The 72,089-nt window shown below is 42.4% G+C and overlaps 2 protein-coding genes across 3 annotated transcripts; both read left to right on the top strand.

Moving 5' to 3' along the window:
• Window positions 1–14,455: 14,455 nt before the first annotated feature.
• LOC143806058 (uncharacterized) lies at window positions 14,456–27,384 on the top strand. Its single transcript, XM_077285992.1, has 4 exons — window positions 14,456–14,630; window positions 20,638–22,578; window positions 24,794–24,855; window positions 27,246–27,384. The coding sequence occupies exons 1-4, from the start codon at window positions 14,570–14,572 to the stop codon at window positions 27,249–27,251; spliced, it is 2,070 nt and encodes a 689-aa protein (XP_077142107.1). The 5' UTR covers window positions 14,456–14,569; the 3' UTR covers window positions 27,252–27,384.
• Window positions 27,385–28,017: 633 nt separating this feature from the next.
• LOC143806056 (uncharacterized) lies at window positions 28,018–64,499 on the top strand. Of its 2 annotated transcripts, none has more exons than XM_077285988.1 (5): window positions 28,018–28,144; window positions 54,480–54,575; window positions 56,363–59,635; window positions 60,540–60,649; window positions 63,081–63,589. In XM_077285988.1, the coding sequence occupies exons 3-5, from the start codon at window positions 56,911–56,913 to the stop codon at window positions 63,153–63,155; spliced, it is 2,910 nt and encodes a 969-aa protein (XP_077142103.1). In that variant the 5' UTR covers window positions 28,018–28,144; window positions 54,480–54,575; window positions 56,363–56,910; the 3' UTR covers window positions 63,156–63,589. The 2 variants fall into 2 exon arrangements, with proteins under 2 accessions (XP_077142103.1, XP_077142102.1); XM_077285987.1 differs by lacking the exon at window positions 28,018–28,144 and adding an exon at window positions 35,143–35,239 and having other exon boundaries at window positions 63,081–64,499.
• Window positions 64,500–72,089: the final 7,590 nt, after the last annotated feature.

Here is a 72,089-nt window from a genome sequence, read left to right as displayed (position 1 = left end):
GGTTCCGTTGTCTTTTCAGCGGGAGGTTCATCTTCGGGGGTTGCAGCAGTGGCCTGGAGCGCGACGCACCGCTGGACGCCCCGCGCCATCCAGCCAGCTTCGCCTGTTGCTCTCCTCCACCTGGTATAAGTTACGGCATCGCCTGGCTCCAGGTCGCGAGCAAACCTTCCACTGCAATGTTCCACCTCCTCTCGATCCACGTGGACTTGTAGCGGCTCCCCGATCTCCTGAATAACCCCGCGTCCATGTCGGGGGTTGAAGGAGACCACTACACCCCAGTGGGACAAGGGGGGCTCCGCAACAGTGGTTAAATCAACCTGGGTTACCGGTTGTGGTCGGGCTCGCCATGCAGCCATCAAGCGCCGCAGGTGTTCGGCCTCAGGCATGAGCTTCAGGCCCGGTGTCTGCGGCGCGCTTTCAGCCGCGACCGGGTTGGGAGGAGCAGGGGACACTGGAGACAAGCAGACCTCCGTGGGCTGGCCCAGCCGAGCGATCACACGGGCATCGGCCTCCAGGCGGGCAGCGATCCGCCGGGCCTCGGCCGCGGCCATACACTCTTCCGACGGCGGCCCATCGATGGCTCCGTAAGGGTCAGCTCCCGCAGTGACGGCGTACCCTGAGCCACATCGGGCTGTCCGGCCTCTCTCCGAGTTCGACCATCCCCATGCGGTGCTTCCGGCGTCGCCATCTTTATCTCCTCTCCAGTGTCTTCTTCCCGCGGTCTCTTTCGTGGGCGGCCCCGTCTCCATGGTCTCCACCCTCCAAACAGGATCAGGAGGCGGACCTCGGCTGTTGACAGACACGTCCGCAGGACACAAAAATATTTAGATTGGGCGGCCATTGCTGTTTGCGCTCTCCAGCTTGCCTCCGCCTACTCCACACCCCTCCTCTTCTCCTGCGCTCTCCTCAGCGCTGCAATGGCGGCGGATTTTGGCGGTAAATGGCACAGCACACAGTCTCCCAATAAAGTACAGTCCAAGCACAGTAAATCACAGTTCCAAGGCACACATGACCTGATTCTTCAGGCTTAAGTAGATCCTGTTCGTGACGCCAAGTTGCGGCGCCCCCACCGCCGCAGGGCCGAGGGGTACCCGGTACCGGGCCTGACAGAGTCTCTGCTCTGGGGTTGTCACGGCGGCTAGGCCCCGGTCCGTGACCCTGCCATGGGGCGCACAGTGAATAATAGATATGGGTGATGGTGGTGACGCTGTAGTGGTGCAGTGCAGTAAATAACGAGGACACCAGGTTGCAGTCTCTTTACCTCTTTACTGAAGATCTCTGAGTCCTCAGTCCGGAATACGGTTCACCAGGCTGCGCAAGTCCGGCCGGTCCAATGGCACCTCCAGAGTTCTCTTCACAGGTGGAAATCGGTGCCTTCCTTCTAGCGCTATGTGTTGTGGTCCTTCCCTGCTGTGCTTACGGAAAGTCCCCCACAACTGTTGTGTCTGTTTCTTAAGTTCCCTCACAACTCGATTAGATGATGTTCTGCTAATCCTCCGTCCCTCCCTGATGTTCTGGTTGGGACGGCACCCGTTTGACGGGTAGGCTCGGAGCTCTTCCGGGACCCTAGAGTCGCCCCTCTCCACAAGTTGCCCCCCAAGACTGCATAGGTGATATATGTTAGACAGTCCGCCTTAGACTGACTGTCCTGCCGCTGTTTGGAGTATTGCTTGAAGCTGAATGTTATGATACTCCCTCGGCGTTCCGGCCACCGGTAGTGCGCCTCAGTAGGATGTTGCTTCGGTCTTACAGCACGACTCCTACTGGTATTTCTCCTTTGCGTGATCTCGTTTCTCACTCAGCACAATCTATCTCGCTTCTAATCCTTCCTTGGGTACCGCCGCTACCCGGAGCAGGCCTGGTCCCGTTACGTTCTTTCTTGTTGCCAAGCCTCTGTCAGGATCCCACCCCTGACAGAGACCCTACTGTATCTTCCCCCACAACACCCTCTGCCACAAGGTGTTGCCTGGTTCCAACCCAGTCAGCTTTCTGATCTAACTTCCTGCCTGACCCCCAGTTTACCCACTATGGTGGGGAGTGGCCTAATGAATAGCACCCTTAGCTCCCCCCGGAGGCCCGGCTGTGAAATGTATTGGTGTCTGTGATACCTGATCCGATGAACTCCTTCAGTGCCATCAGACGCACCATAGCTCCCCATAGTGGCGGAGCCACAGTACTGCAACGACCAGGACTCTGGGGCGCTGCACTTGTACAGTGACTGCACCAACAGAATAGTGAGTGCAGCTCAAGGATATAATACAGGATGTAACTCAGGATCAGTAATGTAATGTATGTACACAGTGACTGCACCAACAGAATAGTGAGTGCAGCTCTAGGATATAATACAGGATGTAACTCAGGATCAGTAATGTAATGTATGTACAGTGACTACACCAGCATAATAGTGAGTGCAGCTCTGGAGTATAATACAGGATGTAACTCAGGATCAGTACAGGATCAGTACAGGATCAGTAATGTAATGTATGTGCACAGTGACTGCACCAGCAGAATAGTGAGTGCAGTTCTGCAGTATAATACAGGATGTAACTCAGGATCAGTAAAGGATCAGTAATGTAATGTATGTGCACAGTGACTGCACCAGCAGAATAGTGAGTGCAGCTCTGGAGTATAATACAGAATGTAACTCAGGATCAGTAATGTAATGTATGTACACAGTGACTGCGCCAGCAGAATAGTGAGTGCAGCTCTGGGGTATAACACAGGATGTAACTCGGGATCAGTACAGGATCTGTAATGTAATGTATGTACACAGTGACTGCAGCAGCAGAATAGTGAGGGCAGCTCTGGGGTATAATACAGGATGTAACTCAGGATCAGTAATGTATGTACAGTGACTGCACCAACAGAATAGTGAGTGCAGCTCAAGGATATAATACAGGATGTAACTCAGGATCAGTAATGTAATGTATGTACACAGTGGCTGCACCAACAGAATTGTGAGTGCAGCTCTAGGATATAATACAGGATGTAACTCAGGATCAGTAATGTAATGTATGTACAGTGACTACACCAGCATAATAGTGAGTGCAGCTCTGGAGTATAATACAGGATGTAACTCATGATCAGTAATGCAATGTATGTACACATTGACTGCTCCAGCAGCATAGTGAGTGCAGCTCTGGAGTATAATACAGGATGTAACTCAGGATCAGTACAGGATCAGTAATGTAATGTATGTGCACAGTGACTGCACCAGCAGAATAGTGAGTGCAGTTCTGCAGTATAATACAGGATGTAACTCAGGATCAGTAAAGGAACAGTAATGTAATGTATGTGCACAGTGACTGCGCCAGCAGAATAGTGAGTGCAGCTCTGGGGTATAACACAGGATGTAACTCGGGATCAGTACAGGATCAGTAATGTAATGTATGTACACAGTGACTGCACCAGCAGAATAGTGAGCGTAGCTGTGGAGTATAATACAGGATGTAACTCAGGATCAGTGCAGGATCAGTAATGTAATGTATGTACACAGTGACTGCACCAGCAGAATAGTGAGTGCAGCTCTGGAGTATAATACAGGATGTAACTCAGGATCAGTACAGGATCAGCAATGTAATGTATGTACACAGTGTCTGCTGTAGCAGAATAGTGAGGGCAGCTCTGGGGTATAATACAGGATGTAGCTCAGGATCAGTAATGTAATGTATGTACACAGTGACTACACCAGCAGAATAGCGAGTGCAGCTCTGGGGTATAATACAGGATGTAACTCAGGATCAGTAATGTAATGTATGTACAGTGACTGCACCAGCAGAATAGTGAGTTCAGCTCTGGGGTATAATACAGGATGTAACTCAGGAACAGCAATGAAATGTATGTACACAGTGACTGCACCAGCAGAATAGTGAGTGCAGCTCTGGAGTATAATACAGGATGTAACTCAGGATCAGTAATGTAATGTATGTACACAGTGACTGCACCAGCAGAATAGTGAGTGCAGCTCTGGGGTATAATACAGGATGTAACTCAGGATCAGTAATGCAATGTATGTACACAGTGACTGCACCAGCAGAATAGTGAGTGCAGCTCTGGGGTATAATGCAGGATGTACCGTATTTTTCAGACTACAAGACGCACTTTTTCCCCCCCAAAAAAGGGGGAAAATAGGGGGTGCGTCTAATAGTCGTAATGCAGGCTTACCCGCAGTGGTGTGGTGGCGGCGGCAGAGGTGCGGCGGCAGAGGTGTGGGGATGAGGAGGCGCAGTGAGCGGGGTCCCTTTCACCGGTGAGATGATGCAGCAGCCCGGTAAGCAGCAGAGCCAGGTGAATCATGTTGTTATCGGTGGTGGCGGCCATCTTCCTGAGGCCACGCGTGCACAGATGGAGTGCTCTGCTTCCCGGGGCTTCAGGAAAATGGCCGCGGGAGGCCACGCGTGCGCAGATGGAGATCGCGGTGGCCATTTTCCTGAAGCCGAGTTCGCAGATTTAGATCTTGGCTTCAGGAAAATGGCCGCCGCGATCTCCATCTGCGCACGCGCGGCCTCCCGCGGCCATTTTCTTGAAGCCCCGGGAAGCAGAGCACTCCATCTGCGCATGCGCGGCCTCAGGAAGATGGCCGCTACCACCGATAACAACATGATTCACCCGGCTCTGCAGCTTACCGGGCTGCTGCATCATCTCACCGGTGAAAGGGACCCCGCTCACTGCGCCTCCTCATCTCCGCACCTCTGCCGCCGCCTCACCTCTGCCGGTAACCACTGCTGCAACCCTCCCATGGACACCAGGCCGTGGCGTCGCCCACCTAAGCAGGAAGGGACCCTGCTCAGGTGCACGCCGTACAGCATCACCCCACCTCTGCCGACACCATGCCTCCTGTGACCCTGCTCTGCCACCACCAGCCCTCAGGTAAGATACTGTAAATTCGGACAATAAGACGGACCCCCATCTTATGAAAAAATATTTTTTTCTGCAATTTTCACCCCAAATTATGGTCCGGTGCGTCTTATAGTCCGAAAAATACGGGGATCAGTATAGGATATACTATAGAGGGTCTTGCCCTCTTTTACACATGGAGCATTTGGTAATTTAACCCTTTACCTTTCAGGCTTTTACTGAGTTCTCTTGGTTGCATTATGCAGATGACCCTTTTTATATATATTGTCTTTGGTCATCTTCTGTGGTCTTACCTATAGGGTCCTTCCCTACCTTGGGGGCCCTTTTCCTTGATGGGCATGTTATTGTCCACGTTAGGTTTGCAGAGTTGCACCACATAGCCCCATGAGCCAGTAGGTCTGAGATTGGTTTATATGCTTATCTGTGTATATTGGGCACTATAACATGTACTTATTTTTCTGAGTGGATTGATTCTTGTCTGGTTTTAATTATGTTTTAATATTTTGTGCGGCGTACCAATAAAATATACTGTTGAATAGTTTTCTATACAATCTTGTGGTGTGCATTTATTGCAGTGGTGCTTTCTCTTTTTTGGCCTTTATATGTACATACAGATGGCACACGGACATGGACCACGGATCTCACCAGTGCTGGTTTTTCCTGTATAGGAATCACAAGGACGTGTGAAGGAGGCCTTAAAAAGTCTCTGGAAGTGGCATTCAAGCCTCGCAGTCCCAAGGGGTGGACCATTTTGGGCTCATATCAACCTTACCCCTCTTCTTTGATGCAATCTGGAGGTCTCAATCAATTGCCAGTCCATGTTGAAGCCCACCTGGCTGCCATGATGATACTCTTTTGAAGCCCAGCCTTAGGCTTGGAGTAATAGGAGACAGTCCTTTTAGCTATGTCCTGCAATAAAATTATTCTGCAGTGTATAGAACAAGTGAAAATTTTTAAAAAGGTCAGAGTCTTAGGAAACAGCGGTTCTCAGCAAACATAACCTTACGCGAGCTTATTCTTTCATGTAGAATATAGAACACTTAGGAATTCTTCTGCCAGATGGCGGTTTGCTATTCCTCGGTGTAACATGCTTTGCAGTAACCTTATCGCTACTTGGTACTCAATTTGCTGTCATGTCCAGGATAAGTACCCTCTTCTCTGGAGTGCAGCACTTTAGTTGGCTGCAATAGTTGAAGTGTCGTTAAGAGACCCTATTTCTGAAGCTGCCTACAGGGACTTCTCTGACACCAAATTCCCACCTCCTGGCCTTATCTGTAACCATACAGAAACATTAAAGGGATTTTCCAGGGTTTTTTTTAATACAAAGCTTAATCAATAACTATTTTAAAAAAATTGAAAAATTCTAATATACTTTGTGTTTTAATTCTTCACCATTGTCACAGGACAAGTATAAATACTGTAGATCATTAAAAAGTGAACTCACAGGCAAAATTGCCCAAAAAATGCCCTCTTTTATGACATCATTTCCTGCTCTGCAGCTATTGGCTGATGCTGCATTTCACAGACTTCCTGCTCTACCCGCCCCCTGCATGCACAGAACATTGATGGGACTCGGAGGTTTCTGCTGCCTTTTTTCTGCTTTCGGGTGTACAGACAAATTAGGGCTCTTCAGTTTCTACTGGTCCCTGTAAAATGGGGCTTTCGTACTTGGACACGCGTGCAGCCGCAACATATGAAGAGAAAGTCAGAAGACCATAAGGTTGCCTTACACATCTCCTTCCATAGGGCACATTCAGGTTGCATAACTATATTTTTGTAACTGTTGTATACTGGCCAACAATTATCCACATTTTTTCCCATAAGCTTGACCAAAGTAGGGGAGAACTTAGCAAAACCATACCCAAATGTGGGTGTTTTGGGGTCATTGATCAGATTTTGGGGTTGTTCCTATATTTTTCTAGAGGTCTTATATTTTCAATGTTGATGAGTACAGATGAGCAAATCAATTCGTATTGAATTCAATTTGTTAGGAATTTCTCCGCAAAATCGCAATCGTGAATTTCAGCAAAACGGACTTTATATTGTTGGATTCGGAGGGTCAAGAAGGGGTTAAAAAATATTATTCTCATCTTTCTTTGAACATCTTAATACATTTACAACCACTGTCGTTCCTCCATTCAGTTCCTTTCTAAATCATGCTGACGGTGGTTTGGGCAATATGAATCTAGAGACAGATTCCCTTTAAACCAGGAAGACATTTTCCGAAATTTCTTAGAATTACATTTCCTTGTGAAAATTTTGAGAATCTGGCAAATTTGTTAAGAATTCTATTATACCATCATAAGTAGTAATGGTGGAAGCAGGATTGTATTGCCAAACATATGAAAATTAATTCCCAAAGCATATCCACTATAAACCCAGAAACGCCAACAAAGCCTTTTTTGGAGATGTCCACTTTGGGATATAGTTGCACAAGCTCCCCCGCATTTACGTCAATTTTGTGCGGTATAGTTGTGAGTTTTGTTGAGTGTGGATTGGTTGCCAATATTAATGTAGGGTGTTGGGCAGATGGAGACCTTGTGGCATGATGTACGGCTTCTAGTGAAGAACAGCTCTTTAGGGCGGCCTCTCAGACGTTGGATTTATACGCATGAGTATAAAATCCTAAGCAGATAACCGTGCAATACATGCCCATAGACATAAACACTGGCATGTAAAACTTTGGGTTCCCCTAGTCAAAATTACTGTTATTGTGAACAGTTAATCAAGTTGAAGATGAAATGATGACACATATACATTGTATTTTAGGCAATATAAATATATACTGTATATATATATATATATATATATATATATATATATATACAGTTAGGTCCATATATATTTGGACAGAGACAACATTTTTCTAATTTTGGTTATAGACATTACCACAATGAATTTTAACCAAAACAATTCAGATGCAGTTGAAGTTCAGACTTTCAGCTTTCATTTGAGGGTATCCACATTAAAATTGGATGAAGGGTTAAGGAGTTTCAGCTACTTAACATGTGCCACCCTGTTTTTAAAGGGACCAAAAGTAATTGGACAGATTCAATAATTTTAAATGAAATGTTCATTTTTAATACTTGGTTGAAAACCCTTTGTTGGCAATGACTGCCTGAAGTCTTGAACTCATGGATATCACCAGACGCTGTGTTTCCTCCTTTTTGATGCTCTGCCAGGCCTTCACTGCGGTGGTTTTCAGTTGCTGTTTGTTTGTGGGCCTTTCTGTCTGAAGTTTAGTCTTTAACAAGTGAAATGCATGCTCAATTGGGTTGAGATCAGGTGACTGACTTGGCCATTCAAGAATATTCCACTTCTTTGCTTTAATTAACTCCTGGGTTGCTTTGGCTTTATGTTTTGGGTCATTGTCCATCTGTAGTATGAAACGACGACCAATCAGTTTGGCTGCATTTGGCTGGATCTGAGCACACAGTATGGCTCTGAATACCTCAGAATTCATTCGGCTGCTTCTGTCCTGTGTCACATCATCAATAAACACTAGTGACCCAGTGCCACTGGCAGCCATGCATGCCCACGCCATCACACTGCCTCCGCTGTGTTTTACAGATGATGTGGTATGCTTTGGATCATGAGCTGTACCACGCCTTCGCCATACTTTTCTCTTGCCATCATTCTGGTAGAGGTTGATCTTTGTTTCATCTGTCCAAAGAATGTTCTTCCAGAACTGTGCTGGCTTTTTTAGATGTTTTTTAGCAAAGTCCAGTTTAGCCTTTTTATTCTTGATGCTTATGAGTGGCTTGCACCGTGCAGTGAACCCTCTGTATTTACTTTCATGCAGTCTTCTCTTTATGGTAGATTTGGATATTGATGCGCCGACCTCCGGGAGAGTGTTGGTCACTTGGTTGGCTGTTGTGAAGGGGTTTCTCTTCACCATGGAGATTATTCTGCAATCATCCACCACTGTTGTCTTCCGTGGGCACCCAGGTCTTTTTGCATTGTTGAGTTCACCAGTGCTTTCTTTCTTTCTCAGGATGTACCAAACTGTAGATTTTGCCACTCCTAATATTGTAGCAATTTCTCGGATGGGTTTTTTCTGTTTTCGCAGCTTAAGGATGGCTTGTTTCACCTGCATGGAGAGCTCCTTTGACCGCATGTTTACTTCACAGCAAAACCTTCCAAATGCAAGCACCACACCTCAAATCAGCTCCAGGCCTTTTATCTGCTTAATTAAGAATGACATAACGAAGGGATTGCCCACACCTGTCCATGAAATAGCCTTGGAGTCAATTGTCCAATTATTTTTGGTCCCTTTAAAAACAGGGTGGCACATGTTAAGTAGCTGAAACTCCTTAACCCTTCATCCAATTTTAATGTGGATACCCTCAAATGAAAGCTGAAAGTCTGAACTTCAACTGCATCTGAATTGTTTGTTAAAATTCATTGTGGTAATGTCCATAACCAAAATTAGAAAAATGCTGTCTCTGTCCAAATATATATGGACCTAACTGTATATATATATATATATATATATATATATATATATATATATATATATATATATATATATATAGTCATTTTTTACATCTTAAAAATTACAAAAAGGAAAATGGGCTGATGTAAAAGTATGGGCCCTCTATAGTACCTAGTAGCAGCACCTTTTATTATTATTATTATTATTATTATTATTATTATTATTATTTATTTATTTATATAGCACTATTAATTCCATGGTGCTGTACATGAGAAAAGGGGTTACGTACAGAGTTATAGATAACGCTTACAGTGAACAAATTTACAATGATAGACTGGTGCAGAGGGGAGAGGAACCTGTCCTTGTGGACTTACATTCTATGGGATAATGGGGAGGAGACAGAAGGTCAGGGGAGTGGCAGCTCTGGTGGTGGTGAGGTGGCAGGTCTGGCGGTTGGTGAGGTGGCAGCATGCAAGTATCACAGCATGTAAACACTTTTTTTTAGCAAGCCAAGAGACTTTCAGTTGTTGTTTGAGGGATTTCCATCCATTCTTCATTGGAAAATTCTTCCCGTTTCGTGAGATTCCTGGGTTGTTTTGCATGCACTGCTATTTTGAGTTCTAGCCACAGATTTACAATGATGTTAACACCAGGGGACTGTGAGGACCAGCGTAAAAAATCCAGCTGGTGCCTTTTGAGGTAGTCTATTGTCCATTTGTAGAAGCCATCCTCTTCCTCTTTTCACCTACAGCTTTTTACAGATGGTGTTATGTTTGCATCAAGAATTTGTTGAAATTTCATTGAATCCATTCTTCCCTCTACCCGTGAAATGTTCCTTGTGCCATTGGCTGCAACACAACCCCAAAGCATGATTGATTCATCCCCATGCTTTTCCTGAAATTTTGTGCCCTTTTTTCTCCACACATACCTTTCATCAATGGGGCCAAAAAGTTATTTTCTAACCTCATCGGTCCACAGGACTTGTTTCCAAAATGCATCAGGTTTGTATAGATGTTCTTTTGCATACTGCCAATGCTGAATTTTATGGTAAGGACGCAGGAGAGGTTTTCGTCTAACGACTCTTCCATGAAGGCCATATTTGTGCAGGTGTCTCTGAACAGTAGAACAATGTACCATTACTCCAGAGTCTGCTAAGTATTTCAGAATAAACCTTTCCCGTTTTAGGTCAATTAGAATTACCATAATTATTAATATTTGCCAAATGCCGGAATAATGAGAGAAAGAGAATGTTTTAAGGCATTTTTATTACTTATTGCAAAGTCAAAAGTTTTAGAGCCACATTACCAGAGATGTGTGTCATCCAGGCAAAAAAATAAGTGCATTAATCAATTTAAAAACATTAAAATACATTAAAATTCATTATTGAAATAGAAAGGTGCAGGAAATGAAAAAAGGGAAAAAATGACAAAATATGCTAGGTATTTGGTGGCAGTTCAAAAACTTTTTTTGTCATATTCAGAACAGGTAGAAAAGGAGGGGTTCATTACTACTGAATACTGCATGCTTATCATGACGTCCTCGCCCTTATACTGAACAAACATAAACCTGACGGGTAGTAGAGCTCTAAAAATAGATTTTCACAAGAAGGTGCATTTTTCATTTATGAGTGAATGGATTGTTAAAGAGCTCAGTATAAAGTTACTGTTACCTGCCAGAGATGAACTGCTGTGCATATGATGGTGTCCCTCTGCCCCAGCTTCTCACAATACTTGGTTGGAATTTGGGCCCATTCCTCCTGACGTTTGTAGGTCGCCTTGCTCGCACTGGCCTTTTCAGCTTTTCCCATACGTTTTCAATAGGATTGAGATCAGGGCTTTGTGATGGCCGCTCCAAAACATTGACTTTGTTATCCTTAAACCACTTTGTTACCATTTTGTCAGTATGCTTCGGGTCATTGTCCATTCAGAAGACCCATTTCCACCCAAGCTTTAACTTCCTGGCTGATGTCTTGATGTTGCTTCAGTATTGCCACATAATCTTCTTTTCTCATGATGCCATCTATTTTGTGATGTGCACCAGTCTCTCCTGCAGCAAAACAACCCCACAACATGATGCTGCCACCTCCAAGTTTCACAGTTGGGATGATGTTCTTAGGCTTCCAAGCTTCTCTCTTTTTCCTCCAAATGTAACGATGGTCATTATTCCCCAAAAGTTCAATTTTAGTTTCATCAGACCACAGGACATATCTCCAAAAATTAAGGTATTTGTTCCTGTGTGCATTTGCAAACATTAATCTGGCTCTTTTCTGTTTCTTTTGGAGTAATGGCTTCTTCCTGGCAGAGTGGCCTTTCAGCCCATGCTCATACAGTACTCATTTCACTGTGGATATCCAACCAGTTTCCACCATCATCTTTACAAGGTCTTTTACTTTTGTCCTTGGGTTGATATGCACATGTCGGACCAAAGCACGTTCATCTCTGGGACACAGAACCCGTCTCCTTCCTGGGCGGTATGATGGCTGGACATTCCCATCTTGTTTGTACTTGGGTATAATTGTTTGTACAGATGAATGAGGCACGTTCAGGTATCTTGAAATTGTACCCAAGGATGAGCCAGACTCGTGCAAGTCCACAATTCTCTTCCTGATATCTTGTCTGATTTTTTTAGACTTTCCCGTGATGCTACACAAAGAAGCAGTGTGTTTCAGGTGTGCATTAAATCACATCCACCCATGTGAATCTAATTAACACAGATGTTGCCAAAAAAAACATTAGAAGCTTCCAAACACAGGACATCATCATATGGACAGTACAGAATAGTTTAAAGGCATAGTAATGTTAGTGTATGTAAACTTTTGACTTTGCAGTAAGTAATAAAAATGCCTTAAAACATTCTCCCTCTCTCATTATTCTGGCATTTGACAAATATTAATAATTCTGGTAATTCTAATTGACCTAAAACGGGAAAGGTTTATTCTGACTTCATGTCAGATACTGAGAAAAACATGCAGATGTGTCTTATATAGTGTATGGAAACTTCTTGCTTTAACTTTATATACAGTATATAAAATACAAAGAAAATGTGACATCTTTAACTTCATACCTTTTAGAGATCATTTCATCTCCAGCTTGCTTAATTATTCACAGTACCAGTAATTTTGACCAGAGGTGCCCAAACTTTTACATATCACTGTATAGGTGTTGTATTATAGTTCCACATACCTTAAAGGTTCACCCTTCTACCAATAACCAGATTCTTAGTACTTTGGTAATACAAGGAAAGTTCAAAATATCGGATTCTTATAGAAAAGCAAATATTTGCATTAGATAAGTCTCAAATCCCGTTCAGATTCGCTCTGGATTAATCAGATTTTCTATTTTCATGCAATAGAAAAAAATGTCACCTCTTACCTCTATAGGAACAAACATCTATCACAAGTAAAAGACACCTTTCTATCCTACACAAAGGCAGCCGCCACTATGCCTCTCACAAAGCTCTGCTGCTAGCGACTGAACAAACACAGCTCTGTACTTACAGGTGTCACAAATGGAAGTGTCAACTCCAAATAATATTATCAAAGAGTCTATTGTGTCTTCTCTATGTACTGATCTGATATATATATATGGAAGGGGGTACTGGGGGTCTAGTATAAAGAACCTCTCACTATACTGGGCTGTGATCGATGTAAGTGATCACTGTGAGAAATGTTGTAATAAAGTCTTTAAGGGTAAGAATTTACTATTTGGAACATAAATGAAGTCAGTAAACCTCTGTGTATACTGTATGACCAATATATTTTTCTTAATTTATAAGATATTTCCTTGCATATGTTGCCCAAAAGAGACATCTTATCTGTAAAAAAAAATTCAAATTAAATTATAGGAATCTACTAATTTCCTGTAATGTGGAGATGCCATTATTTTCAATTTCTTCTGGTCTTTTTCCACTTCATCAAGCCCTCAAGGTGCATTGTGATCTGCCAAAGTACCTTCATGCCCAAGGCAGAACTTTTTTAATGCACCTTCACCCTTGAACCCTTAAGGTACTGAGGGACATTTCCTTCAGGCCTATGCTTCAAGCCTTTTTTCTAGGCAAGCTTTCTAGGTCATTTTTTTTACATTTCCATAGAAATAAAGAGAGTTGTGCATGCTTATTGACCTCTTTATTCATGACCACTTGTAATGGGGCCTCATTCTCTAGATAGATGTGGGTCCCTACACAGTAATCTGCATTGATCAGAGATATATTTCACATGTGCGCCAGTATTCTATGGTGATCTAAGACAAAATAATCTGTTCCAGCAAGAGAGAACAAGTCTAAAAAGGCTTAGAGAGTAAGAAGTCTTCCATCACATAAAAATAATTGGTGGAGTTCTGTTTTCCTAAATCTCAACTATTGTTGATGACTTAAAAGAATTTTCCTAATTATGAGGAATCCTATAGACCTATTTTTGCATAAATCAAGGCGGTAGAATTTTGGGCATGCATATTCACTACCACTCCATTTATTAAGGGGACAGTTGAAGAACATTTTTGGGTCAGCGATGGTCTGACCACTCCAGGTGATAAAATTTTTTGGGTTGGCTAACCTCTTTTAGGGGCCATGTTCTTCAGTTTGGAGATTAGTGAGGCTGTCAGGAGGTCTTATCCACTGTTGACTTGTCTCGTTACGGTAGAGATGAGCAAGTCAATTCTAGTCAAATCAAATTCGCCTCAAATTTTCCAACAATATTGATGTGTGTTGTGGCCCTGGTGACATCGTGGGGTCTAGTAAATGGAAATGGCTGGAATTGAGTTAGAAGAAAGAAGATAGAAGACAGAAGAAAGAAAATAGAAGGGTTGATCAGGACTGGTACGGGGCGAGCTGAGGAGAGGTGAGTATGAGTTGGGGATTTTTAACGCCTTCAATTTGTAACAAATTTATTTTACGTGCCTTTACGTTTCCCCCTGAAGTGAGTGAATCGAATTTCAGGATATTAACTCAACTCTGGTTATGAATGATACCCATGTTAAAATTGACCTCCATTAAGGTCCATTTTAAAGAGCCCGTGCACTGCTACTAATACCCATACAGTAAAATGATATTTTACAGGAAGTCATGAATTTTTCTTGAAAGTATCAACAGACTTTATTTAGCCGCCCCACCCTGATTCCACTACTGCATACTTGACCTATACAGAGGGCTGATGGAGGTTGACTGGCAGGTGTGCGGTCACGGTTGTGTCACATGGCCCTGCACTCCTCCATGCACAAGTGTATTTGTACAAGTAGAAGGATCGTTCTCCTCTTTCAGTGAATAGAACAAGTGCACCGCGCCATGTGTACCGGGGTAGGATCTGGCAAAGTATGGAGTTATGGATTTCTGCTTCTCACAACAGGTAAGAAAGCGACTGAGGGATTATTAGTATATTATTAACAGCTACAGACAAAAGCTCCTAAAAGACAGAATATTCTACTGAACAAGATATTTCGGTATCGGTACACCGTCCAACCATCTAGTGTGCGTGAAGGCCTCAGCACTGGGGTGAGAAGGTTTGAGCATAGATTGAATATCAATGTCTGAGCAAAACTCATGCATGATTAGCCAAAAGGAGCATACATATAGTGTATGGGGGACTGGGAAAGGTAGCTGCATGGCGGACACTATCAAAGGTGAATCAGCAGGTGGCTAGATTTGAGATAGAGCAGAATTTATAGAACCTATCTAGCTATCTGTTATCTATCTATTATCTATCTGTTATCTATCTATTATCTATCTATTTGTCTATTATCTATCTGTTATCTATCTATTATCTATCTATTTGTCTATTATCTATCTATTTATTATCTATCATCTATCTATTATCTATCTATTATCTATCTATCTGCTATCTATCTATTATCTATCTATCATCTATTATCTATCTATTATCTATCTATTATCTATCTATCTATCTGTAATCTATCTTTCTATTATCTATCTATCTGTTATCTATCTATCATCTATCTATTATCTATCTATCTATTATCTATCTATCTATCTATTATCTACCTATATATCTATTATCTATCTATCTATCATCTATCTATTATCTATCTATCCATACATCTATATATTATATATCTATTATCTATTAAGTATCTATTTCTCTATCTATTATCTATCTATTTGTCTATTATCTATCTACTGTATTATCTATCCATTATTTATCTATTATCTATCTATTATGTATCTATTATCTATCTAACTATCTATTATTTATCTATCTATTATCTATCTATTATCTATCTATTTATCTATTATCTATCTATTATCTATTATCTGTCTATTATCTATCTGTCTATAAATAAATACACAAACAAGTTTTTTAATTAGCACAATTAGGAATACATATTTTAATTATTCATATTATTATTTAGATTATTATTATTCCACCTTATATAAAATATATGTATATATAAATAGCACTACACACAGTATATACACAGTATGATTAGAAATATCCCGAGAGGACAGAAACAATTGAATATGGGTTAATAAACCATAGTTTATACTGGAAAGCTGAGATATTTTATAATGCAGTGGAAAAAAAGGATCCGTTATCCGCCCATGTGTGTGACATCCTGGATCTTCTCCATGAGAAAGGCTACATGGAGTAGATCCAAAGGGTTGCACACAAGGGCGGATAAAGCAATCTCCATATTTTCACTGCATTACAAAATGTCTAAAGTGCAGCTGTTTATATATATTTTTTTTTTCTGTATATGTGTATATATTTGTGTTACAGTGATTTCATTTATATTTAAAGGTGTTGTCCAGTCCAAATCAATAAGTCTGCAGTTGCTCTGTGTGACTGCAGACTTATGAATCCTCCTAGCGCACGCACTGTGCGCTGGGGGAATTCACCGGTTTCTGATCCGGGACCACAGGGTATGTATGTGTTATACATACCTCCAGCCAGTGGGCGCAGTGCTGCTCTCTATACACTTGTATGGAGCGAGGTCGCACCCTCTAGTCATCCACACCCACTGGAGGGCTGCAGCACTAGACAAGGGGCAGCCTGTATCCTATACATATGAAGAGTATGTGTACCATCGCCTATATTTTAAACACTAATTTTCCTCATTATAGATATACCACATTTGTACCTACAGTCACTATTTACACTCTTCCATCACTTACAGACCTATATGTAGACAATTATAGGTATGCACAACCCATTCAGTTTTCCTATGCACTTCAAGAAATGAGAGGTGGGGGAGAGAACATCATCCACAGAAAATCTCCACACCTTTCAGCACTAACTAGATATTAAAGTTCACCTAAAAACATAGGTACACTTTAGTCTATATACTGTATAGAGTATCCAAGCTCATACAGTGGCATGTAAAAGTTTGGGCACCCCTGATCAAAATTACAGTTATTGCGAACAGTTAGGCAAGTTGAAGATGAAATGATCTCTAAAAGGCTTAAAGTTAAAGATGATGACAAATTTCCTTTGTACTTTAGGCAAAAAATATATATATTTTCATCTTTTGCATTTTAAAAATTACAAAAAGGAAAATGGGCCAATGCAAAAGTTTATGCACCCTGCATGGTTAGTACCTAGTAGCACACCCTTTTGAAAGTATCACAGTTTGTAAATGCTTTTTGTAGCCAGATCAGAGTCTTTCAATTCTTGTCTGAGGGATTGTCATCCATTCTTCCTTGGAAAATGTAACATCAATGCCTGTATTCCTGCATGGCTTCCAATACCCTACCATGCAGGGACACCAATGTACTCACCAGCCCAAGCTGGGCAGTGAGCTCCTTGTCCTCTGCTTACTGTGTGCAGTGAGCTCCTGGTTCTCTGCTTGCTGTGCATGCTTAAGGTGCCCGCTCTTCCTGATTCTTAAAGAGACAGTGCGCGCATTCCTAATGTGTCCCCATCCTATTGATAAAAGGCACTTGGTACTTAAGGCACCTCCACCTGTTGGGAAGAGCCTGAGCAATATTCCCTTTCAGCATGTGTGCAACTACTGTACTGTTTCTGATCTTGCTTGAATTTGCTTTCCTGGGTCTGAATACCCAGGCCTGAACCCTGAATCTGTACTTGTGTCTGTCCTTGTCTGAATTAAGACCTATCCCTGAACCTGTATGTATTTAATCTGGATCTTTCCCTAAACCTGCTGTGTCTGTACCAGTACCCATTTCTAAAATTCCTGTGTCTGAACTTGTACCTATCTCTAAAACCTGCAGTGTCTGAACCAGTACCTTTTGCTAAGCAGTTTCTGAACCAGTACCTATCTCTTTTCTGTTGATGCTGTGCAACATTAGTGATTTGTGTGTACATTTGATACTTCATAGTAAGTACCCTGTGAATCTGGCTCTGTCTGACCGGTGTGTACTTTTCCTTATGCTCGTCCTGTATGAACTTGATCCAATCTGTCCTGTCTGTACCTATCCTTACCCTGTCTCTTCTATGTGAACCTGCTCCTGTCTGTCCTGTGGGAACCTCCGATTCCGTACTTGTCCGTATCTGCGGTTTCCTGCTTGAGCGCATCTGCGGTTCCCTGCTTGACTGCATCTGCGAGTCCCTGCTTGTCCACATCTGCGGTTTCCTGCTTCACCGCATCTGTGGTTCCCTGCTTGACCGCATCTGCGAGTCCCTGCTTGTCCACATCTGTGGTTCCCTGCTTGACCTCATCTGTGGTTCTCTGTTTGTCTGCATCTGCTGTTCCCTGCTTAACCGCATTTGCGAGTCCCTGCTTGTCCACATCTGCGGTTCCCTGCTTGACCGCATCTGTAGTTCCCTGCTTCTCCGCACCTGCTGTTCCCTGCTTGATCGCATCTGCGAGTCCCTGCTTGTTCACATCTGCGGTTCCCTGCTTGACCGCATCTGTCGTTCCTTGCTTGTCCGCATCTGCTGTTCCCTGCTTGTCCGCACCTGCTGTTCCCTGCTTGACTGCATCTGCTGTTCCCTGCTTGACCGCAATTGTTGTTCCCTGCTTGACCGCAATTGTTGTTCCCTGCTTGTCCACATCTGCTGTTCCCTGCTTGTCCACATCTGTGGTTCCCTGCTTGTCCGCACCTGCGGTTCCTTATCTGTCTGGTCTGAACTGGGTCCTACTGTTTCCTGTATTCCTGTCATACCTGCCAGTGACCAGCCATTCTTGAAGCTGTTTCTTGTCTGTCCAGTCTGAACTGGTCCTACCTGTTCCTGTATTCCAGTCGTACCTGCCAGTGACTCAATTCTTCCTGAATCAGTTCCTGTCCATCCAGTCTGAACTGGGACCTACCTTTTCCTGTATTCCAGTCATACCTGCCAGTGACCCAGTTCTTCCTGAAGCAGTTTCTGTTCATCCAGTCGGAACTGGCCCCTACCTCTGCCTGTATATTAGTCGTGCCTGCCAGCATCTGCCTGCCAGTATATCAGCCGTGCCCACCTGCACTTGTCTGTATATTAGCCATGCCCACCTGCCTGCCAGTATATCAGCCATGCCCACCTGCCTGTGAGTGTATCAGCAGTGCACGCCTGCCAGTGTATCAGCAATGTCCGCCTGCCAGTGTAACAGCCGTGCCCACACACACTTGTCTGTATATTAGCCATGCCCACCTGCCTGCCAGTATATCAGCTATGCCCCCCTCCCTGCGAGTGCATCAGCAGTGCCCACCTGCCAGTGTATCAGCCGTGCCCACCTGCACTTGTCTGTATATTAGCCATGCCCACCTGCCTGCCAGTATATCAGCTATGCCCACCTCCCTGCGAGTGCATCAGCAGTGCCCGCCTGCCAGTGTATCAGCTGTGCCCACTTGCACTTGTCTGTATATTAGCCATGCCCACCTGTCTGCCAGTATATCAGCCATACCCACCTGCCTGCGAGTGCATCAGCAGTGCGCGCCTGCCAGTGTATCAGCAATGTCCACCTGCCAGTGTATTAGTGGTGCCCACCTGAACTTGTCTGTATATTAGCCATGCCCACCTGCCTGCCAGTATATCAGCCATGATCACCTGCCTGCCAGTGTATCAGCAGTGCCCGCCTGCCTACCAGTATATCAGCCGTGCCCGCCTGCACCGACCTGCGTGTTTAGAAGCCATGTCTGCTTATAACCACCTGCCTGTATCTCACCCGTATCCGCCAGAGCCTGTCGGCATACTAGCCATGGCTGCCAGTACCTGCCTGTCTGTGAATCAGCTGAGTCAGACAGTATACCTACAATACCTGCCTATACCTGTCGTTACAGTGTCCTGTCCCGTTGGGGTCAGCTGCTACTGCCGGACGCCATCCTGCACTGGTACCTGGCAGGTACCTGCCGCACAAGCCTGACCTCACCACTAGAGGCTCCAGCAAACACCAAGATAGCTGCTTAGTCACACCCCTCAGGAGTAAGTCTGGTCCATGGTACAGTGGGGCCACGATCCACGCTCGCTCTAAACAGTCCGAGTGTGAACTTAAAGAAAATGATTCCAGTTTTGTGAGATTCCTGGGTTGTTTTGCATGCACTGCTATTTTGAGGTCTAGCCACAGAATTTCAATGATGTTCAGATTAGGGGACTGTGAGGGCCATTGCAAAAAGCTTCAATGTAGCACACCTTCAGAGTCTGCTAATTCTTTCTGAAGGTCTTTTGCAGTCAAACGGGAGTTCTGATTTGCCTCTCAAGCAATCCTACGAGCAGCTCTGACTGAAATGTTGCCTGGTTTTCCAGACCATGTCCTGAACTCCATTGTTCCTGGTGATTGACATTTCTTCACTACATTTCAAACTGAGGAAAGGGCAACTTGAAAATGCTTTGCTATCTTCTTATAGCCTTCTCCTGCTTTGTGGGCCTCCACCATTTTCATTTTCAGAATGCTAGGCAGCTGCTTAGAAGAACCCATGGCTGCTGTTTTTTGTCACAAGGTTAGAGGAGGCTGGGTTTTTATAAAGCTGGGAAATTTGCATCACCTGGTCTTTTCTAACAATTGATAGTGAGCAAGCCATAACCCTAACAGGCTAATTAAGGTCTGAAACCTTGGTCAAAGTTATCTGAGAACACAAATCTCCAACAATGCCCAAACGTTTGCATCAGCCCATTTTCCTGTTGTAATTTTTTAAAATGTAAAACATGACAATATATTTTTTTTGCCTAAAATACAAAGGAAATGTGTAATCTTTAACTTTAGCCTGTATGTGCGACATGTGACACTCACACCTCCGATTAATTAAAGGGGTTCTCTAGTTTGAACAACTATTTGGCAAATTTGTAATGGCTCCTGAGCTGTATGTAGACTGTCCTGTGGATGCTTCTAACTCAGTGTGACATGTTTGATTTTATCTGTATGCATTCAAAAGTGTGTTAACGGGAACTGTATATCTGGAGTCAGCTCCCTTTCTTGGTCTAGTGGTTTTTCTATTATGCCATAACATGTTTTTTTTCTCTGCAGTTTCTGTAATTGAGGCTCAGAATACCAGTTCCACATCCGTAGCAGATTACATCAAGAAATTACTCAATGATTTAGCAACATTAATAAAGCAACTAATTATTCATGTGATACCAACAACTGCCCCGCCAAGTACCACATCGACCACTGCCTCCACTACTTCAACAACATCTACCACATCAAGTGCTTCTACTGCATCATTATCCACTTCTGCAACATCAACAACTGCTTCGACCACATCATTGCCCTCTTCTCAGACATCAGCAACTCATTCTACCGTGTCATCCTCTCCTTCTACAACATCCATAGTTGCTTCTAACACATCAGCCTTCACACCTCCATTATCAACAACTTCTTCTTCTGCACCCTCATCCATTTCTGTGACATCAACATCAATTACTGCTTCTACCACATCAACAAATGCTTCTAATACATCCTCTTCTTCGACTATATCAATATCTGCTTCTTCCATATCAGCCTCCCTTTCTACATTAGTTGCTTCTACCACTTCATCCTCCACTTCTTTGACATCAGCAACAGCTTCTAATGCATCATCTTCTACTTTTTCGACATCAACAATTTCTTCCACTACATCATCCTTCACTTCTACAGCTCCAACACTTCCTTCTACCACATCGCCCCCTGCATCTTCAAACTTAGATGCAACATCCTTGAACAACATTACAGCTTTTTCCAATACAAAACCAAATAACTCTTCAACATCCTCATCTCTTTTCTCTGTTGGGGTTTCCAGTTCATGGCCATCAACCTCTACTTCATCTGTACTCATTACTCAGTCAAGCAAGCAATCAACATCCGCTAATAACCAGTCTTTACTTTCCCCTACTGGTATCAGTAGTCAGCAGCCATCTATCAACACATCTGTCTTCAGTCCACCATTCACTTCCAGTGTTGGCAAAAGCAGTCAAAATCCGAATCCTGGGCCAATCAATCAATCTACAACCAGTTTTACCGTCACAACAACCATCTCATCGACAACTCCTAGTAACTTGACATTACGTACTTCTATTGGTTTCAGTAGTCAGCAACTACTAGCCAATTCAACAGCTTTTCAACATACTGGAACAACCACTCAGCCAACTACTACGCACAATGTACCCTCATCTTTTACTATTAGTGGAACCAGTCAGCCATTATTCATCAGCACGTCAACAACTAAGAACAATGCACAATCCACAACTATCATGGCACCTGCTTCCACAGTTGGTACAAGTAGTCAACAATCAACAATCATAACAACTCTAAACCCAAATAATGGTCTAACAACTCTTAATATGACATCAGGTTTTACCAATACTACCAGTGGTCTACAGACTTCTACCAATGCAAATACTTCTACAAACACAAGGCCAATAAATGTATCAATATCTACCAGTTCCATAACTTCACCAACACCATCATCTAGCACAAATATGAGTTCAGGATCAAAGACCACACAGGCACTATTCACAGTTTCAACACCTTCCACTGTTGACACTAGTAGTCAACAACCTCTGTCAACCAAAGGAACATCTGCCGGTGCTGAAACCAGCATCCAATCATCATCATTGCATACTTCAATATTATCTTCTATTAATAGCATCAGCAGTAAAGGGCCAACATCCACCACCACATCATCATCTTCTAATGCTGGTATAGATAGTCAAACTACAAGCACCAATAGCCAGTCAACATCTTCAGCTACAATTCAGAAACAATCAAGCACTGCATCAGGTTCTTCAAGCATGGTAACAAATGGCCAATTAACAACCAGTAGTAAAAGTACATACTCCACAAGTAATGTCATCAGTTCAGCAACATCAAGTACACAGACCAGTTCAGAGTCAACAGCCTCTACAAGTACATCATCCACAAGTAGGACATCTTCCAACAATGGCTCCAACTCTACCACACATTCGACTACAAAAGTAACAAAAAACACTTGTGAGTATACTGAATGTATAAGGGTGTGGGATAGATGGTCTGTACAATATTTAGGTAGCTGATGAGTCACATCCTCATGATGCCAGAACCCATGGTTTCCCAGCAGAACATTGCCCCATCACACTGTCCCCACTGCTTATCTTATTCCATGGCACAACCTGATGCTATCTCTTCACCAGGTAAGTGATGCACACAGTCCTGGCTATGCACATGTTGATATAACACGTGATTTATCAGACTATACCACCTTGTTTGATTTGCTCCATGATTCAGCCTAAGATTGGTGCACCAATTGGTGGTGATTTCATCCGTGGATCAATATGGGTCCTCTGACAGGTAGATTCAGCAGTTTCGTAGACCGCAACCTTTTCATCACAGTCATAAATAATGTTTTCAGCAGCTTTTGCTGGCCAAGGCTAGTCTTAACTCCCCACAGATATCAATGGGTATTTTTTTTGTCCCAGTTTCTCCATTTGTTCTTCCTTTTACTGCTTTTGGCAAGGACTAATCCCTACATACTTTGAACATCCCCAATACCTACCATTTTGGACATGCTCTGATTCAGTAATCTAGGCATTACAATTTGGCACTTGTCAAAGTCATAACCTTACTCTTACCCCATTGTTCAGCTTCCCACGCAAACATGGATGCGATTCAGAATCACCAGTCTTGACAAGGGGGCGTTTTGGAGCCTCATTAAGAGGCTGACGAGTAGTGGTGTGCACCATTCTCTGTGCCTCACAGAAATCTTACTCCAGCCCCTACTGAAGTAAGATTTGTGTTGTAGCAATCGCCAACGCTCATCATGAATTTGCCAACCGTTCTGCTCCAGCTCCAGTCATTTTGTCAGAGCTGGGACAAAAAAGTTGTGAAAAAAGCCTGAAGTCTCTTTTTCTGCGCATCCTGGCATTGCACAAATAAAAAATAATTTTAATGGCTTTTTTTCCAAAATTTGGTGAAAAAGCTTTGATGAATCACCTCCAAAATATCCAGAGCCCAGGCAGGTACGAAAGACATGCTATAGTCAATGTTATGCTCTCGAAACAGTGATTGTAATGTTATAGAAAATCTGTATGTATAGACAAAATCAATCTACGTAAATGTTCTGCATTCACAGTTCTTTTGGTTTTGAGCGATTGGCTGCGAACAACCCCCTAAGAGAGGACATTCGAGCTCTCCTCAATAGATCACACCAGCGCAGTACAACGAACTCCATGGCCGAATAAATGAGCTGAAAAAACATAGTACATGTGGGACACTAGGTGCGTTGTACGGCACTGGTGTGATTTATTGAGGGGAGCTCAAAAGTCCTCCACTATAACACATATAATCGCTACTTAGATGAAAGGAACAGGTGGAGAGTATTGATGAGCGAGTATACTCGTTGCTCTGGTTTTCCCAAGCACGCTCGGGTGGTCTCCGAGTATTTGTAACTGCTCAGAGATTTAGTTTTAGTCACAGCAGCGGCATGATTTACGGCTGCTAGACAGCTTGATTACATGTGGGGATTCCCTAGCAACCAGGCAACCCAAACATGTACTCAGGCTGGCTAGCAGCTGTAAATCATGCAGCTGCATCAAAAAAACTAAATCTCCGAGCACTAACAAATACTCGGAGACCACCCGAGCGTGCTCTGGGAAACCCGGGCAACGAGTACACTCGCTCATCACTAGAGAGAGGTATAAGTTTCTAAGCATTGAATAGCCCCTGCCAGCGGCATCCATAGAGAATATTCACTTATCATCCCTGCTTCCTTTTGTGGGTTCATTACAAACAGCACTTGCCAACTAGCAGCTACTCTTCTACATTGTTGGCACAAACCGCTGCACAGAATACATCATGGGCACCATTGTCAGTTTATTTCTGTACAGCAACATAATTTTTAAACACACCCAATTGAAAAAAATTCTTAATTTTCCAAGATCTATTGAAAACCCTTTAAATGAGAGCATAAACTGGAGCTCTCGGAGCAACATTGCATTTTTTTAATTCTTTAAAGTTCATGATGCAATGACTATAACTCTTGTGATGGAAATATAACAAATCATGTGACACTGATTCAGCATTGAATGCTGGTAGAGGTGAGCTCAGAATTGTGCAACATTAGAAAACATATCTATTAGAGAACTAACAACTACAGTATATTTAAAATAGAAATAAACTAAAATATAGCAAATATATGAAATATTTATCAACCTCTCTGTTTGTCTTACAGCATCAACCACTACTGCCGTCCATCTAAGCTGGTTTGTAACGATCCTGGGCTTGGTCCTCATGGTGAGTTCATTCCCAATTCTCATAGATGAAGTCGTTGTCTATCACATCTCAAAAATGCAATGTCCACAACACTTCACATTTAAAGAATTTGCCATATTTACAGGGTTGCACTATAATTGTCAGTCACCCAAAGTCATTTTTCCAAAACTTTACATATACTGTACATTACTGGTAGTACAAGTACAGTCTGCAAAGATATCTGATCATTTCAGGTGCCGTCTACATATTTGAGATAACAGAAAGAGGATGTTGGTGAAATAAATTAGGTTTCTGCCGTCACAAATATTGTAATTAGGAAATTTATAGGAGACAATGTCATCACTCAAACTAAAAGTTTCCATGATGTGCGCGTGCCATCTTACAAAACCACAAATGCGACACACAATGCAAAATGTTCAAGTCACATAATGTTCACTTCTGGATAAACAGGTCCCTGTTCCCACCAAAGAAATAAAGCAAATTTTGCTTCCTTTAATTTGTAAGAAAAATTCTTGATGAAAGGTCATGTGCAATAAGGTAAATCTCCCCACCCCTTATTGATGTTACTCTGACAATGTTCATGTTTACTCCTGTATCTCTACATGATGGTCTGTATTTGAATCAATGTATACAGGATATTGCTGAACATTAGAGGGGCTGTCCTCTACTCTGACAACCCCTTCCCAATTACAATATTCTGTCACGTAGAATAAAAATACATTATACTCATCTCTAGTGCCGGTGCGGCACCACTCCAGCAACATCGGCGTTGGGTCTCCTTTGGTTCACGTGATGTTACGTCACTTAATCCCTGTAGCCAAGTAGAGACCTCCAATGGGCGCTTCACTCTCAATTCCTTCAGACAAAATTGTGACATCCAGAAAAAGTGAGAGTTGCTTCTACTCTCTGACTGCTTCTGTATGTCAGTTACATCTGAATGAGGTGAGAGTGAAGTGGTCCATTAGTGGCCACCAGCATGCGAGACACAGGAGATCGTACGCCCATGTTGCTGGAACAGCCCGGCATCGGTGTTGGGTAGAAGGTGTTTTGATTCTACATGGGGGGATATTGAAATTGAAAAGGGGTTGTCTGAGTAGTTGTCAACCCCTTTAGTTGCCATCACCAGATGTTGCTGCTGCTACTGCAGAAACCAGGGAGCTTATACAAGGAGTTATTTCCAGGAAGTGAGTCAGTGTGTGGCTGAAGTCATATAGCATAACAGAGAAAAGAATTAGGCAGGAGGCCTCAAATGAGCGCCCCATTGGACATGTAGAAAGACTTCTTTGTTGTGAACTGGTTACAGTATGGTACTGAAAGATGATTGAGCAACACTCTGGGTGTAAGTTGTGTTGTACCCTGAGGTATTGTGACCTTCTTCACCTGGACACCTTGTTTACCTTGTTACTTGTGGGCTTGTAGAACCTGATAATAGTAAACATTGTTGTGAGAGGCAAAATCGAAGTGTAATCAAGAGAGTGGTTTTCTCGTCAAAGAGGTGAGGTGTGGTTGGACAATATGTAGTGCCTGGAGAACAGTGAGACCTGGCTTTGTCTATCGGTGGTTTGTGAGTTGGAGGACAAAGCCACTTGTTCACTAGAGAGAAGTGATGGACAGGGGGCCAGAAGGGAATTGGTGTTTATGAAAGTGTTCCATTCAAGGAGCTGCTCCTTTTGGAAATCCATTGTCGCTAAATAGGTCCATTGATCATATGTTGAACATGGTGTTAGGCTGTCGAGAATAGATGTGTAATAGGTGGTGAAACCCAGAAAAAAAAGTTAAATTTCCCAACAGCGCCATCACAGGGAAAATTAAACATATCAAAGCTAGTTGTAATCGAGAGATCATCCATGCTGTATCCAATTCTGAGACCCTAACTCATTATCTCTTCTACATCTAGAAACAATGGCGGTGCATGTGTGTGACCCCCATGTGGAAATCTTTGGGATTTAGGGAGACAGTAAGTCACCTAGACATATAAAGAGGGAGCCACACTCATAAGGATTTAATCTGACAAGATTGCCAAATGTTCATCAGGGTATCACTATTTTCAGTTTTCATGAGAACTTAGGGTCACAGAGATGAGTAGACTACATACTTCCTATTTGGTGCAGACATAGGCAACAGAGGGCCCCTTCATCCATTATCATACGCCCAATCATGGATATTTAACACTTTCACTCCCCTTTTAAAATTTGCTATAGTCCTCAGTATATTATGTAGATATGTTAGAAAGACCTACAGCATGTGTCTCCATGGTAAAAGACGACAAACAATCCAAGCGTAGTCTGATCCTGTAGCAGCGCTACTTTCCATACTCCTCTTACTTCCTGCTAATATATGTTCATTGTGAAATATTGGGAGAGTGTGTTTGGTTACAGTCAGTGTTATGGCTATTTTCTTTTTGTTATCAGGGTTAGAGCACCTGAAGAAGATATCAGCATCTTAAATGTAAGATCCCTCCGACCATGACATCATCTGGAAGAGTCAGCTCTCTGGACCGGAGTTGCAATACCAAACACAACCAATAGACGGATGTGGCGCTGTTTCTGGAAGAAAGTAGTTTCTTTTTTTTCAAATCCTTTAAAAGACACAGCGCTGAAATAAAAGCTGCTCTCAACTGGAGTCTGATAGCTCCTTTTATTTGATCATGAGAAGAACTCGCCCTCCAAAAATGCCCCTGAGTCTGTCAAACAAATTTAAAGGGATTGTTCACGTTGATGTACATCTGTTAAATCATTCTGTGTAGACTTTCTAATGGACTCTCTGCAAAACTTGATTGCTAATAACACATCTCAGTAATGAAGTCTGCATATATTTGGCCGCAGTTCCCAAGATCTTCACTTAGAGGTCGAATCACAGCAATCGCAACCAATCGGTTTAGCTTTCATATTTCACGTGCAGTTGAGAAAACGAAAGCTATGCTCTGATTGGTTGCTATGGGTAACAAAAGTAAATCCTTTGAAACACAAGGCCTATAGAAGTGTGCTTGTTTCAATAAACTTTATTTGCCAAAAAAAAGGACAATCCACTGAAGAACATGGTTATGAAAAAAAGAATTAATGTGTAACCATTATGCGGTCTTCAAGTTGCTATGTTACGGACCATGGGTACACCGTTAATTTGGGTTTGAAACAGCTTTATTGACAGCTTCAAAATGGGGTAACTACTAGCCAATGTCATCCGTGTGGGCAGAGTGGGGGCCTGACGGTTGTCCAGCTGTTCAGTCCGCCATGAACATCAGGCAGATATCCGCTGCCTGCCATAGATGAACATAAGAACGACACCTGCCGTTTAGTGTTTATATGACAAGGTATAGTTTTGCTTCCTTACAGCTTTCATTATATCATTTGCTATAAATTCTCTATATAAAATAAATGACTTGTATTTTACATTTTTACATACAGTATGAATTGTATATAGCTTTGAAATGCCATTTGTATATTTATATATATATATATATATACAGTATATATATATTTGTACAATAAATTTTGAATTTTCCACATGTGATCTCACCCTTTGTTGTCTATGTTTGTGCTGTCTGGGGAATAAATTCCTGTACTTTTATTCCTGAATTTTGCACTTTATTCTCTTACTCAAAGGGATACATATCAAGAGACTTGATCTCTACTTTTCCACTGCTATGTCTGTTACCAGCACTTTCAGGTGTATAGAACAATCTGGAAACAAATGTATATATCTCCCAGCATTGACACAAACTCTGTGAGATGAGTCTTGATTGGGAGAAGTCGTCATGCCGGTCTGGGTTGAACGGATAATAAAAAAAAAAATGTAAGAACTGTGTGTAGAACTGTTATCTAAATGGACACTGTACGATAGCAATACTGAGTTTTACCTGCTGTGAAAACATAGTGGTATTCATATACTGAAAGGGGAATAACAAGACTGGTGTCTGCCTGGAACCAAAAGTCCAACTAAGAAGCAGTACCTTTCTTAATAATTGTTCAGTGCTCATTTACTTGCTTTTTTATGTTTTCAATAATTTTGAGCAGACGTGTCCATTGCCCTACTCCAATTAAAAAACAGTCTTCTCATGTCCACTGTGTTGTTATTGGAAGAGGCTGATGGACAGATCTACTCACTTGCCCTTCCATTTGTAGTCATTCTGAGGAGAACCTGTAATACTTATATATTAGGAAGTGCCATGTGTCTAACAACTTTGGCAAAATACAGATAACATGGAAAACCCCTTTAAAGTGACTCTGTCAGCAGGATTGTGCTCAGTAACCTACACACAGTGTCAGGTCGGCGCCGTTATACTGATTACAATGATACCTGGTGATGAAATCCGTCTTGTGGTTCTTGTTTAATCTTTATTTTCAGTTTTGATTTAATGATATGCTCGTGCCCCGGGGCGGCCTGTGGGAGGACTGCATGTGGTGCTCTGATTAGGTATTCACCAGTATAGCTTCTGACAGGTCACTGATCCCTCACTGTAAAGGTACGGTTGAATGACCTCGGGGAGACCAAAACATCCCACACCGCGGAGACACCATCACTGATCCCTCACTGACCTGCCCACTATTTTACATACTGAATATTATATGGTTTGAAAAAAAATTCACATTCAGCAAGCCGCTGTAACATGATCACATCTATAATATCTATTTAATTTTTTATTTAGTGATATAAATTTCTCCAGAAAATTCTTCTCAAACCATATTATATTCAGAAAAAAAAGCAGTATTTATTATGTGCAAACTATATGAATCACATACACTATTTTTGAAGAATTTGGAGCAAAATAAAAATCAACTAATACCATGAGAAAAAAAAAGAGAAACAAAAAAAATCTGTAGTAATGTCGACATAACAATAGCGGCAGGTGCGTAGTGTGAGGGCGATTGTGTTGCTCTGGGTGCAAAATTTTTAGGGGTGCAAAATTTCAAATGAAAAAGAAAGTAACAGTGTCATTACCACTATTAGGTGATCTAAGGCATTGCACATGCCCCGGACTTCTGTCCGGGTGCCCCGGATCTCCGGAAGAGGACCACTTTGAACTGTATCAGCATCATCATGAGGCCGACACACTTGGATTCCTTCCCCACCATTATCAGACCACATACAATGGTATCAGTAGTAGTAAAGTATCTGCAACATTACCGGTAGTGGCGTATAGAGAATTGTCAATGGGGCAGCCTGAGAAGGTGCAGCACTGTACTTGACAGTCCCATGGACAATTAATGGAACGAAGGCCAATCATGCAGACTTCTCCAATCGGGAGGAGCCTGCAGACCCCAAATCTCAGGATTCCAGATGTCATGATCCAGGCCGGGGTGTGTTTCTTGCTATGCTATCCCAGGTCTGGTCATGCAGGGGTTAACTTTCCTCGGCCTCGTTCTGGAATCTGTTTGGCTATTTCTGCCTGCTGCTGTCTGCAGGCAGTGTCAGTTATAGTTCCTGCCCAGGCTTGAGCGGCTGACCCCGTTACACCCTGATTTGTCCTCTGCCCGTTTGCTTAGTCCCCATGCTTTCCCACTCCTGCTACCCCACATGACTAAATGTTTGTTCCCCGTACTCTGATTTCCTGGTATCTGATCCGGCTTGACTTCTGACTCGTTTGTCTGTCTCGCATCTCTGGCATTTCAATTCCTGCCTGGCTTTGACTTCTCTGGCTGGCATCTGACCACATTTGTTTCTGTTTCCTCTGGTACTGCGTTTCCTGACCGTTACTGACTTGGCTTGTCTGACCACTCTCTCGCTACCTAGTGTACCTAGTGGCGTTTGCGCTGCCGCACTGTGGTGCTGCACTGTGAGCACAACCTTTCTTCCTCCACCAGCTTCCCCTGGCAGAGGCTGTGCATTCTGCACTGCGGCAGCATTGCACCACAGCACTGATACAATATCTCGTCAGATAAAGGGTGCAGTGCATTCACTTGTCATGGACATATTGTCATTGTTTGCACCAAAAACACTTTAATTGAAGCGGATATCTACCTTGGACAGCAACCATGCCCTCATTCACATTAGATGGTCTTCTGTTCATGTTCATCAAGTTCGACCATCGTAAACCCGTGTATGAGCGTCATTATCAGTATAAATTCAGATTAGAAGGTGCTGAGAAGCCAGGACAGGGATCAAATGGCAGATAACCTTATTAATAAAGAAAACTATTAACTTGTCATTATCTCACAATAGGTGGCACCAGGAGGTCATGTGGCAGCCATCCATTTCCGGCAGAGATATCATAACTTTGTCATCTGACACCATTTATAATTCTTGTTTTAATACATTTGGTCTTGTGTTATTATGACGTAACACTGTTATTAGTTAGTAGTATAACCAGTATAACCAGTAAGTCCATTAACTATCCTGTGCCAGTGGGATAGTCCTGGGTTTGGGGGGCTTCCCAGGGGGATGAACGGCATGTTCTGCCAGGCTCACTACTCCACCATTCAGCCTGTGTCTCTAATACATGACAATACCCTGCTTGCATTAGAAGCCGCTGATTGACATTGCATGCTGGTATTTAGTCTGTACACCTAGATCCTTCTCTACAAGAGATTCTATATGTTTTTCTCCCTTCTAGGATATTTTTGCTTCCATTTTATTAGCATCCAGATCCTTCTCTGCATGCTGGTATTTAGTCTGTACACCTAGATCCTTCTCTACAAGAGATTCTATATGTTTTTCTCCCTTCTAGGATATTTTTGCTCCCATTTTATTAGCATCCAGATCCTTCTCTGCAAGTGACTCTCCTCGTTTTACTCCCCCTAGATTACCTGTAATGTCTTGCATGAGCGCGCCATGTCTCGCCTGTCCTACCAAGATGAGGATTGCATCAATCATCACAATTATGCCCAGAAAAGCTGGAGTAGAAGCCTTCTTGGGCCTAGTTTTGGAGAAAAGACTTCCCAACAGATTAGTCTTGCCTCCAGCCTCATTCGCACTTACAACGCTGCAGATTGTAACTTCCATTTTCAGACTACAGCAGAGTTATTGTGCCACTTAAAATACTGCATTAGAATAAAGGCTATAATACAGGGTGGGCCATGTATGTGGATACCCCAAATAAAATGGGAATGGTTGGTGATATCAACTTCCTCTTTGTGTCACATTAGTATATGGGAGGGGGGAAAATTTTCAAGATGGGTGGTGACCATGGCGGCCATTTTGGATCCAACTTTCTAAATGCCCCCCCCCAGGTGTATCCATATAAATGGCCCACCCTGTAGATGTCTTTTACAGATATGGGACCTGACAGATTCTTTTTAAAGAAGAACAAATTGGAAACACGTGTTAATGCACATGTTCAAAGTCTTTACAAAGTGTACGAAGGTTTATTGGCTGAATAAAAATAGTTATCCGGAAATCTTATCTGTATTTACCTACAAATGATATCAAGTAAAATTATCTGAGCCCACACTGTTTCTAGGAAATGTGGATTACATTGAAGAATGAAGTTACATATAGTATGGGATGTCCCTAAAATTACTTACCCAACCAAGAACGTTGGGCTACAAGACCCCGTCATGAATATTGGCCCCTTTTAATTCCTGCAGAGCGGCACCTGTGACCTTGCAGGAAATTCGAGAGATGTTTTTTGGTATGAGAACTCCTCTTTAGATTGTGGATCCTACAAAGTCGAGTTCATTTGCCGCACTCCCTGTAATATGAGAATACATTCGGCATCCTTTGAATCTTCTGCGGTGAGTTGTAGGATAGGCCCAGATGCTGGGATCGCCTTCAGGTTCATGTTGAAAATGGCGAACATTAGCACAATTGATCGTTGATTTCGTTGATAAAATTGGATTATTTTTACTCATTGTTCTGTTGTGAATTTTTCCATAACTATTTTTCAAAGTATATATATATATATACTGTAAGAAAAAAGATGAAAAAATGAATAGAAAAAGAGTTATTCAATTCTAAAAAGGTGATATTGCTGACGGGGTGGAGAGGAGTCATACTGTGTTTGGGGGCACTTTGAGTGTAGGTAAGGCTTTTCTGGATACTCTTTGTAGTGGTCTCCCAATATAGCATTGAAGAAGGTTCCACCCGTAGGTCCCAACTCTCAGCGAGAAATTGTTTTGATGAGGAGTCTGCAGACAGAACACAAAATTATTGCCCCCAGGGCCCGGCATCACAAACCGAATTCTAGTTTTTCCTGGTTTACTGAGATACACTCACTGGCCACTTTATTAGGTACACCTGTCCAACTTCTTGTTAACACTTAATTTCTAATCAGCCAATCACATGGCGGCAACTCAGTGCATTTAGGCATGTAGACATGGTCAAGACAATCTCCTGCAGTTCAAACCGAGCATCAGTATGGGGAAGAAAGGTGATTTGAGTGCCTTTGAACGTGGCATGGTTGTTGGTGCCAGAAGGGCTGGTCTGAGTATTTCAGAAACTGCTGATCTACTGGGATTTTCACGCACAACCATCTCTAGGGTTTACAGAGAATGGCCCGAAAAAGAAAAAAATCCAGTGAGCGGCAGTTCTGTGGGCGGAAATGCCTTGTTGATGCCAGAGGTCAGAGGAGAATGGGAAGACTGGTTCGAGCTGATAGAAAGGCAACAGTGACTCAAATCGCCACCCGTTACAACCAAGGAAGGCCTAAGAGCATCTCTGAACGCACAGTGCGTCGAACTTTGAGGCAGATGGGCTACAGCAGCAGAAGACCACACCGGGTACCACTCCTTTCAGCTAAGAACAGGAAACTGAGGCTACAATTTGCACAAGCTCATCGAAATTGGACAGTAGAAGATTGGAAAAACGTTGCTTGGTCTGATGAGTCTCGATTTCTGCTGCGACATTCGGATGGTAGGGTCAGAATTTGGTGTAAACAACATGAAAGCATGGATCCATCCTGCCTTGTATGGAGCATCTTTGGGATGTGCAGCCGACAAATCTGCGGCAACTGTGTGATGCCATCATGTCAATATGGACCAAAATCTCTGAGGAATGCTTCCAGCACCTTGTTGAATCTATGCCACGAAGAATTGAGGCAGTTCTGAAGGCAAAAGGGGTCCAACCCGTTACTAGCATGGTGTACCTAATAAATATATATATATTTTTTTTATTTAGTTGTTTTGTTTTTTTATAATTTTTTTTATACATTAGTTGTCCCAATAACATGGATTAGTTGTGACAATTACATGCACTAGACGTTCTTCCTCCAGTGTTGGACATTATGAATTGCAATGTCGTAATGGATAATTATGGATGGTATCCAGCAGGTGGAGACGCAGCACTGACGACCATGAATGTACCGAGAGCGACCAGTACCTGAAAAGGAAGGTGGAAAATAAAGGACAGGTTCAGGCTGCCATATATCATAGTTTCCATATGGATGGGGGAAAAGGAAAGAAAGAAAGAAAGAAAGAAAGAAAGAAAGAAAGAAAGAAAGAAAGAAAGAAAGAAAGAAAGAAAGAAAGAAAGAAAGAAAGAAAGAAAGAAAGAAAGAAAGAAAGAAAGAAAGAAAGAAAGAAAGAAAGAAAGAAAGAAAGAAAGAAAGAAAGAAAGAAAGAAAGAAAGAAAGAAAGAAAGAAAGAAAGAAAGAAAGATGTTTTTCATTTTGCCATCTATCAATTTATCAATCTATCAACAGTTTCTATGTATGTACCTATCATCTATCAATCATCTCTACAGTATTCATTATTTATCTATATGAGAGAATATTGAACTAGAAAAAGAAATGTATTCACCAATCTATCTACTGTGTTTAGCAATCTGTCCATCTATTTATATATCTATAAGTCAATCATCTATCAGTTCATCTAACTACAATATCACCTATCTACCTACCTATTATCTATCTATCTATTATCTATCTATCTATCCAATATTTATCTATATCTATCTATTATCTATCTATCTATTATCTATCTACCTTTTATCTATCTAGCTATCTATCCAATATCTATCTTTTTATATCTATTTTCTATCTATTATCTATTTATCTATTATCTATCTATTATCTCTCTATTATTTATCTGTCTATTATTTATCTATCTGTTATCTATAAAATATTTATTATCTGTCTATTATCTATCTATCTATCCAATATCTATCTATATATTATCTTTCTATCTATTATCTATCTATTATCTATCTATCATCTATCTATCATCTATCTATTATCTATATATTATCTTCCTATTTATTATCTATCTATCTATCTATTATCTATCTATCTATCTATCTATCTATCTATTATCTGTCTAATATCTATTATCTGTCTCCTTATCTATAGGTCTATATACAAACATTAAGTGTGTTCCTTAGCTTTCTTGTGAAATGTTGTGGTAAGGAAGAGTTGAGATTGAGAACATTTTGTTTCACAGACCGAGCTGAATGAGAATTGGGTGGCACTTGAGGGAAATCTTCATCTAATTCTGCTACACCCAGTGCAGTGTTTGACTCCATGGGGTTGATTCAGGTAATTGACCTTTTAGGGCACATTGATTATAAGTTAGGTTTGTTTGTATGTAGATAATTCTGGGCAAATCTCTAATATCAGCTATAAAAGTCCCAGGACTACCAAAAGGATCAGATGTTTGTATACTGCTGATTATAATGGACCAGTGCACGTGGACTGACCTCCTGCCTAGCACCATCCAATGAATTATTGCATGCCTAGGCTTTCTATAGTCAAAGTTATGCTTGCATTTGCAGACAATTTTTTATTGATGTATACATCTAAATGAAAAAAATTGTCAGCAAATGTGCATAGCTGTCATTTCAGGTGACATTTTAAAAATAGTCTGCTATGTTTGTGCAAGGAATAACACTATTTGTGGCCACTATACAACTAGTATCCGAATTTTTCATCAGGCATAGGAGATTCCTGCATGTATGTAGCACACTGTTATGATCCTTAGTGGTTGAGGATCACAAATTACTCCAGCTAAGTAACATACATAGGACAAGCTCTAGGGAGGTGGCAAACTGGACTGAACGCAAATCTGAACCTATCCAAACACACTAGAAGTAGCCGGTGAACGTGTCTAAAAATCCTAGACGTCTCGAGCCAGCCTGAGGAACTAACTACCCCTAGAGAGAAAGAAAGACCTCTCTTGCCTCCAGATAAATAATCCCCAAAGATAGAGAAGCCCCCAACATATAATAACGGTGAGGTAAGAGGAAGGCACATACACAGGGGTGAAAACAGATTTAGCAAATGAGGCCCACTAATACTAGATAGCAGAAAATAGTAAAGGGGTCTGTGCGGTCAGTAAAAAACCCTTACAAAATATCCACACTGAGATTTCAAGAACCCCCGCACCAACTAACGGTGTGGGGGGAAAAAACTCAGTCCCCTAGAGCAACCAGCAAGCGAGGAAATCACATTTTAGCGAGCTGGACTAAAAACATAATAAATGCTGATAATCAAAAAATGATCAAACAAAAACTTAGCTTGTCTTGGAGAGACTGGGAGCAAGGTAGTCACAAGGAATCTGAAGAGCACTGAATACATTGAGAGCAGGCAAGGAACTGAGTATCCAGGTGAGCTAAATAAGAAACCAACCAAGGATAACGAACCAGCTGATGCTGCCAACCTGCAGAAAGACAACACTACACAGTACCGCTTGTGACCACTAGAGGGAGCCCAAAAACAGAGTTCACAACAGCACACCCACAGAAGCCGCAGCATGGAGGACATTATACAATAGTATTGAGCAGTGTAGCTGAGAATCAAGCACAGAAGTGAGATAATACACTCACTGGAAAGTATCATGGAGGACAATTAACTACAACACTGCGCCATGTAGCTGTTCATCCAGCACTAAGTTGAAATAAACACTAGAAGGATGCAGCATTAGTGTGCAGGTGCGTGTGTGTGTCTATCTTCTTCAACGCTTGTCTTTAACTTTGAGAGCAGTCCCTAAAAAAAAGCAGAGTTCAAAATTCATAAGCAGTGTTACCAGCTTTTTAAGAGTACAACTTAACGTGCCAAATGCACTCGCAGGGTGCAGCAGGCCCCCAATAATAAATGCTAAAGCAGCACAGGTGCAAGCTACTGATGAGAGCAACCACCCACCCGCCCAAACATTAGAGGCGTTGGCTGCCTAGTAGCAAAAATGCACACAGGTAAGGCTTGCATAAGACACTATTCACACAGATTTTTTTTTTTTTTTAGTTTTTCTATGTTAGCTGTTTTTGATATTAGAGTAGGACTTGCAAGTTGATGAAGACCCTTGATGTTGGGTTGCAAGCTTATCCATTTTGGCCAAAATTGTAACTAATACCTCATCTAATGTATGATATACATTATTTAATTTTTCATCTTTTTTGCACTTTTTGTCATCTTTTTGCAGGGTGCAGCAGGGCCCCTTTATGTTGTTCCGTGAGTTGCATGTATATATATAGTGCTGGACGGCCCGCCTGCTAATACTTTGGGCGTGATCAATAGGTTGTCCAGACACTGTGCATCACATTTATCTGTGTGAATAGTATCTTATGCAAGCCATACCTGTGTGCATTTTTGATACTAGGCAGCCAACCCCTCTAATGTTTGGGCGAGTGGGTGGTTGCTCTCATCAGTAGCTTGCACCTGTGCTGCTTTAGCATTTATTATTGGGGGACTGCTGCAGCCTGTGAGTGCATTTGTCATTTGAAAAGGTTATGGTGAGTCTGCTCTTCATGTTGTATTTTTTTTAGTTTTTCTATGTTAGCTACAACTTAATGTGTAGCAAAAGTAGGCAACCAACTTGCACAGGAAAACTTATGATGCTTTTGGCCACTCTTATCTATGGGCACCAAACATAATGTTCACACAGCCATACTGTTTCCACAATTATACTGTTCTAACTTCCCACAATCACATTGTCACTGTTCTCACAATTATACTGCTTCCACAATTATACTGTTCCAACTTCCCACAATCACATTGTCACTGTTCTCACAATTATACTGCTTCCACAATTATACTGTTCCAACTTCCCACAATCACATTGTCACTGTTCTCACAATCATGCTGTTTCCACAGTTATACTGTTCCAACTTCCCACAATCACATTGTCACTGTTCTCACAATTATACTGCTTCCACAATTATAATCTTCCAACTTCCCACAATCACATTGTCACTGTTCTCACAATTATACAGCTTCCACAATTATACTCTTCCAACTTCCCACAATCACATTGTCACTGTTCTCACAATTATACTGCTTCCACAATTATACTGTTCCAACTTCCCACAATCACATTGTCACTGTTCTCACAATTATACTGTGTCAGGACTCTGAACATTTTGATTACCTTTTGTGCATTACTGCCCTTTTCCAAGATGGCGTCTTTGGTCTCATGTGCTCTGTGTCTTCCTGCTATATAACTCCACCCCAGCCTTTAGTCTGTGCTAGAATATTCTGCCTTGCATCCAGCTCCTGATGACTCCCTGGCATTGCACCTGCACCTGCTCCTGTGAACCTGTGTGGAGATCCTGCTACTCAGCTCTGAGTTTCTGCTGCATATATCGGTTTCCAGTAATCCTCCATCTGGCTGCTTGTGTTTGTTTCCATCTGCATTTGCTGGACATGTAAGCTGTTGCTGCTCTGCTTAAACCTGAGACTTTTACCCAGGCCTCCCTGGTTGTGCTAAGATATTATTTGAACTGCCTTATAAGCATATCTATCTGTGTTTGGACTACCAAGGACTTATTCGTGTCAAGTATCCTCAAGAATAATTGTGCTTCATAGACTTTCTGCGTGATTGCATTTTCCTCTGAAGTTTCCTATAGACTGCTAAGCTGCGTTTAATATTTACACCAAGTGTTGTGGACTTGAGTTTCTCTCTGCACCTGTTTGAATCACCGTGTGATAATATAGACTTTACCACTTATAAAACTGTGTCCTGTAGTTGTCTTGTTCCATGCAAAGAGTCTCCTGAGTTATCCCTTATAATCTTTACAGGATACTCTAGCCACAAAATAGGAGTCTGGTGGAACAATGACTGCAGAGAGCAGATTAGAGCAGGTGTTTTCTATAATTAGATCACTGCAGAAAGATGTGGAAGGTCTGCAAAAGAAGTTTGGAAGCTTTGAACACAATCAACAAGTGTTTGGACAAACTTTACAGGACTTAAGCACCCGCATGGCAGCCCAGGAAAACAAACTTGCTGGCATAGAGTTCCAGTATGGACGGGCTTTTCAGGACATAAGCACGCAAATAGCTGCACAAGCGACATTGCCCTCTGGGCAACCGCCACCAGCTAGCCCACCTAAGTTGCCCCCATTCAGATTTAATGGTAATCGCGACAAATTTCGTGGCTTTGTGAATCAATGTATGCTATATTTTGATGTGCATGCTGACCGTTTTCCTAATGATAGATCCAAAGTATTGTGTGTAATAATGCTGCTGACTGCACAAGCGCTCGCCTGGGCAAATCCGATGATTGAGTCTCGTGACCCGCGGTTAAATAATTTGGATGATTTTTTTGCCACTATGGCATTAATGTTTGATGACCCTAATCGCCGTGCAACCGCTGAATCTGCTTTATTGTCTTTACACCAGGCTAAACGTTCTGTTATTGAGTATGCTACTGAATTCAAGAGATTAGCGGTAGATACTAATTGGGACAGTTATGCACAATTACCTATTTTAAAAAGGGGTCTGTCTAGCATTGTAAAGGATGAATTAGCTCGCTCTGAATCACCACAAGAGCTAGAAACATTTATACAGCATTGTGTGCGCATTGACATTCGCCTTACTGAGCGTAGGCAGGAGAAGTTTGCTGCATATAACCGTATTTCTAACTTTTCCCTTCCTTCCAAAGAGCCTGCAGGTAAAACATCTTGAGAGGTAGAGGAGGTGCTGTTCTCTCCCAATTAAGATCCTGTGTACAGGACAGTGGATTTCCAGTGCAGCTATGATTGCAGGTGGCAATTTTATGGATATCGCATTTGCCAAGGAACATGGTATTGAAATTCAGCAAAGAGCCTCTCCAATTACCATGGAAGCAGTGGATGGGTCACCTTTAATCTCTGGGCCTGTGGATCAGGAGACCGCACCCCTTGAGATTTTGTTGGAGCCTAATCATCAAGAGCAACTCTCTTGTTAATTTCTTCTCCTCAATTTCCTGTGATTTTAGGCATCCCTTGGCAGCGTTCTCAGAATCCAACTATCAACTGGGAGACCAAGGAGATTATCTTTCCAACAAGGAGCAACTCAGCATTAACTGAAGCTGTCCCCGAGTCCACTGCTGCGGAACCACCGGTACAGGTATTTACTTTACCTTCAGCATATAAAGAGTTCTCTGACATCTGTGACAAGAATAATGCAGATCAGCTTCCTCCACACAGGCATTATGACTGTCCCATTGAGTTGCTTCCTGGGGCAGCTATTCCTTTTGGTAACGTATATCCTTTGGCGGCACCTGAGCGTCAAGCCTTAAAGGAGTATATTGATGAAAATTTGGCCAAAGGCTTCATACGTCCTTCTTCACCAGCAGGGGCATCTATATTTTTTTGTAAAGAAGGATGGGTCCCTGAGACCCTGTGTGGACTATCGAGAGCTCAATAAGGTAACTGTACGGAATCGTTACCCTTTGCCTCTGATTCCCGAATTACTGGAAAGAGTCTGCCATGCTAAAGTGTTCTCTAAACTGGATTTCCGTGGGGCTTATATTTTGGTGCGTATTCGTCCAGGGGATGAGTGGAAGACAGCATTCCGATGCCGGTATGGACACTTTGAATATCTTGTGATGCCCTTCGGGCTTTGTAATGCCCCTGCAACGTTTCAACACCTTGCTAATGACATTTTCAGAGATTTGTTGGGCCAGTTTGTGGTGATCTATTTGGACGATATTCTAATCTTTTCTGACTCTCTACAGGAACATGAAGAACATGTCAAAGCTGTTTTAAGACGTCTGAAAGAGAACCATCTGTATATCAAGCCAGAGAAATGCGAGTTCTGAGATACAGTTCTTAGGTTATATCATCTCTCCCCAGGGGCAGAACATGGAATCTGGTAAGATTCAGGCTATCCTTGACTGGCCGGTACCCAAGAACGTTAAGGAGGTGCAACGTTTTATTGGTTTTGCAAATTTCTACAGACGTTTTATTTTAATTTTTTCTGATATTGTCCGTCCCATTACTTCCTTGGCAAAGAAGGAAAAGCCCTTTAAGTGGTCGTCACGGGCTTAAGAAGCTTTTGATCGGCTTAAGATCTGTTTCACCTCAGCACCGCTGTTGATACACCCAGATCCAACACTTTCTTTCATTGTGGAGGTGGACGCTTCTGATAATGCCTTGGGGGCTATTCTCTCCCAAAGAACTCGAGAGAAGGGTCTGCTACATCCTTGTGCTTTCTTTTCCCGTAGACTAACCTCAGCAGAGAAGAATTACGATGTGGGAGACAAGGAATTGCTGTCTATTATTGCGGCTTTCAAAGAATGGAGACAGCATCTGCAAGGAGCCGCACAACAGATCGTAGTGCTTACTGACCATTGCAATTTAGAGTTCCTTAGATCTGCTAGATGTCTTTTTCCTCGTCAGGCTCGTTGGAACTTATTCTTAAATCAATTTAACTTTGTTATCTGGTACCGTTCAGGTTCTCGTAATGGGAAGGATGATGCTTTATCCCGAATCCATGCTGCGGATTCCTTCCCTGGAGCCCCGTCCAAGACCATTCTATCTGATGCCAATTTCATTGGAGTTATCCACGATCAGGACTTGTGGAAGGAGTGCAGGGAGGCCTATGAAGGTGATGTATTTCTGGCCAACGCACCTGTGGATATTAATCTTATCTTTAAGGGTGGCATGTGGTTCAGAGATCGACGTATCTACGTCCCGGAGGTCGTCCGTCTGCAGATCCTCAAGCTGGTACATGACTCCAAGTTGGCTGGTCACAGGGGGGTACAGAAGACACAAGAGTTCCTGAGCCGATTCTTCTGGTGGCCAACTTGCCTGAAGGATACCAAGGACTATGTTCTCTCTTGCGAGGTATGTGCCCGTTACAAGACTCCTCATGCGGCACCTACGGGTCAACTACAACCATTACCTGTTCCATCCCGCCCTTGGGGGTCTATATCAATGGACTTCATTGTGGAGCTGCCTACATCGGGGGGCATGAATACAATCATGGCGTTAGTTGATTGCCTGACTAAGGTTGCCCATTTTGTTCCGTGCACCGGCCTCACCTCTGCTAAAGATACAGTGAACTTGGTTATACAGAATGTCTTTCGGTTGCATGGGGTGCCGGATGAGATCATCTCTGACCGTGGAGTACAGTTCACTTCAAGATTCTGGAAGGGGTTCTGCTCTGCACTCAATATTAATGTCTGTCTCTCTTCTGCTTACCATCCCCAGACAAATGGTCAGACTGAGCGTACCAACCAGACGCTGGAACAATATCTAAGATGCTATGTCAGCCATCTCCAGGATGATTGGTTGGAGTTGTTGCCGTTAGCCGAATTTTCATATAATAATTCTCAGAGCGCCTCCACTAAATTTACACCTTTCTTTGCCAATCTGGGTTATCATCCGTGTATTTTACCTAGGTCTCCAATTAATTCTCCAGTTCCAGCAGTGGAGGAAAGGCTGACTGCGATGAGACAAAATCTGGAGGTTCTGAAGGAATCCCTGACCACGGCTCAAGAACGTTATAAGAGATCGGCTGATAGATTCCGTAAACCTGCACCCATGTTCAAGGTAGGAGATTCCGTGTGGTTAGCAACTAAGAATCTGAAGTTAAATGTTCCTTCACCAAAGCTTAGACAGAAATTCATTGGCCCTTTCAAGATCAACGGTATTGTGAGCTCTGTGGCCTGCCGGCTGAAGCTACCTAGGACAATGAAGGTACACCCAGTTTTTCATGTATCTTTACTAAAGCCTGTATCTCCTAATACCTTCCAGTGACGTGTTGTGCCACCTCCGCAGCCTGTGTTGATTGATGGGCAATAACAATTCGTGGTGGAGGAAATTATTGATTCCAGGATTCGCAGGAATCGGCTCCAATATCTGATAAGATGGCAGGGATATCCCCCTGAGGAAGACTCTTGGGAACCTGTGGAAAATATCAATGCCCAACAGAAGATCTCTCGTTTTTATCAAAGATTCCCTGAGAAACTAGGTCCAGGATCGTCCTGAGGCCGCTTCTAAGGAGGGAGTAATGTCAGGACGCTGAACATTTTGATTACCTTTTGTGCATTACTGCCCTTTACCAAGATGGCATCTTTGGTCTCTTGTGCTCTGTGTCTTCCTGCTATATAACTCCACCCCAGCCTTTAGTCTGTGCTAGAGTATTCTGCCTTGCATCCAGCTCCTGACGACTCCCTGGCTTTGCACCTGCATCGGCACCTGCTTCTGTGAACCTGTGTGGAGATCCTGCTACTCAGCTCTGAGTTTCTGCTGCATACATCGGTTTCCAGTAATCCTCCATCTGGCTGCTTGTGTTTGTTTCCATCTGCATTTGCTGGACATGTAAGCTGTTGCTGCTCTGCTTAAACCTGAGACTTTTACCCAGGCCTCCATGGTTGTGCTAAGATATTATTTGAACTGCCTTATAAGCATATCTATCTGTGTTTGGACTACCAAGGACTTATTTGTGTCAAGTATCCTCAAGAATAATTGTGCTTCATAGACTTTCTGCGTGATTGCATTTTCCTCTGAAGTTTCCTATAGACTGCTAAGCTGCGTTTAATATTTACACCAAGTGTTGTGGACTTGAGTTTCTCTCTGCACCTGTTTGAATCACCGTGTGATAATATAGACTTTACCACTTATAAAACTGTGTCCTGTAGTTGTCTTGTTCCATGCAAAGAGTCTCCTGAGTTATCCCTTATAATCTTTACATACTGCTTTCGCAATTATACTGTTCCAACTTCCCACAATCACATTGTCACTGTTCTCAGAATTATACTGCTTCCACAATTATACTGTTCCAACTTCCCACAATCGCATTTTCACTGTTCTCACAATTATACTGCTTCCACAATTATACTGTTCCAACTACCCACAATCACATTGTCACTGTTCTCACAATCATGCTGTTTCCACAATTATACTATTCCAACTTCCCACAATCACATTGTCACTGTTCTCACAATTATACTGCTTCCACAATTATACTGTTCCAACTTCCCACAATCACATTGTCACTGTTCTCACAATTATACTGCTTCCATAAGTATACTGTTCCAACTTCCCACAATCACATTGTCACCATTCTCACAATTATACTGCTTCCACAATTATACTGTTCTAACTTCCCACAATCAGATTTTCACTGTTCTCACAATTATACTGTTTCCACAACTATACCTTTTCTAACACAAGGGTATCTTTTCGATTAACTGATGCTCTGAATTGAACTTCATTTTCCAGATGATGTCATACTAATGCTTTGTACATTGGTAGTATTATATCCTGTCTCAAAATTCCATGCCTCTTTTAATACATGACAATACCCTCCTTGCATTAGAAGCCGCTGATTGACATTGCATGCTCGTATTTAGTCTGCACTCCTAGATCCTTCTCTACAAGTGACTCCTCACAGTATCTCGCCTGTCCTACCAAGATGAGGATTGCATCAATCATGACAATTATGCCCAGGAAAGCTGGAGTAGAAGCCTTCTTGGGCCTAATTTTGGAGAAATGACTTCCCAACAGATTAGTCTTGCATTCAGCCTCGTTCGCACGTACAATGCTGCAGATTGTAACTTCCATTTTCAGACTACAGCAGAGTTATTGTGCCACTTAAAATACTGTGGAGAAAATCTAATCTACCCGAAGATTTCATCCATTTTAAGTTCATGCTAAAAACATACAACTCTGCCCTTCACCTCTCCAAACAAACCTATTTCAACACCCTCATCACCTCGCTGTCAAATAACCCTAAACGTCTCTTTGACACTTTCCAGTCCCTACTCAACCCAAGAGAGCAGGGCCCAACCACAGATCTCTGCGCTGACGATCTGGCCAATTACTTCAAAGAAAAAATTGACCACATTCGACAGGAAATCATCTCCCAATCTCTTCATACCATGCACTGTCCTCCCTCCCCCACTGAATCTAGTTTACTCTCTGACTTTGAACCAGTTACAGAAGAAGAAGTAAGGAGGCTCCATGCATCTTCTCGCCCGACCACTTGCACCAGTGACCCCATTACGTCACATCTCCTCCAGTCCCTTTCCCCGGCTGTCACCTCTCACCTAACAAAAATATTCAACCTTTCCCTCACTTCTGGTATTTTTCCCTCCTCATTTAAGCATGCCATCATACATCCATTACTTAAAAAACCCTCCCTCGACCAAAATTGTGCCGCTAATTATAGACCTGCCTCTAATCTTCCCTTCATCTCTAAACTCCTCGAATGCCTGGTCCACTCCCGTCTTACCCGCTATCTCTCAGATAACTCTATTCTCGACCCTCTTCAATCTGGCTTCCGCTCTTTACACTCTACTGAAACTGCCCTCACTAAAGTCTCTAATGACCTACTAACAGCTAAATCTAATGGTCACTACTCCATGCTAATTCTCTTGGATCTCTCCGCAGCATTCGACACTGTGGATCATCAGCTCCTCCTCACTATGCTCCGCTCCATCGGCCTCAAGGACACCGTTCTCTCTTGGTTCTCCTCCTATCTCTCTGACCGATCCTTCACTGTATGTTTTGCTGGTTCCTCCTCCTCTCACCTTCCCCTTACTGTTGGGGTTCCTCAAGGATCAGTCCTAGGCCCCCTCCTCTTCTCTTTGTATACTGCCCCTATTGGACAAACAATCAGTAGATTTGGTTTCCAGTACCATCTCTATGCTGACGACACCCAATTATACACCTCTTCTCCTGTTATCACGCCGACCTTTTTAGAAAACACCAGTGATTGTCTTACCGCTGTCTCTAACATCATGTCCTCCCTCTATCTGAAACTGAGCCTGTCAAAAACTGAACTCCCCGTGTTCTCTCCCTCTACTAACCTACCTTTGCCTGACATTGCCATCTCCGTGTGTGGTTCCACCATTACTCCAAAGCAACATGCCCGCTGCCTTGGGGTCATCCTTGATTCTGAGTTTTCATTCACCCCCCACATCCGATCACTGGCTCGCTCTTCTTATCTGCATCTCAAAAACATTTCTAGAATTCACCCTTTTCTTACTTTCGACTCTGCAAAAACTCTTACTGTCTCACTTATTCATTCTCGTCTGGACGATTGTAACTCTCTACTAATCGGCCTCCCTCTTACCAAACTCTCCCCGCTCCAGTCTGTCCTGAATGCTGCTGCCAGGATCATATTCCTCACCAACCGTTACACCGATGCCTCTACCTTGTGCCAGTCATTACACTGGCTACCCATCCACTCCAGAATCCAGTACAAAACTACTACCCTCATCCACAAAGCACTCCATGGCTCAGCACCACCCTACATCTCCTCTCTGGTCTCAGTCTACCACCCTACCCTTGCCCTCTGCTCCGCTAACGACCTCAGGTTAGCATCCTCAATAATCAGAACCTCCCACTCCCGTCTCCAAGACTTTACACGTGCTGCGCCGATTCTTTGGAATGCACTACCCAGGTTAATATGATTAATCCCCAATCCCCACAGTTTTAAGCATGCCCTAAAAACTCATTTGTTCAGACTGGCCTACCGCCTCAATGCATTAACCTAACCATCCCTGTGTGGCCCATTCAAAAAAAAAACAAAAACATAATCAGGTTCCTCTCATCATGTTCTCATACACTTTATGCAGTTAATAGCCCTCTGCGTCTGTACTTCTACATACTTAGGCAGTTAACTGGTTCATGCAGCTTTACATGAACACCCGAGCCTTAAGGTACCGTCACACTCAGTGACGCTACAGCGATATAGACAACGAACGATCGCTGGAGCGTCGCTGTTTAGGTCGCTGAAGAGACGTCAAACACAGCAGCTCCAGAACGATGCAGGAGCGATCCTGTGACGTAACGGTGACTCATTTATCGTTCTCACAGGTCGTTAGCTCCATGTAAAACATTGCTGGCATCGTTGCTTTTGCTGTCAAACACGACGTTACACGCCGATCTGACGACCAAATAAAGTTCTGGACTTCTAGCTCCGACCAGCGATATCTCAGCGGGATCCAGATCGCTGCTGCATGTCAAACACAACGAGATCGCTAACCAGGACGCTGCAACGTCACGGATCGTTGTCGTTCTCGTTGTAAAGTTGCTGAGTGTGAAGGTACCTTTACACTATGGCTGGTCCAAATAACTAAAGCAATTGTTACCATCCACCTCTCGTGTCTCCCCTTTTCCTCATAGGTTGTAAGCTTGCGAGCAGGGCCCTCATTCCTACTGGTATCTGTTTTGAACTGTGATTTCTGTTATGCTGTAATGTCTATTGTCTGTACAACTCCCCTCTATAATTTGTAAAGCGCTGCGGAATATGTTGGTGCTTTATAAATAAAAATTATTATTATTATTATTACCGGATTAGAATGAAGGCTATAATAGTTATTTTGTAAAGATATGGGACCTGACTGATTACCTTTAAAAAAGAACAAATTGGAAACACATGTTAATGCACATGTTCAAAGTCTTTACAAAGTGTACGAAGGTTTATCGGCTGAATACAAATAGTTATCCAGAAATCTTATCTGTATTTACCTACAAATGATATCAAGTAAGATTATCTGAGCCCACACTGTTTCTAGGAAATGTGCATTACATTGAAGAATGAAGCTACATATAGTATGGGATGTCCCTAAAATCACTTACTATGTCCCTAAAATCACTTACCCAAACAGAACGGAGGGCTACAAGACCCCGTAATGAATATTTGCCCCTTTTATTTCCTGCAGAGTGACACTTGTGACCTTACAGGAAATTTGAGAGATGTTGTTTGGTATGAGAACTCCTCTTCAGATTGTGGATCCTTCAAAGTCCTGTTGATTGTAGAGCATTCGACCATCAGCTGTTATCGCCAATGCCCATGTACCCAGTAGATTACTGCATCACTAAGCATCCATGGAAAGGGATGGATGTCCATTGATCTGTCTGAATTGACTTTGCTGGCCCTCCAGAGCAAGAAGCCTAACCCAGACTGCCCCATTCAAGTATAAAGAGTATATCTACAGTAGGAGGAACTCTTTATCAAACACAATTAAATGAGGACTGATTTCTAAATCAACTCGAAAAAAAATTACATCACAGGTGGATCCAATTTAATCACGGCAAACCATAAAGTGATCAGTAGTGTATGGCCCCATGTGCCTGTATGTATCCTGACATCCCATAATGTGATCAGTAGTGTGTGACCCCACATGTCTCTATGTATCATGATATCCCGTAATATGATTAGTAGTGTATATGTGGGCTCCTGACAACTGATGAAATTGTGGGTGGTCTCCTGGGTGATCTCCCCTGAGACCAATGTCAGGAAATCAGTGGCTCTTGTAGTCTCAGGTGAAACTTGGCCGCTTCGGCTGCACTGACACATGATAGCCAAAAGTTCTCAGCTTGGTTCAGGACCGAGGAATGTGAGGACAGGTAAGTGCCAGCAATATCTTCATCATCCAGGAGTTGCCCACACATTCTGGCCAGGGGCTTAACAATCGCAGTCACAGAGGGTGCAACTGTAACTGGGCCTGTGCAGGTGCCAACGCCAGCTCATATTCCAACTGGATGTGCGTCCGAGGACACACATTCAGATGCAATGCACACCAGGATGGGACATACACACCAGAATGGGAGACATTGATACCAGGATGGGGGACATATATACAGGGAAGGGGCCCAGGATGGGGGACACATATACCAAAATGGGGGCATAAATACCAGGATGGGTGCAGAAAAGGGATACATATATACCAGGAATGGGCCCACAATTGGCGACCTACACACCTGGAAGGGGACCAGGATGAGGGAAATTAGTACAGGATGTGTGACATTAGTACATAATGGAGGAGTATGTCCTTATTGGATTTAGAATGTAAAAAGGACCCATACATCTGACCAACATGGGTGAGAGCCGGGATCCAAATTTTGCACTGGGATCTGACGGACTCTCGTTACGCCACTGACTCTGACTACAAGAGTGTGTATTGTCCTAGATCCGCAGGACCACACTTCACCCCTGACAATGAATTTATACATTTATTACATAAAGAAATCAGGATTTGAGCTCAATAACAGAAATATACGTATGTGCTTTTCAACCACTTCCCACCATAGAACATAATAGTATCCCTTATGGTTGGTGCGGGTGTATGGCACGAGCTTAGAATATGAGCCTGAAGTGAATGGTGTCTTTCAAAACTACAAAGAAATAAGCCCTCATGTGGCTATGTTGAAGAATAATTGAAAAATAAAAATAAAAACTAAATTAGCTTAGAAGCCCCATTTTTCTGCTATGTGACAGTGCAAAAAATCCAATACAACAGGTAAAAAAAAGTGTCTGTGTGTGACCAGTTGTTGTAATAATAACTGTAATATGTACTATGTGGCCATGGGGAGAACGTCATTATTCCTGTGCCAATTCAAACCAATCCAAACATAAGCGCGCGGGATCCTAAGAAAACCTATACGGCATTCAGCCTGTCGACAATGAATGGCGCCAGATGCTCAGAACAAACATAAACTTATTTCCTCTCCAGTTTATATTCCCATAATTAAGTCCGTATTAACAGTAATTGTGTTCTGTCACCACACGAAAAGAAGAGAAAAGATGCCGACATATTTATTAAATAAAAGCTCTAAAACATATTATTATTATTCATTTTTATAGCGCCATTTATTCCATGGCGCTTTTCATGTGAAATACGGGGCAAATATAGACAAATACATTAAACATGAGCAAAAACAAGGCACACGGGTACATAAGGAGGGAGGACCCTGCCCGCGAGGGCTCACAGTCTGCAGGGGATGGGTGATGATACACTAGGAGAGGGCAGAGCTGGTTGTGCGGTGGTTCAATAGGTTCAGGATCACTGCAGGCTGTAGGCTTGTCGGAAGAGGTGAGTCTTCAGGTTCTTTTTGAAAGTTTCTATGGTAGGCGAGAGTCTGATGTGCTGGGGTAGAGAGTTCCAGAGTATGGGTGAAGCACGGGAGAAGTCTTGGATGCGGTTGTGGGAAGAAGAGATGAGAGGGGAGTAGAGAAGGAGGTTGTGAGAGGATCGGAGGTTGCGTGTTGGTAGGTACCGGGAGATCATGTCACAGATGTATGGAGGAGATAGGTTGTGGATGACTTTGTAGGTCATTGTGAGGGTTTTGAACTGGAGTCTCTGGGCGATAGGAAGCCAGTGAAGGGCTTGGCATAGGGGAGAGGCTGGGGAATAGCGGGGAGACAGGTAGATTAGTCGAGCAGCAGAGTGTAGGATGGATTGGAGTGGTGCCAGAGTGCTAGAGGGGAGTCCAGAGAGTAGGAGGTTGCAGTAGTCGAGGCGGGAGATGATAAGGGCATGCACTAGTGTTTTTGTGGTGTCACGGTCAAGGAATGCGCGGATCCGGGAAATATTTTTGAGTTTGAGGCGGCAGGAGGAGGCAAGGGCTTGGATATATGGCTTGAAAGAGAGGGCAGAGTCGAGGATCACCCCGAGGCACCGGGCGTGTGGGACTGGGGAAAGTGAGCAGCCATTGACATTGATGGATAGGTCTGGGGGAGGGGTAGAGTGAGATGGGGGAAAGATGATGAATTCTGTCTTGTCCATGTTCAGTTGTAGAAAGCGAGCAGAAAAGAAGGCTGAAATAGCAGACAGACAGTGCGGGATTTTGGTAAGTAAGGAGGTGAGGTCAGGTCCGGATAGGTAGATCTGCGTGTCATCAGCATAGAGATGGTACTGCATACCGTGGGATTCTATGAGCTGTCCCAGACCGAAGGTGTAGATGGAGAAGAGTAGGGGTCCTAGAACAGAGCCTTGAGGAACACCGACTGACAAGGGGCGAGGTGAGGAGGTGGTGTGGCGGAGGGAGACACTGAATGTCCGATCTGTCAGATATGATGAGATCCAGGAAAGGGCCAAGTCTGTGATGCCAAGAGATGAGAGGATTTGTAGCAGAAGGGAGTGGTCCACAGTGTCAAAGGCAGAAAACAGGTCCAGGAGAAGGAGGACAGACTAGTGTCGCTTGTTCCTGGCAGTTAATAGATCATTGGTGACTTTAGTTAGGGCAGTTTTAGTTGAGTGATGGGAACGGAAGCCAGATTGTAATCGATCAAAGAGGGAGCAGGAGGAGAGGTGAGAGGACAGTTCAAGATGGATGTGTTGCTCCAGCAATTTGGAGGCATAAGGAAGAAGAGATATCAGGCGATAGCTAGACACAGAGGATGGGTTGAGGGAGGGCTTTTTGAGGATGGGTGTGATCTTGGCATGTTTGAAGGATGAGGGGAAGGCACCTGTTGTGAGTGAGAGGTTGAAAAGGTGCGTTAGGGTTGGGATGAAGACCGTGGAAAGGTTAGGGACGAGGTGGGATGGGAGCGGGTCGAGCGTGCAGGTGGTGAGGTGTGATCTCGACAGGAGGGTGGAGAGCTGATCTTCTGTCATGGTGGAGAAGCTGGTTTTGGAGGAGCAGGGGTGAGCAGCTAAGAGGGGCAGTGGGCGCTGTGGGCCAAAGCTTTCTCTGATCGTATCGTATAAAAAAAAACTTTATATATTAGGTTTATGGCACGTAAAGTGTAGAATAAAATTTGCGTGTAATTTTTATCGCATTGTAAACAGTAAAGAAAAAAAAGATAATATCGCTTCTTGGAATTCAACAGTGAAAAAAAAAATAAAAGATTAGTAAGGTTTTGATATGCGTGCCCTTTTAACTGGAAGCAGAGTGGTTGGGGTCTGGGTCTTAAGGTACCGTCACACTCAGCGATGCTGCAGCGATATAGACAACGAGCCGATCGCTGCAGCGTCGCTGTTTAGGTCGCTGTAGAGATGTCAAACACAGCAGCTCCAGAACGATGCAGGAGCGATCCTGTGACATAACGGTGACTCACTTATCGTTCTCACAGGTCATTAGCTCCATGTTTAACATTGCTGGCATCGTTGCTTTTGCTGTCAAACACGACGATACACGCCGACCTGATGACCAAATAAAGTTCTGGACTTCTAGCTCCGACCAGCGATATCACAGCGGGATCCAGATCGCTGCTGCGTGTCAAACACAACGAGATCACTATCCAGGACACTGCAACGTCACGGATCGTTGTGGTTCTTGTTGTAAAGTTGCTGAGTGTGAAGGTACCTTTAGACCCCCACCAATTGCTCAAACCTCCCTTCTGAGATATTACAAATTTCAGTATTTGTAATGGCTGAATTCCTGGAACTAATTTTGATTTTCTGGAAAAAGTTGTATTTATGAAAGGCAAATAAAATCTATTGATTAACTTCTAATAATCAATAAATAAAAAAATATAAAAGAAACATATAAATATAAAAATTTCAATCTCTCCCTCCTTTATCCCCCTTTAACAATATAGGAAATAAAAATATTAACGTTTGCACTATCAGAATATAAAATTAATTATCCCTGTGGTAAACTCAGGAAAAGAGAAAATCTGAATGCAAAAATCAGTTAAAAGTTGATTTAATAATGATCCAAATATTGATGTGAACCCTAAAATGGAGACAATAAAAATTTCAGGTCACCAAGTAAAAAAACAAACCTTCAGATAACTATATTGCGGGAAAAATAAAAAATAGTTAAGAGTCTCAGAAAAATAGCGACAGAAATAATTTTTTTATTTTTTTTTTTCACATTTTTTCTCAATACTTAAAAAATAAATATACAAGCTGGGTACCGTCGTAATTGTGATTGACCTGAGAAATCAAGTTGTCAGATCATTTTTACCATGCAATTAATGTAATAAAATCAGAACAGCAAAAAAAAGCAGAATCGCTAATCACTGGAAGTTCGACCCCTGAGAGGACCCCATCAGACTCCAAAAATGGGGCTCTGGAGTGCTCCACCAGAATAGAGTTTGGTGCTTTGAGAGCGCTGATCCCCAGTGATCGGCAAGTTATCACCTATACCGTGGATATGTTACTCTTTTTTAACTATGTCGAAAACCTTTAAGAGGAGAATAAAATCCAATATCTAATTTAGGGAGATCTTGGGTGAATTTACCCCAATGACTTGCTGAAATTCATGAATTAACCACATGCAGTGACAGACATCATCTTCTACAGTTTGACAAAACACTGGTTTGATATCTGCTATTAAATAAATAAAGTCCTCCTGCCTCGTAATCAGATCTGCACACCTTTCCTCAACAAATTACTCACATGACTATATTTAGTGCACCATGGACTTGTATCAAATCATTAAAAATTATCACTAATGTTCCATCACACAAGGTTAGTGACCTTATACCAATAACCGCCCTCCAGGCATACATATAAATAAGCATTGAGAAGCCTTGGAGCCCTTTTCCTTATACCTTTCTGCCTGAAACCCTCTCCCTGGACTATAGTTACGTCCTACACTGTGCAATATGAGGCTATATGGAAAGATGCATATTCTCCTCTTTGGACTGAGTCTTCTAGCTGTTGGTAAGGTTTTCTTTATCATAATATCATATGGAAATTAGCTCAATATAATGTAAGTGGTGGTGTCAGATGTTCTCCACAAAGACTTTCTTGGGACACTGTTGACTTTAGCCAAATATGAGGTTGGCCTCCTTGCTTCCTCTGACCAAAATTTTCTTACTGTACTTCCCTTCAGAGTATTTGAAAGGTATTTATCTTGACCATTTAAGAATCTTCCACTTTTTTCAGCTATATCTTGAGGAAGTTTCTTAGATTTTTAGAGTCATTGTAGGGTTGAGGTTCAGCCTCCTATTAGATGGTCTCACGGTATCCTTTTTTCAGATTCATGGTCATCAATGACCTCATTAAATGTAGGGGTGGTAAAACTAGTGATGTTTTCTTTGAACAATCCTAAAGGATTGCCTACCCTGAAGCCACACTTCCAGTAAGTCATCCAAAACTAATAGACATGTTTACATCTGGCTAGATCAAAAATTTGAAAGATTTAATCTTACAAATATACCTATTTAAAGGCAAGGGGATTGGGTTTAGCTTTACAGACAGGAGATATATAGAATATAGGATCAAAGTTTTTATCTTCACTTTTAGGACGAGAAAATCGTAAATATTTTTGGTGTCTATTTTGTCCCTCATGATTTTCCAATATTCACTCCTATTTTCATTGTCCATTTTAATATGTCATTTTATCACATATGACCATGAGTAGACACACCTCCCCAATGAGTAGAGGTGGGCGCTCTTGGCTACCCAACGAAACAGCTTTTATGCCACCCAGTCTGGTAGTTATCCTAATGTTTGTCGGGAATATTACATGGACATTATTCCATTAGTGCTGATTTGGTCATTCTTCGAGAACCTCCATGGTTGGCTTTACTGAGGAGACAACCTCTTGGAGGACTGTCGAGTTGGCCACCATTTACAAACTTTCATGTATTATTGAGATGAAATTGTTACAGCCAAAATAGAACAATTATGTTTCTAGGAATATATATCAATATTCTATCCATAGATGGCTTGAACACTAGACTGATCAGCAGAACAGATGGATCAAGATGCATTTCTACAGTATGGCACTTTGTTCTGCTGATCTGTAGGGATCCAGGGGCTCAGAAAAAGATTCTCGAAAAACTGCTTTGTCAAATGTTAGAAGAGAAAACTTTCAGTTCTGTTGCATTCAGCAGTCCGTTTAACCATTATGCTTTCTTTCTTTAACTTTTACATTTATCTCCTTAGGTCTTTATGGCTCAGAGCTCGGCGCAACACAGGACACACATCTAAAAACATCCACAAACTGTAAAAATCATACACAGCACAAATACGTTACCAAGAGTATGTTTCGGTCTTTATCAACCGTTTAACTCTTTATTCATTTGTCATTAAAGATGGGATGCATATTTTAAGGAAGGGGGATTAAAATTTCCTACAGCTGCTCTCCTAAGCACTATTATCAGAATAGAGGTATTTTAATGGGGTCTGTCCAGTTCCTTAAATGAGGACTTGTTGACAAGCTAAAAAGCAACTAATTATTATGGGTCTATCAGCTGAGATCCCCATGATCAGCTGTGATCACCAGGGGAGGCTGTGGTCACCTGTACGGCTCTTTTACACTGCCTCTACAGTAGAAATTTAGTGTTACATGGGGCTCATAAGAAATTGTCATGGTGTAAGAGAGCAGTTCTGGAAATGTTGATCTCCCATGTTTGTCAATTCAGTACATAATTTGGATGATAAACATTTTAAGGAACAGATAAAAATACTATAAAAAATACATAGCAAAAAAGTAAACATTGTATTGACCCCCATTAGTCTGGGGCTGCACACAACTCTTGCTGTGTGATTGATCGTGTATTTAGTGTCTCCACTGTTTGGGGCATTAAACCAAATTCAGATCTACATGCGGAGATGTTTTATTGAGGTACATCCTCCTAGTTACTCTTCCCATTCACAACTATCGGAGTGTGACACGTTGAGTAAGGTGAACCACCCATGGATTATCCCGCTTTGTAGACAATTTTCAATTTTTTACTTAAATGCATGTATTTAGGACTAAAACACATTTTTTAAGTTGGATGTCATTAAAACTTTTGCCATTTTTCACCAAAAATTTTGCCGTTTGCTATTGTCATTTGTTGGCTGCAGAATGAGCTGCTCCGATGGTCTGGCAGGAGACTTTGTACCTCATTTATCTGTCTTTTTTTCTGAGAACCACTCAGTTGATTTCTGACCACAGACCACATCAAAATTGAATTTCTCTGGGAAACAAAGAGCCTGTAAAAGCCAAACAATGCAAAATTTTGAATACAATTCAATTGTAAAAGGATTTTTAGCAAGAAATGAATGAACTTAAGTAAAACAGAAAAAAGGCTTAAAGGTGGACAACCCTATGCTGAATAAATGTACATATTTATGGGGAGGCCGGCAGAAGAATGTTGACCTTACGAGTTGGCCTCCATCTTATGAGTTGGGCCAACTTTAATTTAAGGTTTATGGTCTGTAAGACCAGCACATAGTGGAGAGGTGGTAATAGTTTAGATCTGAGTGTAGTGATGAGCGAGTGTACTCGTTGCTCGGGTTTTCCAGAGCACGCTCGGGAGGTCTCCAAGTATTTGTTATTGTTCGGAGATTTAATTTTCATCGCCGCAGCTGAATAATTTACAGCTACTAGCCAGGCTGAGTACATGTGGGGGTTGCCTGGTGCTAGTGAATCCTCACATGTAATCAATCTGGCTAGTAGCCAAAAATCATCCAGCTGAGGCAACGAAAACTAAATCTCCGAGCAGTTAAAAATACTCGGAGACCCCCCGAGCGTGCTCTGGAAAACCCGAGAAGCTAACTCATCACTACTGAGTGATGCTTGTAGACATGCTCGTAGGCCACAGAGTAGATCATATGTTTGGGTATAGTAAACTATCCCAAAGCCATACAAGTCTTTTAATAAAAAAAATATATAATACAGAAATTGGCAACCTGGTGTAAATAAAACACAATACCTTGATGGTGATGCATTATTAGTAAATACCACATATACTGTACAGCTACATAGAGCTATATGAGAACAATTCATAAATTAAAGGCCATGTTTTCTCTTTATTTATTTATGTTTTTTTTGTATGCAGCAAATACAGAAACAACTAAAAAACCGTGTCGCCACAGCACCTCTTCGAGGACTACAAGGTCAACACACTCCACAACCAGCGATACTCCCACTTCTAAACTGACCACCGCTGCTTCTACTAGTACCCACTCTCCAACCACTATACAAATAAAAACTTCTACAACTACTAAACAAATTAAGGAAAGCGATTCCACGGTAAATCCTACGGTGACTAGCAATGAACAGTCGAATGGTACAGTGTCTTCTCCAGAGACCACGTCTGCTGCAGAAACTTTTCATTCCATAATCACTGCTTCTAGTACTATTACGTCTGTTGAAACCAGCAATAAAAAAGAAGACAATACAATAATAACCAACCCTATAACTAGCAATAACCCAGAACTAACGAATAGTAAAGATTTCTCGTGGATTACCACTAGTGAATTATCAAAGGATGAAACTACTTCTGTCTCTATTCCCAACACTAGCACCACTGAACAAGAAGATACTAGAAAAACCTCTTCTAATACTCACACCAGGACAGAGGATATCAATACTACCATAGACATAATGACCACCAGCGCCATCACTGATCAAGATGATACAACAAATCCATCTTCTGATACTAGCACAAAACCAGAGAAAAGCGATATTACATTGGACACTGAGACCACCAGCACCAACACTGATCAAGAAGATACTACCGAAATTTCCCCTGATACTACTACTAATCCAGAGAAAAGCGATACTACACTGGAAATGCAGACCACCAGCACCACCACTGATGAAGATACTACGGAACTTCCCTCTGATACTAGTACTATACCAGAAAAGAGTGATATTACATTGGAATTTCAGACCACCAGCTCCATTACTGATCAAGAAGATACTACAGAAATTTCACTTGATACTAGTACCAATCCAGAGAAAAGCGATATTACATTGGACACTCAGACCACAAGCACCGTCTTTGAACAAGAAGATACTACAGAGATTTCACCTGATACTAGTAATACTCCAGAAAACAGTGATATTACATTGGACACTCAGGCGACCAGCACCATCAATGATCAAGAAGACACTACAGAGATTTCACCTGATACTAGTAATACTCCAGAAAACAGTGATATTACATTGGACACTCAGGCGACCAGCACCATCAATGATCAAGAAGATACTACAGAGATTTCACCTGATACTAGTAATACTCCAGAAAACAGTGATATTACATTGGACACTCAGGCGACCAGCACCATCAATGATCAAGAAGACACTACAGAGATTTCCGCTGATACTAGTACTAAACCAGAAAACAGTGATATTACGTTAGACACTCAGGCCACAAGCACCATCACTGATATAGAAGACACTACAGAAATCTATTCTGATGCAAGTACTAAACCAGAAAATATCGATACTACATTGGACTTTCAGGCCTCCAGCACCATCACTAATTATGAAGATACTACAGAAATTTCCCCTAACACTAATAACAATTTAGAAAATAGCGATATTACATTGGACACTCTGACCACCAGCACCATCACTGATCAAGAAGATACTACAGAGATTTCCGCTGTTAGTAGTAACAATCCAGAAATCAGCGATATTACATTGGACACTCAGACCTCCAGTACCATCACTGATCAAGAATATACTACAGAAATTTCACTTGACACTAGTACCAATCCAGAGAAAAGTGATATAACATTGGACACTCAGACTACCAGCATCATCAATGATCAAAAAGATACTACGGAATTCTCCTCTGATGCTAGTAGCAAAACAGAAAAGAGCGATATTACTTTGGACTATCAGGCCACCAGCACCATCAATGATCAAGATGATACCACACAAATCTCCTCTGCTACTAGTACTAAATCAGAAATAAGTGATACTACATTGGACATTCTGACCAATATCATTACTGAACACATTACAGCTGTCAATGGCACAACAAACATTAATACCAAAGAATTTACAATAACTACAAATCATCCAAGGTCTCAGACATTTGAGACCACAAAAGTCACTGATCACATCATAACTCCAGAAGAAAGCAGAACATCAATAGTGACAAATACCTTACCAACTACTCATTCACAGGCAACTAATATCAAGCAAACCACAGTTCACTTTACAAATGTTACAAGGGCAAATCCTTTACTACAATCATCCCCTGCTGGTGTTACAACTACGAGAGCTACTATGGAGGCATCAACAAATACTACGCAGAAAACAACCCATGTTACGTCAACTACTCATGCCACAAGTATGCCAATCATCCCTAAAACTAAAACTACCACTGGAGCACCAACATCACTGACAACCATTAGTCTTTCAACACTCAACAGGAAAACAACTCCTTTACAGTCAACAACTTCTCTTGATACTACAGCTGCAATTGCTACTACTACTACAACACCAACATCAACGACACAAACAACAACCTATGAGGTACCGGCTCAAAGAACAAGTAGGCCACCAACATCTACTCTGAAAACTACAACTACCCTTGAGACAACAACATACTTGGCCACTACTAGTTCTACAACCAGGAAAACAACTCCTTTACTACTAACAACTACTCTTGATCCCACAACTACAATTGCTACTACAACAACGACACCAACTACTCAGACATCAACTCACAAGGTCACGTCTAAGCCAACAAGTATGAAATCAACTACAAGTATGAAAACTACAATCACCCCTGAGACAACAACATCTCTGACCACTACTAGTTCTACAACCAGAAAAACAGCTACTCTTGATCCCACAACTACAACTACCCCTGAGAAAACAACGCACATGGTCACTACTAGCACTAAAACAGTCAACAAGACAACTCCTTCACTAAAAACAACTACTTCTCATATCACAATGACATTTACTACAACTACAACAGTGACACCAACAACCCATAAGGTACTAACAACTACAAACAGACCTGCAACTACCACCAAAGCTACAACACTTCAAACAAAACTGAGTGCTACCACGTCTAGCCAACATTTAACAACCAAACAGACCAGAACTACAGCTTCTGCAACTACTACTAGTACCCCAAAAACTACATCAAGTACCACGAGACAACTAACCACTTCGGTACTAACCCCTAGCTCTAGAGCTACACACATCTCACCAACGTTTAAGACCACGGTGACTACTTTTCTGACCACAAGTACTATGAAGACAACTCTCAAGTCTAAACCAACATCTTCTACCACTAGACAGCTGACGACACCTGTAGCAAAAGTGTCTTCTTCCAGCCATACCAACATAAATTCATTACGTAAGTTCACACATATTACCTTATGTCATTAAAGAGGTTATCAACATTATACTTAACTCTTCTTTCCTACAGACATTTAGTACTAAACTTACAGTGATCCTCCTCCCGGTGTATGGTTAAAAGTGGTCGGCAATGACATCCATTAAATGGCACTGTGTTATATTGCTGCCATCATGGTTCCCATTGCTAAATCATGATGCCAGTGGCTGGGTCCGGGACCACTGTGGTCACTGATTGGCTAGTTTGTTCAAGTGTAAAAAATAACAAAACAGAACCACCAGTGCATTGGCACTGGATCTACAAGGGAATAAAGTTGACTAGCTTCTTTTTTAAAAAAAAATGTAGCTGTTTTTTATATAAATGTTGGCGAATCCCATTAAGCCTATTGTTATTCTATATGTAATTTAAGAAATAGCTATTCAAAGTCATTTTGGGCCATAAATTATTCTTATATTATATGTTTTATTAACAGAAATGGCCTTCACCAACCTTTTCTTCTTTACAGTTCTCCATGGGGATGCGAAATAACTGGGTACTGCAAGTCCTATCAGGGCTTCACACTATGACATCTTATTTCTAGTAGCAGTCTAAACTATGGAGTACGGGAACCTTTTAGGTCTCCATTGGGATCTAGGGCCAAGATGTAACCACAATCCTGATATTATTATACTGTTATTACAAAAAAGCGAATACCGTTATACAAAAAAGCGAACAACACTCTTTTTTTTATTGCCAACAACCTTCAGCCATGTGGTCAGAAGTTTGTGGTACCAGCAATGGATCCGTGGTGGGAAGACAATCCAAAAAATCCTAAATAGTTTACAAGAACAACACAGAAAGTTAAATCACAATAGAAATCCTCTGATAATGGAGTTAATATTTTATTTTGTGCTTTTTCTGCCAGGTACTAACCATTCTACAGATGGAGGTTCGTATCTTCCGTTTTGGGCCATCATTCTCATTTGCTTGGCAGTAATCCTGTGTCTCACATGGCTGTGCTGCATCATCTACGCAGTGAGTATAGCACTAATAATGCATCTTTTTAGTGACTTAAAGGAGTATTCTTCTTCATACAATAACCATTTATTAGAAGTATCCAAAGATAATTGATCTTCACATAGGGCCAAAGATAATTTCTTCACATAGTGCCCTGATGCTGGTAATCTCCCTTATCTTATCAGCAAGTTTTCAATTTCCCTGCAGTGCCTCCGCAGGGAAAATTAAGCATTATACTATACTATATTATACTGGGTCCTCCAGAGTGAAAAAATGCTCTTTTTACCCATTTTCTGGTTGGACAAAAAGATTCAAGATTGCAAATTCCTTAATAAGTTGTTTTTATATTCTCCCAATATGTTCCAACAAAGGAGGACAAAGTTGCAAATAGTTAGTATTAAAAACAGCTCCTGGGCCCCTTCGTGGAATAACGTCCCCCATCCTGTATTAATGTCCCCATCCTGGCACTATTATATAATAATGTCCCCATCCTGGTACTATTATATAATAATGTTCACATCCTGGCACTATTATATAATAATGTTCACATCCTGGCACCTTCCTGTAATAATTTCCCATATCCTGGGCCCCTTCGTGGAATAATGTCCCCCATCCTGCATTAATGTCCCCATCCTGGCAATATTATATAATAATGTCCCCATCCTGGCACTATTATATAATAATGTCCCCATCCTGGTACTATTATATAATAATATTCACATCCTGGCACTATTATATAATAATGTCCACATCCTGGCACCTTCCTGTAATAATTTCCCCCATCCTGGGCCCCTTCCTGAAATAATGCCTCCCATTCTGTATTAATGTCCCCATCCTGGCACTAGTATGTAATAATGTCCACATCCTGGCACTATTATATAATAATGTCCACATCCTGGCACCTTCCTGTAATAATTTATCCCATTCTGGGCGCCTTCCTGTAATAATGTCCTGCATCCTGTATTAATGTCCCCATCCTTGTACTATTATATAATAATGTCCCCATCCTGGCACTATTATATAATAATGTCCACATCCTGGCACTTTCATGTAATAATTCCTCCCATCCTGGGCCCGTTCCTGGAATAATGCCTCCCATCTGGTATTAATGTCCCCATCCTGGCACTGGTATATAATAATGTCCACATCATGGCACTATTATATAATAATATCCACATCCTGGCACCTTCCTGTAATAATTTCTCCCATTCTGGGCACCTTCCTGGCATAATGTCCACCATCCTGTATTAATGTCCCCATCCTGGCACTATTATATAATAATGTCCCCATCCTGACACTATTATATAATAATGTCCACATCATGGCACCTTCCTGTAATAATTTCTCCCATTCTGGGCGCCTTCCTGGAATAATGTCCCCCATCCTGTATTAATGTCCCCATCCTGGCAATATTATATAATAATGTCCCCATCCTGGCGCTATTATATAATAATGTCCACATCCTGGCACTTTCATGTAATAATTCCTCCCATCCTGGGCCCGTTCCTGGAATAATGTCCCCCATCCTGGGCTCCTTCCAAGTATATTGTCCCGCATCCTGGGATCCTTCCTGGTATAATGTCCCATATTCTTCAGCTCTTCTGCAACAAATTAAAATACAAAGCAAGAACTTTGCCTTAACCCCACCATAACACCCATTTGAAAATATATAGTCCAAATATATAGTCCATCTAATCAATTTCCTTACATCCAATCAGGACATAATTTTCCATAGGAGAAAACAGTGAATTGAAAAAGTTCACTCCTTTCTGGCTTCGTGATGTGTATATATAGAGCAAAGGTGGGTGGTAGAGTGTGCAATCCACCAGACTTTTAAGATTTGTATGGACACAGGTTCAAGAAGTGAGCCCATGCCATCCACCGTTGTAGAAAGCCCCAATTTATACATCTCAGCTCTCACTGCAACAGCCAAGATCAGAGCTAGGTCCAACCCTGGCTGTAATCTCTCAGATGTTGAGGTCAATAATGACCAACACATCTAATCGTTTGGTAGAGGGAGGAGGCTATCTTTGTCAGCTCAGTGGCACCTCCGTAACATGATCAAAGGGTGATGATAGGTTGCAACAGAAACGAGAGGCCTAACTATGGCCTCCAGGTCTGCCTTGTATGGAAGCCCGAGGCAGAGTATAATCTCCTGCCTAACAATAAGATGCCAAAAGACAGACACAATACACTGATTTTTATAAGTAGGCTCACATCATGTGTCCTGCCGGTCTCTAGAGTGGGTAGTCCATACCTAGTCTTCAGTCCACCACCAACACTAATGTCAAGGCCAGAGGACACTGGTCAACAAACCTTTGTCTTCTCCTCCCAGCAGCTTGTCCTCACAATCAAGGAAAGTCTAGGGTTCACCATTTTACCTACTCAAAATAGTAATAAATGTGAAATGTAATACATATTCAACAAATATTACCCTTTCTATTTCCAGATTGCCCGCTTATGTAGGAGGAGACGACGACCCACAGTGTATGTGGTAAATGAAGAGATTCTGAATCCTTATTAAACAACCTTCAGCGTCTATAAAAATCTTGAACATATGGTAAAAACAGAAAAAAAAATCAAAAAGAAAAAAAGACTATTTTACACAGTGCTGAAAGTGTCAAGAAAAAAGGACGTGAGATGACGTACATTAGAAATATATTATGCCACATTTACAGACCATGTGGCCAATGGAGAGAGTTGTCCCGGCTCTGGTTAATCCAATCCAGTGTTAACATTTCTCCAGGGCCGCAGTTCAAGATCTGTAATGGAGCCCCAAACTATCCACCATTATTAATAATCCAGATCTCCACTTGGGTTATAAGGACTTTTCGGGGCAACAGAGACTCTAGGACCAGGGGCTACCAAAACGTTTCTACCCCTTATTGTTCTGCCTCATCTTCTAGCGAAAACATCTACAGGATTTCCCTATAAAGTTGAACTATATTGTTACCAAAAAAAAGGTGTGGGTATTGGCTCATGGAAAGGGCATGGAGGGGAAGAAACCTCAAATCCCACCCAAACCCAACCAAACCCTACGTCTCTGACCTGGGTGGCAAGACCGAACATCCTAACGGCAATGCTATTTTATTCTTTAAACAGACCTCCAGGGCTGAATTATAATGAAGGCACACGGGACAAGTTTCTTGCTCGCCTCGGAGGCACCTGATGTCAGTGCTGCCCTATGTCTGGTCAGTGATCCCGGACAGTGGAGACGTGTAAAGATGGCCCTGTAGGCTGGCGGCTCTCCTTGTCTCCATAATAAGATTTTAAAGTGACACTCTGACATGGCCTGAGGAGTGATGAATCCATTTGTCACATGTTTCCCCGAAAATAAGACAGGCTCTTATATTATTATTCCCTCTGATATATGGGTTAGGGCTTATTTTCAGTGGATGACTTATTTTTTTCAATGAACAACAATCCACATTTATTCTTGAACAAAAAATCAACATGTATTCAAATATAATCATGTCATCATACACTGGATGTACACATGTATATACACACTGCACATACACATGTACATACACACAAACACTGCACATACAGATGTACATACACACTGAACATACACATGTACACACACTACACCATGTATATACACACACACTGCATATACATATACTGTATATATACACATACTGCACATATACATGTGTATACACACACACTGCATATACACATGTGCTTACAGACATATAAACATGTATATACAAACACACACTACACATACACATGTATATACATGCACACTGCACATACATCTCAGAATATAAATGCTGGGGGCCCCTATATACCCATAATGCACATACACATGTATATACACTCAGACTGCACATTTAAGTGTATACACACACTCTGCACAAACACATTTATATACCCACACTGCACATACATATGTATATACACACTTCACATACATACAGTATGTATATACACACACCACACACACTGCACATGCACATATATATATATATATATATATATATATATACACACACACTGCACATACACATGTATATACACACACCCTGCACATACACGTGTATATACACACACTGCACGTACACATGCATATACACGCACACTGCACATGCATATATATACATATATATATATATATATATATATATATATATATATACACTGCACATACACATGTGTATACACACACTGCACATATGGTACATACCAGCCTAGCGTCTCTAGACTACCACAGTTAAAGGCCTTTTGATGACATAATGGCCAAATGATTGTGATGTCCCCAAAGGTCCTAAAGAAGGTTAAGTCTCAGACTATAAATGCTTAGAGCCCCTAAGAGAGTGAGGGCCCAATTTGGACCCCTAACGTCAGCACTGATTGTAACTAGGGCACATTTTTGGAGTACGGCTTATAGTTCAAGCATATTTAAAAAAAATCCTGTAAAATTGTACTAGGGCATTTTTGAGGGGTAGGTCTTATTTTTGGGAAAACACGGTAGTCACCTACTGCCCTCCATTTACCTCCTGCTGAAGTTAGTTTTGTTGCATCTAAGATGGTCGCATAGAGACCGGGGAGACATGGGTCACCCTTACCACCTTACTTCCCGTGCCTCTGGTGCCACTGAGGCGGCCATTATGTATGCAGAAGGACCAGTATGGCGATCTCAGGAGTGGAGACGGCAAGAGGCAAACAAAGGGCAACAAGTCTGATGACCATACATAAATGGAGGAATGCTTGGTAAGAGGGCCACTTTAATGACCACTCCTGTTGATTGTAGGGGGTCATGTAGGGATGTGAGATAAAGAGCCAAGAAAATATTTTACCCGGGAACCTCCACCAACCATTATATAATCCGGTGGGGCCTTCTCTGGTCCACTTACACCCCTGACACCAACCCATATGAGGCTGGCAGACGTGTCATGTAAACCAAACCTCAGCCAGTATAATAAGTAGCCTGTACTATATTACTATATTATTATATTTATTATGCCATGTATATATATTGTTTGCTATTGTCTGACTGCGCTGGACGAAGGGCAGACATTACTCAATGCCCTTGGTTGGCTCATAAATGGGTTGTTCACCTTTGGGGAATTTTTTAAACCTACATTTATGCACTTGGGGCAAAAATTATTATTTTTGCAATTGGGTTTCATTAAAAATTTTGCATTGTCTCTGTGTTGCAACGTCAATTGTTAGCTGCAAAACAAGTTAACTAAGCGTCTGTCAGTGAGCTCATTCTTATGCTCTGCCAGGAGAGTTTGTAACACTTTTATCTGTCTTTTTCCGATATTATGACTACATCATAGTAAAATGTGAAGCAAAGCAATGGCCAAACTGTGCAAACAATTTTAATGAAATCTAATTGTAAAAATAATTTGTAGCCCTAAAAGCATTTAAGTTATAAAAAATAGTTTGACAACACCATTAATGTAAATATGTTATTCTCCATCTCTTTTTTTAGCTGGTTATATATCATTACAATGAGCTGCAATGTATTTATCTTGTTAGTGTGAAATCAATTAAATTATTTCTACCAAAACGTATTTGAACTGATAGCAAATATTTATTTTATTTTTGAAAAAATGTATTTCCTAATTTAATATTGGGACTAATCCTGTCCATGTGTTGTACGGTGGATGCCCTGGATGCTCCACAAGGAGTGCCACTTCCACAAGTGGGTCCCAATAAGAAGACCCTGCTTTTATACAACTAGGTATACTATTGGGACATATGGAATGGCAGTATTTCAGGTCTATGATGTTGATGTCCAGTCCTATGCATAGGCCATTAAAGGGGTTGTCTGGAACTTTAACATTGATGGGCTATCCTTCGGATAGGTCATCAATTTCTGATTGGTGGGGGTACGAGACAGCTGGCACCCATGCCGATCAGCTGTTCCCGGTGTCAGCGACAGTTGGAACTGACCAGTTAAGGAGCTACACAGCTCCGTCGACTGTATGGTGGCCACGGACGGGCACTGCAGATTCACTACCTATTCAAGTTAATAGGAGGTGGATGTGAAGTATGGGGCCATGGCCACTATTCCATCCATGGAGCTGTTGTCACGGGTGTGTCAGATGCAACAGACCGTCACTCTGCATCTGGCTGCAGAAGGTCTCTGCGTTTGGCATTACAGACTCCTCCTTAATACTTCTGACTCTTGGACCCAGTGACAACCTCCCTCCTGCTCTAGTTGACACACCTGGACCTGGGTGTTTATAAATCCTCAGTCTGCTGCAGACTGTCGCCGGTGACATTCACATTTGTTCCTTGTGAAGGCTTGGAGCTAAAGCAGTTTGTTAACTTCCTCTCTGGAGCTGTTGGAGGACGTTTGGTGTCACCTATCTGAGTCTGCTGAAGTTCATTTCCCTTGTCTGTCTACCTTTTAGTTTTTAGTGTACAGTGGCACAGACCAGTGCTCATCCCCTCCCCCTCCGTAGTCAGGGAACAGATCAAGAGAAATACAGGGCTTAGGTTTCCTGCTCAGCGATTGGTGAGGAACTAATTTAGAGACAGTAGGGCAAGTAGGGTGTTATTAGATCTGCCAAGGGGTCTCCACCCACCCTTTCCCTAGTGTCTGGGCTTCCTTGCTCTCATTCCTTCATGTTGCACTTAGTCTTCCTACACTGTGCGTGACAGCTGTGCAGCTCTGCAGCTGAACAGTTCCAGCCCCTACCAGCACCCGAAATAGCTGATCAGCGGAGGTGCTGGGTGTCGCATGCCCAACAATCAGACATTGATGACCTATTCAAATTATAGGCCATCAATGTTAAAGTCCAGTACACCTGTAATATGCAGGGGGTCCAACTAATTTCCTTCATTGCTTCCATTTGATTGTGACTGTACCTGATGCTGCAGCCTATAAGTTACTCCAATGCGGCCACCAAGAAGCCAAAAAGGTTCTAGTGCCATGGGGTCTAGAGGGGTACCAAACACTACCTCCAGGAAATTGCACATTCCCCTAATAAAAAGTTCTGCAAACAACGTCCTGCCAAGATCAACAACACATAGGGTCGAGTTTTACCCCGTAAGGGCATCTGCGTGGTAATGTCTTCTCTCACATACTCAAGCACATACTCTTGGATCTTTCCATTTCCAGACCATCAGAAATAGTTAATTCTTACCAATTCCCTCCCACCTTCATAATTTTCTCTGCCCGTTGTTGCTACAAAGAAGCAATCGCCGTGAACAAGAACGCGTCATTGCACGTGACTCACAGGACACTTCATGCACATGTCATATTCCCTGTCACTCCAAACACAGAAATATTTATTCAAGCTCCATAAAGTCAACGCCTCGGCTAATTCCAAGCTTTGCACAAGAGAGATTGCTTCCAAGAGCTGTTTGCACAAGGCTTGGCACTGAGCTATGACGTCGCGAAGATGGAGATATTTGTGTGTGTATTGCCAGTCAAGAAAAAGTCCAGATTATGATCTTTACCATGGAGTATGTGCAAATATGTACTAAAGCGTCTCAATGACTGTGTGTATGAATGTGGAGATGGAGCGCTCCGTCTTGTTAAGCCCTCTCCAAAGTCAACGTCAACTAATGTAATGATAGGGAATGGGACTTGAAAGGCTACATGGGAGGGAAGACAAACTTCAGGAACAGAGATGTTTTGTTACCTTGTAGAACGCCTTATTCACATAAGATGTGAAACATTTCGAGAGCTATTTCTGGAGAAAACTCCATATTATAGACAGTAGGGCATAAAGATATAAACCACGTGTGGGGTGTCCAGCTAAAAAGTTCATGCAGTTTTGTTGTTTTGACCTTCAGCGACCAGCTGTGAACTTCTGAGAAAAGCTTTTAAATAAGTGTTTAGTTTTTCTACAGCACCCCCACAGGAGAAATTAAGCATTACAAGTCCATAGAAATGATGGAGGTGCCCATGGAATCATGGACAGACTGGATCCATAAGTGAGAAAGGCACCACTTTTGGCACTAGGTCTCTGCTCTGGCAAATGGATGGAGGTCCCAAAAGTCTCTTCTATCACTAAAAATGCCGCAAGATTAAGATAGTATCTGAAGATATATTTTTTAAAACAAGAGACATAAGACCCTCCTACACATTAGACTAGTGTCCTCAAAACACACCGCTATTGACGGATTCTGCAGGCATCGTGTAATGTATATTGGGGTGCCAGCTGACTGATGGTCAGGAGAGATGTCTAATTTTGGACTGCTGATCACTGTTCGCCTGTAGATACGTTGCCGGCCAACGTATCAGCCAGCAGCTTTCAGAACACAGGAGCTCTCAGCCGAATGAGCACGCCTGTTTATGGGAGTGTCGGCTGAGATGACTGTCAGTCAAACGATTGGCAGAAGTATTGTTCGGTTGACAGCCATCAAAAGTCTATGACCAGCTTTAAGCTGGCTGTAGACCTTAGACAGATGCCATCCATCAGCTCTCCCTCCAGGTTCCTCCATACACATGAGCACTCAACATACACAGATAGTCTAACGATCCTGCCAATATCAGCAGGGGCATCCAATCTTAATAGAATGTGTATAAGCACCTTTAAACTCTTCCATCTGGAATAAAAGCTTTCACATAAGAAGATCTATGGTGAAGATCTATGTGCCGGGACCAATTCTTATCTCAGAATGACCATGTTGCTCTTCAAAGAATACAACTGGTTTGGTACCGATTCGATATTCCATAGCTCATTGGCTCAATGATCTCTGTGACATGTGGGAAGATAATTATAGATGGAGTTCCCTTTTAAGCTCTCTTCGCATAATGTCCAGATTATCGTGTAATAATGTACCCTTTAACAGATTTCATGGTTACAACACTGTTGAGCACATGCAATTTTATCCAATATCTAATGGATATTCCTGATACACGTGTCTCAGCTGGCACAGAGGAATGACACTTCTGTTTTCTGTAGCTTCAGGCTTTTCGGTTCACCAGTACAACTCCTGCATTGTTCAATGTCGAAACTACTTTTCATAAAACTTCTTTAACTGCCAATTTTTTTTAATCCTCTTAACTCTTCTTCCTCTGTTCATAGTCCCCACATTTACCTTATACTGTATATACACCAACTTGTCCAACAGAGCAGAGGAGGCAAAAGATATACTTTATACTTGCCGGCTTTACCAGAGCAGCGGGGAGAGAGGCGAGTGATCACGAAAGACCCCATCCACACCTCTGCAGTAGTCCCTCAGTGCTTCTGTGATATTCACTGAATGTGGATTTATGCACCTCCAAAGCCTACCAAAACCAGTGTTTAGGAGACTTCAGGGGCACATGTGAGATTTTTCAACTCTTTTTGGAAGTCGGGAGGTCTTACCTTTTTCAAAGGGGACGACCGCACTGCGGGTACATGCGTGCCGGGTCCGGAACTGAAGAGGTTGCATCCTCTGTTCCGAGGTGGAAGCAATAGGAAGCTGGACCTTCCTCCTGACCAAGGGGGAGGGGATGTAAAAGGGGATAGCGCGTGCAGCAGAGGAGTTTGGTGCGAACGGAGGGCGCAGCAGGGACCAGTGAGTGCTGCGACTTCGGAGCATCCATGCAGCGTAGGCCCATGCTTTATTATCCCTGTTGCCACTTACAGAGACTTGGAGGAGAGACGTGCAGGGTGCCCGTTGGTCACCACAGAGCGAGGTGTGAAACGTTCTGGGCGAGTGAGTACTGTGTGTGTGCTGCCAGAGAGAGATCGGGAGCAGCACCCCGCCGAAAAATCAGCGCACCAGTGGTTGTTGGCGCTTCAGTCTTGGCAGCAGCAGGCAGCACGCAGCATAGTGAGAAGAGTGCAGCATGCCCAGTAGCTGACAGAGATTGAGGTTCCGTGTGCTTTATTAGCTTGAGTACAGCGCACATGCCGCAAAGTGAGAACCGAGTGCTGGATAGACTTGTATAACCCACCATACCAGCTCATACTTTATCGCTCACGGGAGACCCTGAATCCAGCAGTAGAGTTGAGCGACTTTTATTTTTTTCGGATTGAGTCGGGTTTCGCAAAACCCGACTTTGTCAAAAGTCGGGTCGGGTGAAAATCGGTCGATTATTGCGAAAAGTCGGGGGCCGACTGAAACACGAAACCCAATGCAATTCAATGGGGAATCAAAGTCGGCAGTGAGTGGAGGACAGGAAAACACCTACAGTGCCCATTTTAATGCCAAAAAACATTAATTCTTATTACTTAAGCTTGTCAATCTTAATTTACTTTATAATAATAGTTAGGCATTGAAAACTGGGGGTCATTGGCTAAAGTTGTGGGGGGGTAGGGCTGGCTCAAGATTTTCGTTGGCCCCAGAAACGCGAAATATGTCACGGCGGTGGAGCAGGGAGAGGTAAGTATTTCAACTTTGCAAGTGCTGTGATCCTGAGCAAGCAGGGGGGCCCACTAGTTGGCACTGGCACAGGGCCCCTCATAGTACGGCGGTGTGTTTGACGGTGGGTGGCGCCTCCCACTGGCAGAGACACTTTTGCGTACTATGAGGGGCCATGTGCCAGTGACGTCGCCAACGAGTATGCCCCCCCCACCTGATGAAGGAACCTGCACTTTCATCTGCACCTTCCTCTTTGTCCCCGTGTAAGGTGGTATAGTATGTGGGAAGGGGAACCTGACTTTCAGCAGGGTCAGATTCTGGCTGTGTAGAGTGCAAGGGGAATGTAGTGGTCTGGGTCAATGTATCAGCAGACCCATCTAGCAGTGGCTGGGCAATGGGCAGGATGAGGAGGAAACACAGATATAGGCCCAAATAATAAAGTAGGCTAAATGCAGTTCAAATGTGGTAACAGGACTAAACAGGCGGCATTGCTTTGTTCAGTGGAGGAAAACTGTAATGAGTGGCAGACACAGTTAGTAGGCCCAAATAATAAAGTAGGCTAAATGCAGTTCAAAATTGGTAACAGGAATAACCAGGCAGCATTGCTTTGTTCAGTGGAGGAAAACTGTAATGAGTGGTAGACAGTTAGTAGGCCCAAATAATAAAGTGGGCTAAATGTCTGCCAAAAAATTGTTCATAAATAAACAGGTGGCATAGCTAGGTACAGGGGTGGGTTCCTCTGCTGAGTAGCAGACAGTGGTAGTAGGCACAAAGTATTAACTGGTCTAAATGGAGGCCAGGGCCCCTGTATATTTTAACTACCATCTATCATTTCAACAAATTTGTATTGGCAGTGCCATTGAAGGATTTAACAGCACAGAGTACACAGTGGTGGAGCCGGGAGAGGTAAGTATCGCAAGTGGTAGAGCACTGTTCGAGCTGGGGGGGAACACTCTCTTGTGGGCGGCGGTACTGGCACAGGGCCCCTCATATTATGACGGTGTGTCTGACGTTGGTTGTGCACCACCACCGTCAGATACACTTCATTGTACTATGAGGGACCCTGTGCCAGTGCCGTCGCCCAAGAGTGGGCCCACCCACCTGTCCAGGCAAACGGCACTCGCACGGGTGCTTGCGCCAGACTTCCTCATTTTTTGGAAAATCTAACCAAAATAACAACCGTTATATG

This window comes from Ranitomeya variabilis, chromosome 2 (genome assembly GCF_051348905.1).
Source record: "Ranitomeya variabilis isolate aRanVar5 chromosome 2, aRanVar5.hap1, whole genome shotgun sequence".
Classification (NCBI taxonomy): Eukaryota; Metazoa; Chordata; class Amphibia; order Anura; family Dendrobatidae; genus Ranitomeya; species Ranitomeya variabilis.
The sequence above is the reverse complement of the archived record's forward strand: the minus strand, read 5'-3'. Positions and strand labels throughout refer to the sequence as shown.

Excerpts from the sequence above, each read along its gene's own strand:
- LOC143806058 (XM_077285992.1), top strand. The coding sequence starts at position 14,570 with ATGTGTACCGGGGTAGGATCTGGCAAAGTATGGAGTTATGGATTTCTG. Across the intron at positions 14,631-20,637 it reads ATTTCTGCTTCTCACAACAG|TTTCTGTAATTGAGGCTCAG; the intron begins GTAAGAAAGCGA and ends TTTTCTCTGCAG. Across the intron at positions 22,579-24,793 it reads AAAAGTAACAAAAAACACTT|CATCAACCACTACTGCCGTC; the intron begins GTGAGTATACTG and ends TTTGTCTTACAG.
- LOC143806056 (XM_077285987.1), top strand. The coding sequence starts at position 56,911 with ATGACCACCAGCGCCATCACTGATCAAGATGATACAACAAATCCATCT. Across the intron at positions 59,636-60,539 it reads TACCAACATAAATTCATTAC|GTACTAACCATTCTACAGAT; the intron begins GTAAGTTCACAC and ends TTTTTCTGCCAG. Across the intron at positions 60,650-63,080 it reads TGTGCTGCATCATCTACGCA|ATTGCCCGCTTATGTAGGAG; the intron begins GTGAGTATAGCA and ends TTCTATTTCCAG.